This window comes from Thermobia domestica, chromosome 8, assembly GCF_964235325.1.
Source record: "Thermobia domestica chromosome 8, izTheDome1.hap1.1, whole genome shotgun sequence".
Lineage (NCBI taxonomy): Eukaryota > Metazoa > Arthropoda > Insecta > Zygentoma > Lepismatidae > Thermobia > Thermobia domestica.
This window is the reverse complement of record NC_137461.1, coordinates 195019528-195091616: the sequence shown is the minus strand read 5'-3', so window position 1 is coordinate 195091616 and position 72089 is coordinate 195019528.

The window sequence follows — 72089 nt, the reverse complement described above, 5'->3', positions numbered from 1 at the left end:
CGTTATCGGCGAAACGAACGCGTTATTAATACTTAAAGGAGTAACCCTATACCTCAATTTCCTTTCTACAGTTCGTTTCGCCGATAACAGACTACGGTAGAACATAGGTATTTAGATAGAGAACATGCTAGTCCCTTTGTAATTCCTTATACCGTTTAGGATCAGTCCTGTAGTTTCTAAGGTAGAGCGTTTCGAAATGTGAATTTTCGAATTTTCGGCGGTTCATAACTCTGAAAGGAGACTTTTTGTCCAATATTTATTAGAACTTTCTCTTTCATTTCATATAAGAAATCACCTCCCGATGTTTGTCGGCAGAGTTATCTACCACTCTGTATACACACACACACACACACACAAACATACATACATATATATATATATATATATATATATATATATATATATATATATATATATATATATATATATATATATATATATATTCAGGGGAAACGCACATGCGGGTGAAAAGCGCAGATCAAAATTTCTCAGTTATCTTGCAATACTGATTATTATGGGATAAACTGCACAAGCCTTTGCAAAGCAAGAAGAGATGCAAAAACGAGCGCTAATTTTTTTAGGTAGTTGAACATAAAATATCAAATATATATTTTAACATGTTATGATATAATAATAAGACTTTGCAGAAACGATTTAAGTCTAATCTTCATCCCCTAATAAAGAGCATGACCCTTTGGGCGGGGCTAGTCGTGCGCGGCTAGCAAAAAAAAAATAAATAAATAAATAAAAGAAACGATTGTGTTTGAAAACAATATGTAACATTAGTGAATATGTGGCAATTTGGAGTAATTTAGGTGACGTGGTGAGTACAACTCTATGCCCCATGTGGCTGAGAACAAAGCCTACGGATCAGAGCTGCCACATGTACGAAAATTATACATTAGGGGCAAAATGCTCATATTGTTGTTGGGTTAAAACGCACAAACGCGGAAATTACTCCAAGCGAGTTGTACAAAGAATTTATATCCATATATATCTATCTATCTATCTATCTATCTATATATATATATATATATATATATATATATATATATATATATATATATATATATATATATATAGGGTGTCCTAGGAGGAAAGGGCAATGTTTTGGGAAATGGTAGAATGGGTGATTCTAAGAAAAAAAGTTTGTATGAACATTGGTCCTAATCTCAACGGTTTGAGAGCTACAAGTTGTGAAACACTTTTGCATTTATGTTTCATACTAGCAGCGTTCACCCCACTTCGCTGCGGTCACCCCGGAACGCAATAAACTTTGTTACTTAGATAATTTTTACTTTTTCGCTTTCAAGTGATATGATAAAAACCATAGAAGATTGCAGTAAATGTTAACATTATATCGCCTGTCATTTATGTTAACCCGCCCCGCTTCGCTGCGGTCACCCCGGAACGCAATAAACTTTGTTACTTAGATAATTTTTACTTTTTCGCTTTCAAATTGCAGTAAATGTTAACATTATAGCGCCTGTCATTTATGTTAACCCGCCGAGTGACACGGTCATGCGGGTTGCATATAAATACGTTTATTTTTATACCTATGATGAACTAACAAAGGATTTGTACGTTATGGACACTTGAATGGTCAATTATCTCAAGACACTGGTAATTAAAAATTAAAGTGATATGATAAAAACCATCTAGGGTCCAAATCCTAATAACCCCCCAAAAATGAAAGAAATTGGTTCAGCCGTATTAGCGTGATGAGCTAACAAAGGATTTGTGCGTTCTCTTTTATATAATAGATTGCTCACTCTGTAATTACTCTACATAGGTGAGACATAAAGGATTTGAAAGGGAATGGAATGACCTTTCCAACGGTATGCAGATTCTTCAGTGATGACTTTGGAAGGGAAGCTATTGAGGGAAATTTGGGAAAGTTGAAGTTATTTAAAGAAATTGGGTGGCAACACTGATTCCCAAAATATCTCTCAATAATTTCTCTTTCAAAGACACTACTGCCTCATGTTGTATAATGATGGAAAGGTCATTCTATCACCTTTCAAATCGCTATGTGTCGCCTCTGAAGAACAAATACAGGGTGATTAATAAGCAACAAGAATTAAAAAACGATTCACTACCTGTAGCTCTCAAACTGTTTAGATTAGGACCCATGTTCATATGAACATTATTTGCTTAGAATCATTCATACTACCATTTTCCGAAGTATTGCCCCTTCCTCCCGGGCAATACTTCGGAAAATACATACAACCGTGTATAATGCGTACATTTCTATGTCTGATTCAAGATAATACCTACTGGTACATTTGATTGCTACTTGGATATTTAAAAAGTGGATGAACTCTAAACTATACAACGAATCTTTTATAGACTTAAATATAAGTAACACAAATTATATGTTTGATCTTTGTTGTTTATGTTTGATGACAAAGAGATACTTAAATATTTTCCTTCATTTTCAGCCCAATGGTTGGTGATATCAACGACAAACACAACGATGTTCATATGGAGAAGAAGCAATGCAAGCAGCTTTATCCGCAATAAAAGAAAGTACGAAAATATGTACTCCCAGTAAAATATTTGGAATTCCGCGAAGGACATTACAACACAGTCTAAAAAAAACAGAGGATATCAGCCTAAATTACGTCACCCAATTCCACTCGGTTCTGAAGAAGAGGAATTGGTTCAACATATGCTAAAATATGAGACGATAGGTTTCCGACTTATAATGGCCGATACTAACAAGCAAGGGGCGCGATATCGAGACTCGAATTGCGCAATAAGAGTTACATATACTGAAATAGTATCAGGTAGTTAGTAAGTTACCAAATTATTAGCTGCAGTCCGCCAGTAGGGAAAAAGTTATGGGACTCAAGTTCAGAGCCTGGCGTACGAAAACCATACAAAACGTAGCATTTGGCTTGTTCCTCTTTGTATTGACAAGTGATAATGAACTCTAACGTATTCCTATCACAGAACATGATGTTTGACATAAGACAATCTGTATGAGAATTGTCAGTGATGCCATCCATAGAAATTACAGATTTGCCAGAATAAGAATACCTCGAAAAGCTTGCAAGCAAATAGGACGTGATCGGGACTTGCGTTGCACAATACGGGTTATAAAGTATATTCTGAAAGAGCATCAATCATCAAGTAACCACATTATTAGCTTCAGTCTGCCAGTAGGGCAAAATTATGGGGCTGCGATGTGAACATGAGAGACTATGGCAAACAGAAGGAATAGCCTGTTTGTGTGTGCAATAGCAAATGGTATTTGTTTGAGAAGGGGAGATAGCTATGTAAATGACAGTGTTATGTCACGCAATTGACATGAAGAGCAGAAAGTATAGAGTGATCCAAACAAAAATAGTTAGTAAAATATGTACATCGGATGATAGCCAGCGACCCGCAGTGATAACACATTTCTGTGGTAAGGGAGTCAAAACAGTACTGAATTGGTGTCTGGAACGTTTCCAGTGCGATGTCCAGGTATCCCGCTTTATAGAAAGCAAAGCGAATCATGTTGCGGAACAGGGGAGCGCAGAATTGGTACAGCGTGAACGACTGGAAACGCAGGAAATTCTCACGGTGCCAGATGTTCGTTTCCTGCGACAAGACAATTATGTCAGTGACGAACTTGACAAAGTTCTTGTAACGACGGAAAAAGCACACGTCCAAGGGCTGCACCAGTCCTGTACATCTAGCCGGGATCAATTGCTTCCTGAATGTGACATTTGCAGGAACAAATTTATCGGAAAGCTCGTCGTCTTTGTTTGGGGTCCACGAGTCCACGCTCCGGGAGACTTGCCATTGGTGTCATCTATAGACATTACAGTGTTGCTAGAATACCCTACACTCTTCGTTAAGGCACGGACTACAAGAATGAATTCAACGGCGTTGGATAATATATCACTGACAACACGAACCGAGTTTTACGATTCGCGATGCTCGGCATTTGTGTTGACTGTCTGTCGGTATGCCTCACGATAAATGCCCAACGAATAAATCGATTCGAACCCGAATGACATTTTCACAGGTTTATCGTGAGGTCTACTTTGCGAAGCACCTTCATACTAGTGTTTTCTTAATAGCTTTTGCACTTCTGTTTAAATAATTTTCTGTAATGTTAATACAAGTATATTATAACTACTTTGATTCTTACAAACTAAATAACGTATTATGTATAACGTAGTTCCGTGCGAACCACGAAAACACGATGTCACAAAACACCGTTATGTTCACTGTTTCATTCGCTGCAAACCAAATTTTTCGCGGTATTCTTATTCGGGCAACACTGTAATTTCTATGGATGGCAACACTGACAATTCTTGTCATACAGATTTTCTTATGTCAAACATCATGTTCTGTGATGGGAATACATTAGAGTTCATTATCTCTTGTCAATACAAAGAGGAACAAGTCAAATGCTAAGTTTTGTGTGGTTTTCGTACGCCAGGCTCTGAACTTCACAGTCCCATAACTTTTTTCCTACTGGCGGACTGCAGCTAATAATTTGGTCACTTACTAACTGCCTGATGCTCTTTCAGTATATGTAACTCTTATTGCGCAATTCGAGTCTCGATATCGCGCCCCTTGCTTGTAAGCTACTACCTTATCACTATGCAACGAAGAAAGACTTTTCCAATCCGTTCGGTTCAAGTAGAAGTAGTACAGCATATGACTGGTTATGTGGACTACTCCCTCACCAAGGACCTTGCATATCTTCCTCCCCACTGCAGCGGGGTTTGACCCATGCCTTTGGCGATGGTGTCGTGACTATACGGATAGTGCAGTGGTAGTTTAACAATTTTAAGGAAGGTGACGAAACAATCGAAGACACATCTTGTGCCGGAAGACCAACACATGTACAAAATGAAGATCTTCAATCACCAATTAAGGCGAACAGTGGACAGAATGTGAGGAAATGGGAGGACAATTCAGTGTGAGTGGAGAAACCATTCGGCAGCACTTCCACCAACTTGGGAAGCTCTACAAGTTGGGTTGATGGATCCTCCAAGATTCAACTGCGGACCAGAAGGCAACGCGAGAAAACACCTTTGTTTTTTTGCTATCTCGTCTGACGAAGGTGGCATTTTTGGACAGGGTGTTGACATGTGATGAGAAGTAGGTCTTATACGAAGCTCCACGACGCAGTCATCATCCGTTAGTATCCCACGAAACGTTTCTAAAACAGCCGAAACCAAACCTGAACAAGAAGGTCTTAATGTGTGGTTGATCGACTGCTCGCGGCATCGTGCATCGGGAACTGGTACCAGCTGGTCAGATCATCAATTATGTACTGTCAGCAATTCACCTATATTCAAGAAAAACTCAAAATTCTAAGCCAGCAGTTTTGAATGCCAAAGTGGTCGTCCTGTTACAGAACAACGGTAAGCCTCATGTGGCTAGGGTTCCCATTATAGTTCGAAATCTTACAGTATTTCTTACCTTTCTTCTTATCTCCGATTACTTCTAAAAATATTATAGGTATATACCACACTTTCAATGTATAATTTGCTACATGTGTGCATATTATACATACATGCGGATATTACTCCTATATTGCGGGAAAATGCCCAATTCGTAGACTTCAGTTTAAGCTGCTCTAGCATTGTCACTTGATCACTATGTTGCTTGTACCCAACAATAAAGGAAAGTCTACAGTATGTTCACGTTTAAGAACCTATTACAATTGGTAATACATGATCAAAAAGCTTAATGTGTGCATATTCCCCCGAATGACTATATAATCGAATGAGGTGCTCCAGTTGCTTGAAACCGATGATAGTCCAGGTAATTTTCAAACCTTATTTGCTCAGAAAAATATTTTATACCTAATAATAAAATTTACATAGATTTTAAATTTTGCTTTTGCATTTCGTCACTGCTATTCTTTGTATACACAACTCCAAAAGTGCATTATCATCTGCAATTCTCGTTTTCCTGCAATAGCAGGCAACCCAAAAAGCTCGGCGGTTGGGTTGGTTCCAAATTCGAAAGGCGTTGGACCAAACCTCAATTCTCTTAAAAATATATCAGTGTGGCAAACTGAAAAATAAGGAAATAACACAAATTGTTAAGAATGACAATTTTATTATCGTAACGGAGTCTGATGACATCAAAAGTTACAAAATAATCTTACTTAAGCACCTCAGAAAAGATGAATGGCAAAAGACACATATCAGAAAAAACATTTCTCTCCTTCTCCCCCCCCCCCAAAAAAAAAGAATTTTAAAAAAGAAAAAGTTACATAAAGGAAAGCTTTAATATAAAAGCCTCACCCAAAATTTTGAAAACTGACACGCGAAAGGCAAGAATAACTGAACCGAAGTGAATAAAATTGTGCACAGATATTGCAGACGTAAAATGGCTTCATATTTTCCTGAAAGAAAAACGGTAGGGTGGGGCACGCACCCCCTCCAAACCCTTGATCACGAGATATAAAAAATGCTAGTAGCAGTATGTCAGATGTGTATAAAGGACATGAAGAATTGTAACGAAACTTTTTCTATGGACAACTCGCAAAAAATAAAGGAATACGAGTTTTTACTGTTCTGCGGAAAACAGTTTTAGAGGGCAAAAGCCCCCACGAAAAATTTTGAAATTTGACGTCCGAAAGGTAAGAAGAAGTGAACCGAACTGAATGAAATTCTGCACAGATATTATAAACAAAAAATGAGGGAATACGGGTTTCTTATTTTCCTTTAAAAAACGGCGGGGTAGGCACGGACCTCTCCAAACATTTGATCACGAAATACCAAAAGTGCTAGTAACAATATGTGAGATGTGTGTAAAGAACATGAAAAATTGCAACGAAACTTAGTGTATGGATAATATACAAAAAACATACGGATACTGTTTTTTTATTTTCTGCGTAAAAATGGTTTTACGGGGAAAAGCACCCACCCAAAATTTTGAAAGTTGACGAACGAAAAGCAAAGTGAAGTGAATCGAAATAAATGAACTTGTGCACACATATTGTAGGCGTAAAATGAGTGAATACGGGTTTCGTATTTTCCTGAAAGAAACTGTTGGAAAGGGCACGGACCCCTCCAAACTTTTGATCACGAAATATCAAAAAGTACTAGTAACAGTATGTGAGGTGTCTGTAAAGGAAATGAAGAATTGCAACGAAACATTTTGTATGGAAAATAACCATAAAATAAATCAATACGAGATTCTTATTTCCTGCGGAAAAACTGTTTTAGGGGTCAAAAGCTCCCACCGAAAATTTTGAAAGTTGACACCCGAAAGACAAGAAGAAATGAGCCGAAGTGAATGAAATTTGCATAAGTACTGCAGACGTAAAATGAGGATAAGGGTTTCGTATTTTCCTAGAGAAAACAGTTAGGTGGGGCGCCGACCCCTGCAAACGTTTGATAACGAAAAATCAAAAAGTACTAGTAACAGTATGTGAGGTGTCTGTAAAGGAAATGAAGAATTGCAACGAAACATTTTGTATGGAAAATAACCATAAAATAAATCAATACGAGATTCTTATTTCCTGCCGAAAAACTGTTTTAGGGGTCAAAAGCTCCCACCGAAAATTTTGAAAGTTGACACCCGAAAGACAAGAAGAAATGAGCCGAAGTGAATGAAATTTGCATAAGTACTGCAGACGTAAAATGAGGATAAGGGTTTCGTATTTTCCTAGAGAAAACAGTTAGGTGGGGCGCCGACCCCTGCAAACGTTTGATAACGAAAAATCAAAAATACTATTAATAGTATGTGAGATGTGTGTAAGGAAATGTAGACTTTCAACGAAATTTTTTGTAAATACGGGTTTTTCATTTTTACGGAAAAACGGTTTTATGGGGCAAAAGACCCCATCCCAAAATTTTGAAATTTGGCGCCAAAAGGGAAGAAAAAGTGAACCGAAGTGAATAAAGTTTTGCGCAAATATTGTAGACACAAAATGAGCGTATACGGATTTCGCATTTACCTAAAAAAAAAAAGGTTAAGTGTGGTACGGACTCCTCCGAATCTTTGATCACGAAATTTCATAAGCGCTAGTAACAGTATGTCAGATGTCTGTAAAGGACATGAAGAATTGCAACGAAACATTGTGTATGGAGAATACGCAAAAAAATGAATACTTGTTTCTCATTTTATGCGGAAAAATTATTTTGCGGGCAAAAGAACCCACCCCAAAATTTTGAAAGTTGACGCCCGAAAGGTAAGAAGAATTGAGCCGAAGTGAACGAAATTGTGCACATATATTGTATGAGGGAGTACGGGTTTCGTATTTTCCTTGAGAAAACAGAAGCGTGGGGCGCCGACCCCTCCAAACCTTTGATCACCAAATATCAAAAGTGCAAGTAACTGTATCTGAGATATGTGTAAAGGACATGAAGAATTGCAACATATCTTTTTGTATGGACAATACGCAAAAAATAAAGGAATACGGGTTTTTTATTTTCTGCGGAAATACTGTTTTATGGGGCAAAACAACCCACCCCAAAATTTTAAATTTGAAGCTGGAAAGGTCAGAACAAGTGAACCGAAGTGAGTGAAATATTGCACAGATATTGAAGGCTTAAAACGAGGGAATACGGGTTTCGTATTTTCCTGAAAAAATGGCTTGGGTGAGGCACGGCCTCCTTCAAACATTTTGATCACGAAATATCCAAAGTACTAGTAACAGTATTTGAGATGTATGTAAAGGACACGAAGAATTGCAACATAACTTTTTGTACGGACAATACGCAAAAAATAAAGGAATATGAGTTTCTAATGTTCTGCAAAAAAACGGTTTTAGGGGACAAAATACCCTATCCAAAATTTTGAAAGTTGACGCCCGAAAGGTAAAAAGACATTAGCCGAAGTGAATGAAATTCTGCACAGATATTACAGACGTAAAATGAGGATATAAGTTTCGTATTTTCCTGAACAAAAATGTTGGGTGAGGCGCCGACCCCTCCAAACATTTGATCACGGAATATCAAATGCGCTAGTATGTCAGATGTGTGTAAAGAACACGAAGAATTGCAACGAAACATTGTGTATGGAAAATAAGAAACAAATAAATGAATACTGGTTTCTTATTTTCAGCAGAAAACTGTTTTAGGGGTCAAAATCTCCCACCCAAAATTTTGAAGTTGACAGCCGAAAGAAAAGAAGAAATGGGCCGAATTGAATGAAATTTGCACAGATATTGCAGACGTAAAATGAGGATACGGGTTTCGTATTTTCCTAGGGAAAACAGTCGGGTGGGGCGCCTACCCCTCCAAACGTTTGATAACGAAAAATCAAAAATGCTACTAACAGTATGTCAGATGTGTGTATGGGACATGAAGAACTGCGCCGAAACTTTTGTATGAATAATGCGCTGAAAACAAAGGAATACGTGTTTTTTATTTTTGCGGAAAAACGGTTTTATGGGGCAAAAGAACCCATCCCAAAGTTTTGAAATTTGACGCAAAAAGTAAGAAAAAGTAAACGGAAGTGAATGAAACTTTGCACAAATATTGTAGACATAAAACGAGGGAATACGAGTTTCGTATTTACCCAAAAAAAACGGTTAGTTGGGGCCCGGACTCTTCTGAACCTTTGATCACAAAATATCAAGAGTGCTAGTATGTCAGATGTGTGTAAAGGACATGAAGAATTGCAACACAACTTTTTGTATGGCCAATACGCAAAACATAAAGGAATTTTTTTATTTTCTGCAGAAACCAGTTTTAGAGGGCGAAATAACCCACACCAAAGGTTTGAAAGTTGACGCCCGAAAGGTAAGAAGAAGTGAACCGAAGTGAACGAAATATTGCACAGATATTGCAGGTTTTAATTGAGGGCAAACGGGTTTCGTATTTTCCTGAGAAAAACGGTTAGGGGGCAGAGACCCCTCCAAACCTTTGATCACGAAATATAAAAAATGCTTTTAACAGTATGTCATATGTGTGTAAAGGCCACGACGAATTCCAACGAAACCTTTTGTATGGACAAATACACATACAATAAAGGAATACTTTTTTTTTCTTTTCTGCGGAAAGACGGTTTTATGGGGCAAAAGAACCCACCCCAAACTTTTGAAAGTTGATTCCCGAAAGGTCCATGTTGTCTCAAAGGTCGAAGGCATTCCTTATTGCTATTTTGAGGCAAAATTTTCTAAGTCCAGCTTCGGGTATATTCGGGGAAAAGTAAACCAGGTTCGAACCTCGGGGCAAATCTTTGCAATCGGGAGAAATTTTGCAGATGTGTTTTTAAATATAATAAGACTTGTTATTAATTGTATAAAAAAGCAACATTAATTGAAATACTTAATAATACAATATTTCGAAACTTTGTATTAATATCAGCACATGCTTGTTTGTCATTTAGCTCTCCATACGTAATGAAACATTTAGATACGTAAACAAATCTTTTCATATGTGAAAGAATGCAGAAAATTAAGACATAGAACACAATTCTCGCCTGAGTACTAAAATAAAAGTCAAAATAGAACAAAAACAGCGTTTGCAGTGGATATGAATCAGAGCCCTGCAGGGGCTGGGCGTGTCCTGTTCGGCCCGGACACAAATGCTATAGAGCCGAACCGGGTGCATGTATTTCCGGGCCGAGCCACGCCGGTCCGGCTCAGCCCGGACACACAAAGACGGGTTGGAAACTAATGTTGTCATTTTTTCCTTAAATGTCCTCCACTACCCCTGCCTTTGCCGTGTTCGTACGGTCTTACTGTCAGTCTATGTTAATCGTAGTGTGTTTGGGAAACTGACTCTTTATTCAAGACTGCAAAGTACTTTAATACTACTAATATTACTACTTCTATTACTACTACTTCTATTATTACTACTACGACCACAGTTAATACTACTATAACTGCTACGATTTCGCGTCAGAGTTGACATGTCTGGTGGTACAGAATTTACCTTCTAAGATCAGTATTTTATAACAAGACGTTTTAAACAGGGTGAAATATTCCTATTTTCATTTTCCAAACATTTTTGAACATACATCGACTTTTGCGAGGTGAAAAAGATACGACAGAAGGAAAACAAAATTATTGTAAAAGCATTATCATCAATATTTTGCATTCCAAAATACGAAATGTTTCTTAAAAAGACATAACTTTAAAAGAAATATCTTCTAAAATGAAAGAACATATCATGGCATTTTAGGCGTGTGCGTAACAGTAATATGCAAAATAAATAAATAAATATTACAATACTTTTGAGGGTCTAGATCATTTAGATTATATACCGGTATTTCAAAGGTAAACAAATGAAATGTTTTTTTTACTTTTGACTGAAAACGTGATTTTGAATTTTATATATATATATATATATATATATATATATATATATATATATATATATATAGACTGTTCCATAATTCGTGTAATTTTCTACAGCACTGGGAGAAGATGAAGTTTTCACACCATTAATATAAAATTTGGCACTCTTATTGAGAAATATCTTAATTTTTCGAATTTCTAAAAGAAATAGGAGAAAATTGTTGCTTAGCCCCCCTTTTGGGGATGTAAACACAAAAGTTGATTTTTCCTTATGGGAGATTCAATATTAAATTTTGGAAGCAGTTTTCTCCAATAATTATTCGTAAAGATTTTGGGGCAAATGAGTTGTATTTGTTACGAAATGCAAAAACATCATTCACAAAGCTAGTAAAGCCGTCTCAAACATTATTTTGGGAAGCCCCCCTTTCGGGGGGCAAGGGGTGTAAAAAGATGGTGGGTGATGTGTTACCAAAATCCCAAAATTTATTTTCGGAGTGCCAGTAAACGTCAGATTAATCACGAATGTCACAGAATCAATGCTCCTTACATGTAAGAGTGACTGATAATGGAGCTACAGCCCCCTTTCAAAAGTAAGAAAATCACCATAAATATCCTTAGAAGGGACATACGAGAAGAAGTTATTTTTTGTTAACTAATGTGAAATTTGGCGTCATTGTAGCAAAAGGGTATGCATTTTTGAAATCTGGAATGCTATTTTGGTAACGCACCGCCTTAGGGGGCACAGGGGACGAAGCATGAGATGATGTATTTTTATAAAAATTCAAAATTTTGTTCCGGAAATGCCAGTGAGCGTCAGATTTTCACAAATGTCACAGAATTAATATTCTAATGTTCCTTGCATGTGCCAGTAACTTATGTGGGGCTATAGCCCCCTTTCAAAAATAAAAATATCACCATTTATATCCCTAGTAGAGAAACGAGAAGAAGGTATTTTTAGTCAATTAATGTGAAATTTGGCGTCGTTGTAGCAAAAAAGTGTGCATTTTTCATATCTGGAATGTTATTTTGGTAACCACCACCTTATTGGGCACAGGGGGCGAAGCATCTGATGATTGATCTTTATAAAAATTCAAAATTTTGTTCCGGAAATGTCAGCGAGCGTCAGATTATTCACAAATGTCACAGAATTAATATTCTAATGCTCCTTGCATGTGCCAGTGAATTATATGGGGCTATAGCCCCTTTCAAAAATAAAAAAAATAATCATAATTATCCTTAGTATTGACATACGGGAAGAATGTTTTTTTCTCAATTAATGTGCAACTCGGCGTCGAATTAGCAAAAAGTTATGCGTTTACCAAATCTGGAATATTATTTTGGTAATGTACCGGCTTAGGGGGCACAGGAGTAAAGCATAAGCTATTGGATCTTTTTAAAGTTTCAAATTTTATTTTGGAAAATCCAGCGTGTGTCAGATTGATCGTAAATAATGCCAAATTAATATTCCGATGCTCTTTGCATGTGCCAGTGACTGATATTGAGCTACAGCCTCCGTTTCAACAATTACATTAAAAATTTATAATAAATATCCTTAGCAGGAACATACGGAAGAAGCTATATTTTGTCAATTAATGTGAAATTAGGCGTTGTGCTAGTAAAAATCTGGGATATTATTTTGGGAATAGGAGGCACAGGGCACGGATGGTAATTTGGTACTTTTGGGGATCATACTGAGGGGGCTGATAGAAATTCCAAATTTTATTTTGGGAGTGCTCATGAGTGTCAAATTAGTTGCAAGATGCGCAGAATTAATACTCCGTAGTGCTTTTATGTGCCAGTGACTAATATGTTACTACACCTATCTTTGAAAAGCATCATAAATTCAATATGATTATTCTTACGCAAAGACTTACTGGCAGAAGCATTTTTTTTTTTTTTTTTTTGCAGGTGAAATTTGGCATTATTTTTTAGAAAATAAATGTTTGTGACAATAAGATAATACTCATATGTGGATTTCTTTTAGGGGCGTGGACTCGGAATTTCTTTTGCCTAATGGGAGTGTGACATAGGTAAATTTGCATTTTTAGTTAGAAAATACAATAACACTCTTTCGCTTGTATCTATGATGGTACATGTGTCTGGAATTTTATTACGTCCATTCCTCCTTATTGGGCAACATAAAACAAAGAATTGTCCAGAACATAGTCATCCAGATATGTTGGAAAAGGTGTTCACAGTGGCTCTAGTAAATCGCATTAATTCATTCATGTCTTGCTCGTCTACGAGAGGATGCCGAATAAAGTAAGTTCATTTTATTTGTCTTACACTTAGATTAATGAAATATTTAAGCAATTTAGTTAATGACAACTGAGCCAAAGAAAAGTATTGTTTTTAGAAAGGGATAATATGTTTTCTTGGATTTAAGGTATAGCCTGACTCAACCTAATCCTTATCTCTCGCGAGACATTTGTTTTTACTATAACCATGTTTCCATAGTATACGATTTCCTGACGTGCTTACATGTGCAGTATACGGGTAGGCTAGTACGTGGAAAGTGGGATCATAAAGTTATTGTGGAAAAAGTAGGGAAAAGATACGCTTTTTCTATGAATAAAGAAAACAATATTTTAATTTTTAAAATATTACTTCTCTTCTCGTTCGTGGTACCTGCGGCATTTTCCATTGTCATTCTGTGTTCTATTTCGAGCTGGTTTGCTTAAGTGTGCAAAAAATATGCTGGTAACTTTATGTATGATTTTATGGTATAAGAAGAGAACAATTTAGTTTTTAAAAACGCAAAATTCTTTGATTATATTCCACTGATGCCAAAAAAAAAAAACGAAGCTATATCCTCAATCTGTTACACTGACAAACGATATTCATTAACACTAGATTCGAAATTTAAAAAGAAATTAAAACATTTTTCTACAATAATGACAAATTGCACATTAATTGTAAAGCATATTTACCTCCTTCCCGTAGTTCCTACTAAGGATATTTACCGTAAATTATGTGATTTTTGGAAGGGTGGCTGTAGTCTAATATCAGTCATTGGCACATGCAAGGAGCATCGGAATATTAATTTTGTATTATTTGTGATCAATCTGACACACATTGGATTTTCCAAAATAAAATTTGAAACTTTAAGAAGATCCAATAACTTATGCTTCACCTCCTGTGCCCCCTAAGGCGGTACATTACCAAAAAATATTACAGATTTGATAAATACATAACTCTTTGCTAACCCGACGCCGAGTTTCACATTAATTGAGAAAAATCATTCTTCTCGTATGTCTCTACTAGGGATATAAATGGTGATTTTTTTTATTTTGAAAGTGGGCTATAGCCCCACATAAGTTACTGGCACATGCAAGGAGCATTAGAATATTAATTCTGTGACATTTGTGAAAAATCTGACGCTCACTGGCATTTCCGGAACAAAATTTTGAATTTTTATAAAGATACATCATCTAATGCTTCGTCCCCTGTGCCCCCTAAGGCGGTGCGTTACCAAAATAGCATTCCAGATTTCAAAAATGCATACCCTTTTGCTACAATGACGCCAAATTTCACATTAATTAACAAAAAATAACTTCTTCTCGTATGTCCCTTCTAAGGATATTTATGGTGATTTTCTTACTTTTGAAAGGGGGCTGTAGCCCCATTATCAGTCACTCTTACATGTAAGGAGCATTGATTCTGTGACATTCGTGATTAATCTGACGTTTACTGGCACTCCGAAAATAAATTTTGGGATTTTGGTAACACATCACCCACCATCTATTTACGCCCCTTGCCCCCCGAAAGGGGGGCTTCCCAAAATAATGTTTGAGACGGCTTTACTAGCTTTGTGAATGAGTGTTTTTGCATTTCGTAACAAATACAACTCATTTGTCCCAAAATCTTTACGAATAATTATTGGAGAAAACTGCTTCCAAAATTTAATACCGGTATTGAATCTCCCATAAGGAAAAATGAACTTTTGTGCTTACATCCCCAAAAGGGGGGCTAAACAGCAATTTTCTGCTATTTCTTTTAGAAATTCGAAAAATTAAGATATTTCTCAATAAGAGTGCCAAATTTTATATTAATGGTGTGAAAATTTCATCCTCTCCCAGTGCTGTAGAAAATTAAACGAATTATGGAACAGTATATATATATATATATATATATATATATATATATATATATATATGTGTGTGTGTGTGTGTGTGTGTATGTGTATGTTTGTGTGTGTGTGTGTGTTATAGTATTTTGACTCAGTTTTCTGACCACCGTTACTTTACTTCTTAGGAATCTACAATTGCGTCACTTTTGAACAAAGAGACGTTTATTCTTGTTTTCCCTATGTCGTTCATAACACTTCATAATTTTAGAGAAAAATACCTGTAATGTGTATCACTTCTACTCTGCTGATTTACATAAAGAACCAGAACCAATTATCGGTTGGTCGCAAACTGGAATTATTATTTTCCGCTGAGGAATCTTAAACTCTCAATCACATTTGGCCGACACATGAAAAGTAATGGCCTTGTCGCAGAGGAATGATCACAAATTGCATGAAATCAATAAAAGTATATCCACAGAAAGCTATATTGGTCCGTTTATCCACTCAAATTTGTTGATGATTTGCGAATGAAACATCGCAAGCAATATCTCACGGCCCAGAATCTCGCCTGGCGAAAATCTCACATAAAGAAAATCTTGCCAGACGAAATCTAGCCTGGCTAGATCATCGAGGGATGAAACTTAGCCATCTAAACTCTCGCGGGACCAAATCTTGCAGTGGCGATTTCTTCTGTATAGAATGTTTAAAATATATATTTAAAATATTCACTGTACACTTTGAAAATAATAATAATTATCATAAATAAACTACAAGACAGAACATAAGTGATTTTATTAATTTTTAAAAGAGGAAAAGAAAGATAGATAAGTAGTTACTTCCCGGCTTATTAACACTTGCGTCGAAAATAGATCTTTACATTTCACGCTCACCAAATAATTTAATGAAATAGAGAGACAGAATAAGAATTAGGTGGCCACTTGTTTTGGAAAATTTACGGATAAAACCCGTCAACTGAAAAACGAAGAACTTATTTATGTAGGCGGATAACTTGTAACTCATGTAACTGAGATACAGCAGTAGAAAGTTTGTTCCATCACCATGATATTGTTCTATATGAACAATGCAATGAACATACATATTTAGTAAAATTATGAAGTGAATTTGTATTTAATGACTAAAAATTATGAAAAAATCTTTTGACCAGTGGCGTATTTAGGGGCTATCGGGCTAATACCCACAGAAATAATTTCATTATTACGTTTTCGCATCATACGTACAACACAAATGATGATATAAAAGCAATATGAAGAGCATTTATCTACGTTTAGAATATACTAGCCATTACCCAATTTACTCCAATAATAAATGTGGTTTAAATGTTCTTATATCACACTATTCGTGGAACAATCGTGACGCGGAACGGTTGTGAAAACTCCTAATTGAAATTAAGAAAAAATAAGACATAAATTTTTTAAACATAAATTAACAAAACTCAGCAATAAAATTTCGAGACAAGAGCGAAAAATGTTTTCAGTGATCGAGACTAGACTAGACCTATTAAACTTAGGAGACGAGACGAGAAAATCTTACTTCTCGTCTCGTCTCATGAGGAACATTATCTGAACGAAGCAGATATGATTCTTGCTTGTAGTGACTAGCTGGGAGATGTTGGTGCATTTTTTGCATAAATAGTCGATTTTATGGCATATCAATTTCCAACCATATCATCAATCTGTACGCTATTATTGGTTATTAGCCAAGAATAGAACGCTGTAGAATGCATTAGGTTATTATTTAGAAATGAAATGAAGTCTTTTAGATTTACATCCCACTCTTCTACCGGATACACTAAAGGAGACTCTGATGATGAGAATGAACACGAAATGCTGTAATGAAGAAAGTGAGAGAAACGTGAGTACCCCAAGAAAACCCCACACATGGCGTTTGTCCACCACAAAGCTTACTTGGCGCGAGCTGAAATCGAACCTGGAACCTCATACACCAGAGGTGAGCACTCTACCACTGAGCCACTATGGTCCCCGTTATTATTCAGGGCATAATAACTGATGCAAAAAGAATTCTTGAAATTCCCATATTTTTAATCTGCACGAAAACAGATTTAATAAATAATATTTCTTCTTTCTGTGTTTATTATACTTCCAAACTATGTTATGCATAAATATTGGAAGTCTAATAGAACGGCTCTACCTGTTGACAGGTATCAGACCAAAAGCGGTAAAAAAAAATATTGAAAAGGATTTTTCGGAATAGATTTAGCGTCATAAGAATAGGTTCCATCTCCTCCGTCAATCTTCTATATAAATCGGAAGTGATAGAGATCGACTAATTGCGGGTCATAATAGCTAGCGACAAGCAAGTTTAGGGAATTGATTCAATGTCCCTCAAAAATGTGCCATTTCTACAGCTATCTTTCTATCAAAACCGGAACTGGTAGAAATTTACTACTACTTCCAGTTTTAATATTGATTTTCATAGAGCAAAGACGATAAGATATATCGAGAAGCAGTTTTCTGGAATCCATTCAGCACCCCAAGAATAGGTTCCGTGTCCGTCTCCTCCAACAACCTTATATTTAAACCGTAAGTGGTAAAAATCGACTACAACCAGTTTCAACATTAATGGCCATAAATCAAATACGGAAAAACTAGGGACGAGAGGATTTCGGAAATCGATCAAACGTCAAGAAAATTTACCACCTATACCCTATCTCATTATTAAAACCGGAAATGGTAGAAATTTACTACTATTTCCGGTTTCAATATTCAGTTTCATAGAGTAAAAACTGTCAGAGACGTCGAGAAGTGTTCGGGAATTCAAACAACGTCTCAAGAATAAGCTTTCTTTCTTCCGTTAATCCTGCATTGAAATCAGAAAAGGTAGGAATAAACCGTTTTCGTTTTTAACATTGATCGCCATAAAAATAAATTGGTAGTAGATAGCGACAGTTTTCGAAAATCGATTGAGCATCTCAAGAAAAATACCATCTTCACCTATTTCTCTCTACTGAAACCGGAAATGGTAAAACAATTTTACTCTTCCAGTTTCAATATTGATCCCTATAGCTCCATAGAGCTCCCTCAGGCCTATGTGGATAGCATACGCGTCTTTCGTGCGGGAAACCCGGGTTCGATTTCCGGTGGGTTCGTATTCACTCGCTGTAGGTCCATGTCTCATATAGCCTCCCTGCTGAACGGTACTCGAAGCTGAAATCAAACTAAAATCAAATCCATAGATCCATAGAGCAAAATCAATAATGGATATCAAGAAACAATTTTTTATTATTATTAAAGTTCACCCACAATTTTCTTCTGTCCCACCAGGTGAATATCACCAGGATGATATAAATGAAATCTTTGAGTTTTACATCCCACGGTTATGCCGATTAGGCTAAACGAGACGGTGATGATGAGTAATGAATGAAATTGTGGAATGAAGAAAGTGGGAGGAAACGGGAGAACCACGAGAAAACCCACGCACACGGTGTTTGTCCACCACAAAGTTCACTTGGCGGGGGCTGGCATCGAACCCGGGACCCCAAGCACCAGAGGTGAACGCTCTACCACTGAACCACCGCGGCCCCCAGGATAATGTACTCCCCACATATGCTCTGCCTGATTTTTACATTTCTTTGCCTTTGTTATTAATTTTTCGGTATAAAATGGCCTTTCGGCTCCATTTGACATTTCGTTTTCTAAAATAAATATTAATTAATTAATGCATTTAAATTTACTCGCCAGTTGTGTGTGTGTCTAACACAGCAACGGTCTATTTCTCAAAACTACTCGTCTTGTAATGTTTTTTTGAGAATCCATCAAATATCATGACGCAGAAATACTAGAATAATAGTAAAATTCATTTCTAAGTACTATTGCTGACAATTTTAATTTGCCGCTTTTTTACAGTATATACAAGTGTAAAATATTTGATTTTGAGAAGTTTCACTAACATTACAAGACTAGTAGTTTTGCAACGTAGGCCCCTGTAGTCTCAAGTTTGATTTTTAAAAAAGGTTCTCGATGTCATTCAAAACGCAGATATGTAAATAAAATATATATAGTAAAAGAATCGTACGGACCGTTCTTTATTTTTACTCATTTCTAGATTTATTAGAAAATTTTGATATAAATATACCTAACAGAAAGTAAGTACCAGCATTTAGTATGTCGTCCGTTTTTCCTAAGACTTCTTTGATCTGTGTGTAAACTTTTGTCAGTTGATGCAACAAATAAGCGAGTTTGCTTTACGCTCTACAGTTCGAAACTCATTTTATAAGATGAATAGACTTCCCTCACTTGAAAACAACATAGACAGATTTTCTGAAACTGTCGTACCTTGTTAGCTGCAATATTCATGTACAGGTAATTATTCGCGGAGATGTTTACGTAGAATCATGGAAATCTTTACGATCTATGAAGAGAGACAAAACACACTTTGCTCTTATCTGCTGTCAATGTGCATTTAATCGGTTTCTTTTTCTCCGCGGACAACCCTAAGTTCACGCACGTGACCTAGCGAGGGCAGAGAAAGAAAGAAATCTCCTGGTTAGCTTCCTATCTGCTGTTCTGCACTGTTGCAAAATGCGGCCAATATCTTAAACAACTTTTAAATGGAAGAAAGTTAATTTTTTAATTAGCGCGCTCTAATATTACCTTAGCAAGAAAAAGTAAAAGTTATCATGCAATATTAATACTAATAAATATTTGGCCGAATTTTGAACTCTATAAAATAAGTAGATTTTATAAAATTTTGGAAAGAAATATGCTATGTTATTATATATATATAACGTTCCCATCGCGTTCTCCCTAAGTTTTACCCCCCTATACATGAGAATTAACATTTCCCTTTATACTTATTATGGAAATAACAAAATGGATACTCAGAACAGTTTTGGTTTTCAAACACTTAATGCCAAGAAGCAAGCATATCTCCATGAAACAAGAATATCGTTTTGTTTATTTCTTTCTTCACTCTTCTAGCTAGGTATCTAGTCGATCGCCTGAAGGCAAAACATCGTACAGAAAGCAAGCTGATTCGACACGTGCCAACGACAGAACGAAAGTCTTGAATGCCCGCAGGCTTCGGTGCCTTGTAACATTGTGCTAAAAAGAAACAGACACATGGTCAGTTGTGAGTTCCTTAGGTGTGAAACACCTAATAAGACTTTTATACAAATCGTTGTTGTTTGAAGCCTCTTTATTCCTCATAAAAACAATACATCCAGATTCGCGAAAGCGCACAGGGATTGTATTAGAAAGTTAAAAAAATTATATTTATCATTCAGATCCTTTATTATTATTATTATTATTATTATTAGTAGTAGTAGTAGTAGTAGTAGTAGTAGTAGTAGTAGTAGTAGTAGTAGTAGTAGTAGTAGTAGTACCACATAATAGTTTTCGTTCGTCCTTACAGCAATTAATACTTAGCAGCAGAGGTAAAAGTGCTTGGGAATGCAGGGGACGCCGTCCCGCACCTCCAAAAAATGTGTACGGCGTCCCCTCAGTTCCTAAGAAATTACAATGGGCAAAGACAGGCAATTACAATGGGGGACGGCGTGACGTCATGCCGCTACCTACCGTTCCCCTACCTTTTCAGATTCACTTTATCTTTGCTTAGCAGGAAATCGATACAAGAGTTAGTAATACAGCTACTCTTTATTGATAAAAATCGTAATTTGGAGGTTATTAAAAACAATATTTCTGTGTCTAGAGGTAGAAGAGAGGGGACCATGAAAGTTACTATTGCCACATACAAAAATGAAACCTGTATTCAACACTGACTACGTATAATTCAAGGATTTTTTTTTAAAAAAAAAGGAAAATGCTTACACCTTTTCAAAAGTAAAATTAAAATAATTACTAAGAAATACATTCATTGAAAAACTCAGAGGTGGCAAGTCAACCGTCTTAAATCCGCTTAAGGGGCCGCGGTGGCTCAGTGGTAGAGCGTTCACCTCTGGTGCTTGGGGTCCCGGGTTCGATCCCAGCCCCGCCCATTGAACTTTGTGGTGGACAAACCGTGTGCGTGGGTTTTTCGGGGTTTTCCCGTTTCCTCCCACTTTCTTCATTCCACCATTTCATTCATCACTCGTCATCACCGTCTCCTTTAGCCTAACCGACATATCCGCGGGACGTAAAACTCAAAGATTTCATTTCATTTTTTCATTTTTTCTCTAATCCGCTTGAGACCGCTCGATTCCAAATTCAAGTAAAGTTAACACATGGAAGACCCAGGTTTGATTCCCGGTGGGAGTTCATGTGATTCGGATTCGACGTTAATTAGTAGGTCCACGTTTCATATAGCTTCGCTGCTGAAAGGGATGTTAAGCTCAAAATCAACTCAAGAAAAGTTATAACAATGAGAATGTTTCCTACTGTTTTGGCGTATGCAATTCTATGTTAAATAAAACTACATACACTATTTGATAATGGAAGCATTGTCAGAAATACAGTATCCAATAAATCAAACTTTTCGAGGAGGGTTTATCTGAAGATACATACAAATACTGAAAATAGTTTAAAAAGGTGCATAATGCAGAAATACTATTTTATCGCGTATGAACTTGAGGCTTCTAGAACAGCAAGATCTGACCAGATATTAACACCGCAGAACCAGGATATGATCAAGGGATGGACTAAACCATAGTTTTTAATTTTACCCAGTGTAAATAAAGTAGGATTGAAACCCACTCTATCCAGTGTGTACCTAAGCGTCATGGGAGGGGGGTCTGTATACCCTATAAAATTCCTCTTGGATCCGCACCTGTTGAAACCAATTCATATTTCATAACTTCATACACGGCACGATCAAGCACTGAATCTATTGAAATCTTACTATGTAAAATAATTATCTAGTGTCTACACTTTTTCTATTAAAGCTCATAGTATATTCTATCATAATATAAATTGTCACTCATGTAGTGTGTGCTAATGTAACTAGGGATGCGCACGAGACAAGATTTGTGGCTGTCTCGTCTCGAAAATGTGCTGTAAAAGTGATGTCTCGACTCGAAAAATGTATATTTCTCTATTGGAAGTGCCGTGTCTCGACTCGAATTTTGTCAGGAAAATCCTGTCACGATTCGTCTCGTGCGCATCCCTAAATGTAACTCATGACGAAAATGTTTCGTTTTAAAACAAAATGAAACGGTTGAGGTGGACTCTGCCGAGTAGAAGACATCCAATTTATTAAATCGCCTCGCAACCCACTTGGCCGCACACTTAGGTTACAGTCTTCACCTTTTTCCCATGCTATCTAAAGTATTGGCTAATCTTAAATTTGCATTGCGACTCGGGTTTACTAACAAGAATTATTATGTTCCAACTTAATTTGGATGTGAAATCCTGACTTAATTAGCATTTAAAAACTTCGCAGTGTGCATTAAAATCATGACAGAAATATAGTTAAATCTCTGTTTTAAATTTCATGTCTACCTTGCATCCAAATACTTGTGCTGTCATTTCTTTCAATGTTGGTAGGAGCCGAAAGTTCCAATTCATCCCAATTTCTCGCTTTAATTCCCTCTATTTGTTCATACAATTTTAAAGAAATATTATTATTAACAAGCAACACTTCTGAAATGTAACACTCCGATTTTGATAAAATTTGGAAGGTAGATACTACACATGAAATAAACGAATACGTGTTTCTTATTTTCTGCGGAAAAACGGTTTAAAGGGGCAAAAGACCCCACCCACAATTTTGAAAGTTGACGCCCCAAAGGCAAAAACCAAGGAAACCGAAGTAAACGAAATTTTACACACATATTGCAGACATAAAATGAGGAAACACGTGTTTCGTATTTTCCTGGAAAAAACGGTTAGATGGGGATCGGACCCCTCCAAAACTTTCATCACGAAATATTGAATGTGATAATAACAATATGACAAATGTGTGTAAAGGACACAAAGAATTGCAACGAAACTTTGTGTATGAACAACATACCAAAAAATAAAGGAACACGGTTTTTTTATTTTGTGCTGAAAAACGGTTTCAGGGGGCAAAAGCTATCACCCAAAATTTTGAAAGTTAAGGCCCGAAAGCCAGAGGAAGTGAACAGAAGTGAATGAAATTGTGCACAGATATTGTAGACATAAAATGAGGGAATACGTTTTTCTTATTTTCCAGAAAAAAAGAAAACCGTTTAGGTGGGACACACACACCTCCAGATCTTTGATCGTGAAATATCAAAACTGCTAATAACAGAAGTGTTTGAAGGACATGACGAATTGGAACGACACATTGTGTAGAGACAATACGCAAAAAATAAACGAATACGGTTTTTCTTTTATTTTCTGCGGAAAAAAACGGTTTTAGGGGGCAAAAGCCCCTACCCCAAATTTTGAAATTTGAGGCCCAAAATGCAAGAAGTGCACCGAATTAAATGAAATTGTGCGCGGATATTGTAGACGAAAAATGAGATAATTCGGTTTCGTATTTTCGGGAAAAGCGGTTGAGTGAGGCACGGACCTTCTAACCGTTGATTACGGAATATCAAAAGTGCAAATAAGCATACGCAAAAGTTCCTAAAGAATATGGAGAATTGCAACGAAACTTCGTAAAGGGACTATTTGCAAAACAGTATATGAAAAATGTTTTAATTTTTGCGGAAAAACAGTGTTGGGGCCTAGGTCCCATCCGAAAAAAAGAAAATATTACCGTAATAGCTCAGAAAGGAGTGGACCTAAGCAAATCAAATTGTGTGTAGATATTATATGTAAAATAAGGGCTCTCGCGTTTCTCAAGTGTTCCTATCCGTCTTGCTTCAAATTTGGCATATCAATAGCAAACTGGAAATAAATGGATATGTGTTTTTCTTTATGCTGAAAAAACATTGCAAGGATTAAAGGTGCCTCCTGAAATACTATAAAATACACTATACTGTTTGTGTTTGCTGTTACTTGATCTGCCAAATTTGAAGAAATCGGATGGAGCCACGACACTTGTGAAACACGGAAGGCCATATTTTACATATCCAATATCTACATACAATTGCTTTCGCTTCGGTCCACTTCTCCCGCAACTCAACGCCTCGGTTCACTCACAAGTTTTTTTTTCTTTCAGGAAAATACGAAACACGTATTCCCTCACCTTACCTCTACAATATTAGTGCACATTTCATTCACTTCGGTCCACTTCTTGTCTTTTGGGGTCAAATTCCAAAATTGTAGACGGGAGCTTTTGCCAACCCAAACCGTTTTTAACCAAAATTTAAAAATGTATTCGTTTATTTTTTGCGTATTGTCCACACACGCAGTTTGATGCAATTCATCATGTCCGTTACACACATCCAATATACTGTTACTAGATATTTTGATATTTCGTGAAGAAGGGTTTGGAGGGGTCCGTGCCCCACCTAACCGTTTTTCCAAGAAAATACGAAAACCATATTCCCTAATTTTGTGTCTACAATATCTGTCCAAATTTCATTCACTTCAGTTCACTTCTTCTTACCTTTCGCGGGTCAACTTTCAAAATTTTGGTTTTGGGTTCTTTTGCCCCTAAAACCGTCTTTCCGCAAAAAAGAAAAAACATATTCCTTTATTTTTTGTCCATACAAAAAGTTTTGTTGCAATTCTTCATGTCTTTTACACACATCTGACATATTGTTACTAGCATTTTTAATTTTTTGTGATCAAAGGTTTGGAGGGGTAGGTGCCCCACCCAACCGATTTCTCCAGGAAAATACGAAACCCGTATTCACTCACTTTATGTCTACAATATCTGTGCACAATTTCACTCCCTTCGGTTCGCTTCTTTTTGCCTTTCGGGAGTCAACATTCACAATTTTGTTTGGGAGGTTTTGCCCCCCAAAAACCGTTTTCCCGCAGAACATAAAAAAAACATATTCCTTTATTTTTTGTCCATACAAAAAGTTATGTTGCAATTCTTCATTTCCTTTACACACATTTGACATACTGTTACTATTACTTTTGATTTTTTGATAAAAGGTTTGGAGGGGTCTGTGCACCACCCTACTGTTTTTTCCAGGAAAGTACAAAACTCGTATTCAAATTTCACGTCTGCAATATCTGTGCACAATTTCATTCACTTCGACTCACTTCTTCTTGCCTTTCGGACGTCAACTTTCAAAATTTCGGGTGGTGGCTTTTGCCTCTGAAACCGTTTTTCCGCAGAACAAAAAATATTGTTTTTTGCTTATTGTTAATACACAAAGTTATGTTGGAATTCTTCATGTTGTTTGCACACATCTGACATACTGTTGGAAGCACTTTTAATATTTCGTGATCACAGGTTTTGAGGTGTCCATGCAGCACCCAACCATTTTTTCCAGGAAAGTAGGAAACCGTATTTCCTCATTTTACGTCTACAATATCTGTGTAGAAATTCATTCACTTCGGTTCATTTCTTTTTGCCTTTCGGGCGTCAATTTTCAAAATTTTGTGTGGGAGCATTTGCCCCCTAATACCATTTTTCAGCAGAACATAAAAGAACCCTATTGCTTTATTTCTGGCGTATTATCAATACAAAAATTTCATTGCAATTCTTCATGTCCTTTATACACTTTCTACATACTGTTATTAGAATTTTAATTTTTTGTTATCAAAGGTTTGGAGGGGTCCGTGCCCCACACGACCATTTTCTGCAGGAAAATATGAAACCCGTATCCTCATTTTATGCCTACAATATATGTGCACATTTGCACTCACTTCGGTTCACTTCTTTTTGCCTTTCGAGCTCAACTTTCAAACTTTAGGGTGTGAGCTTTTGCCCCTAAAACCGTTTTTCCGCAGAACTTAGAAAAACCTGTATTCGTTTACTTTTTGCCATACACAAAGTTATGTTGCAATTCTTCATGTCCTTGACACACATCTGACATACTAGCACTTTTGATTTTTTTGTGATCAAACGTTAGGGAGGGGCCGTGCCCTACCCACCCCTTTTCTCCAGGAAAAGAGCAAACTCATATTCCCTCATTTTATGTCTACAATGTCCGTGCACAATTTGATTCACTTCGGTTCACTTCTTTTTGCCTTTCGGGCGCCATCCTTCATAATTTTGTGTGAGAGCTTTTGCCCCTAAAACCGTTTTGCCGCAGAAAAAACCCTTCTACATTTTTTGCGTATTGCCCGTACATAAAGTTTCATTGGAATTCTTCATGTCCTTTACACAAATCTGATATACTGTTACAGCACTTTTGATATTTCCTGAGCAAATGTTTGGAGGGGTCCTTGCCCCACCTAACAGTTTTTTTTTCAGGAAATACGGAACTAGTATTCCCACATTTTATTTTCACAATACGTGTGCAAAATTTCATTCACTTCGGTTCGTTTCTTCTTGCTTTTCCGGCGTCGAATTTCAAATTTTTCGGGTGGGTTCTTTTGCCCCCTAAAAAAGTTTTCCTGCAGAACATTAAAAAACGTATTCTTTTATTTTTTTGTGTATTGTTCATACACAAAGATTCGTTGCAATTCTTCATGTCCTTTACACATATTTGACATATTGCTACTAGAACTTTTTATTTTTCGTGGTCAAATGTTTGGAGGGGTCCGTGCTCCACGCGGCTGTTTTTTCCAAGGAAATACGAAACTCGTATCCTCATTTTACGTATGCAATATATGTGAAAATTTTTATTCACTTCGGTTTACTTCTGCCTTTCAGTGGCCGTGGTGGCTCAGTGGTAGAGTTCACCTCTGGTGCTTGGTGTCCCGGGTTTGATCCCAGTCCCCGCCAAGTGAACCTTGTGGTGAACAAACACCGTGTGGGTGTGTTTTCTCGGGGTTCACCGTTTCCTCCCACTTTCTTCATTCCACCATTTCTTTCATTACTCATCATCACCGTTTCCTTTAGTCTAACCAGCATAACCGTGGGACGTAAAACTCAAATATTTCATTTTTTTCTTCTGCCTTTCGGGCGTCAACTTCAAAAATTTTGGATGGGAGCTTTTTCCCTCTAAAACCGTTTTTCCGCGGGAAATAAAAAAACAATATTCATTTATTTTTTTGTCCATACATAAAGTATCGTTGCAATTCTTCATGTCCTTTACGGTTACTAGCACTTTTGATATTTCATGATCAAAGGTTTGGAGGAATTAGTGCCCCACCAAATCGTTTCTTCCAGAAAAATACTAAACCCGTATTCCCACATTTTATATCTACAATACCTGTGAAAAATTTCTTACACTTCGGTTCACTTCTTCTTACCTTTCGGGCGTCAAATTTCAAAATTTTGAGGTTGCCCCCTACGACCGTTTTTGCAAAGAACATAGAAAATCCTGTGTTCCTTTATTTTTTGTGTATTATCCATACAAGAAGTTTCGTTTCAATATTTCATGTTCTTTACACACATCTGACTGACATACTGTTACTAGCACCTTTCATTTTTCGTGATCAAATATTTGGAGGGATCGGTGCCCCGCTCAACCGTTCTTTCCAGGAAAATACGAAACGCGAATTCCCCGTTTTGTCCACAATATCTGTGCAAAATTTCATTCACTTCGATTCACTTCCTTCTGCATTTGGGGCATCAACTTTCAAAATTTTGGGTTTGAGCTTTTTCCCCTTAAAACCGCTTTTTCACAGAAAATTTAAATAAATGTTTTATTTTTTGCGTATTGTCCATACACGCAGTTTGATTAAATTCTTCATGTCCTTTACACACATCTGACATGCTGTTACCAGCACATTTGATTTTCCGTGATCAAAGGTTTGGAGGGGTCCGCGCCCCACCCAACCGTTTTTTCGAGGAAAATACAAAACTCGTATCCTGATGTTACGTTAGCAACATCTGCGCTTAATTTCGTTCACTTCGGTTCACTTCTTGTTGCCTTTCGGGCGTTAAGTTTCAAAATTTTGGGTGGGACCTTTTGCCCCTAAATCCGTTTTTCCGCAGAAAATTTAAAAAGCCCGTATTCCTTTAGTTTTTGCGCATTTTCAATACAAATAGTTCCGTTACAATTCTTAATGTCTTTTACACACTTCTGACATACTGTTACTAGCATTATGATATTTCGTGATCAAAGGTTTGGAGGGGTCCGTGCCCCACCCAGTCGTTTTTTCCAGGAAAATACGAAACTCGTATTCCCTCCTTTTACGTCTGCAATATCTGTGCACAATTTCATTGACTTTGGTTTATTTGTTCTTGCGTTTCTGGTGTCAACTTTCACAATATAGAGTGGGGCTTTTATATTAAAACTTACGTAACTTTATGTAACTTTTTCTTTTTAATGAGATTCTTTTTGTGGGAGGTGAGGAGAAAAATGCTTTCCTCTGATATATGTTTCATGCCATTCATCTTGTTTGAACTGCTTAAGTAAGATCATTTTGTAACTTTTGATGTCATCCATTTCCGTCACGATAATATTATTGTCATTTTTAACAATTTGTTTTGTTCCCTTATTTGCAGTTTGCCACACTGATATATTTATTACAAAATTGAGGTTTGGTCCAGCGCCTTTCGAATTCGGAACCAACCCAACCGCCGAGCTTTTTGGGTTGCCTGCTATTGCAGGAAAAGGAGAATTGCAGGTGGTAATGCACTTTTGGAGTCGTGTATACAATTAGAAGAAGGGTATTTCTCTCTACGTTTCGATGTTCATAATTATATTTCAGACTATTCGAGTTGCAGAATATTCTACTGATGTTAGTGCAATGAATATTTCAGAAACCTTGATTTATCGGTCTTGTTCTCTCCCTCCAAAAACGTATTTGAATTCTCGGCCGTATTAAATGGGATTATGAAAATGCCATTTATCATTATTTTCCTATGCATGTGTGGGTTAGGTGAACAATATGCCTCCGAGTCGCAATCCAAAATCTATAAGATATTTAGAAAAGGTATATGTGAGGTGCCTACTATCAAAGGCCGTCACATCCATTTCTTTTACCGAGATTGAGTTATATAACACCTATTATATGTTATATGATCTAAGGGAATTCCATGGGAACAAAATTTTCTTTAAAAGCTTAATATTTCTTACAAAAACACTAGTTCAAAGATGGGACTTTGTACGCTTGTGTATGGAGCTTCACTCCACGTTTTGCGAGATTACTTGAAACTAAGTAAAATGGATTATGGATTTTGACACTACTATCCATTTCATAAAGATAGGCCCCTGACTTCGCGGTGCTGCCGTGACGTCCAGTCAAAACTTATATTTCATTGTCATACCTCGTTGGAATTGTTGGAATGTTGTCTTTTCAGTACTTAAGATATAAAAATTTTCTTTGTACTATGTAGTGAGAAAAAAATAAAAATTAATGAAAAAGTGCGTATTTTTTCGTACTTTTTTGGTAGATCAATGTTTATAGAGCTATATCTCAGAAAAGAGATCACGTGAAATAATTTCCTGTGTACAGTATGTAGATGCATCCATTAACTGTAAGATGTGAAAAGTTCAGTTTTCATCACTTGATATTTTTTGTGTAATTAAAACAAATGTACGACGCTCTGATCTCCTTTACCATGGTAGGTAGAGAAACGTACGAAACACTGTTCGAAAATTTGGAAGTCTAGTGTTCCAAATATTTAGAACTATAAACAAAAAAGAGTTTAGTTGGTAGAGTATTTATTTTTTTAAAAAAAAATTTTTACTTCAACATATTCTCTGCGTTAAGCGGTGAGCCATGTTGCAACCCAATCTTTAAATTCCCCGCGCTTATATGAAGAAACAGCATACAGTAAATGGAAGTGTGGCAACGCTGTCGTGCACTGTTGTCGCGTTCAGGAAGCTTGTAGCGTGAAGCCTACTTCATACGAATGTAATAGGAAAAGTATTTATTATAACCTTTCACAACATCATAAAAATATTAATGCATGCACACTTATGTCCAAAATTATTGTCGCATGTCTATAAATATGTTATTGTAGGAATATAATTTGATAACGAATTCGCCTGGTATTTCTTATAATGTTAGTATGTGTATAATCGGCAAAGACATGTATGTGGCAAATTTCATGTCAAAAGAGCAGTAAATAAGAACAATAAAACGAAACTAAAATTTTCTTATCCATTTAGGAACATTTTGTTTTACTCATGCTAATTTTCGTATTCTTTTCCTATGAAATTTATTACAGATATACATTTCCCGACTCTACATATAGTATCAGTATTAAAAGTACCCTGCAAAATCATTATCAAATTATATTCTTACAAGAAGACAGTTATAGATATGCGACAATAATTTTGGACATGAGTGTACACATCTCAATGTAATCGAAATAAAACGTTGAAGAAACACATCCAAAAACTCATCTCTTAATCTACTTACTTCATTCACTTTCGTCATGGCTTTGTTGACTCATCGCTGCTCCTGCTGTCTTCCCTAATATTTATAAACAATGGCTCCATTTCTACCTCAAGATTTATCAGCATACACACTCTACAGCTTACGAACATGTTAAAGGTTAAAAAGAAATGTTGGCAATCATGTGTTCACCCAAGTTCTGCGATCAATTCCCCTGCCGAATGTAACATAGAATGAGTCCTTTGTTTTCTTTCAACGAAAGTAAATAATGCAATGAGTAGGTGACGAGGGCTGTATTTGCGTCTAATCACGTCGCACTGATTAAATCTTAAACACTTCCCTTCGGTTCGTAGGCGTCAAAAACTTCCACACACACTCACATCATATGGGTTCATTGCAATGAAACGGACGAATGGGCATTTATATTTTTGTGAGTATATCTTGTGCTTTTTGATTGAAAAAAAAATGGATATTCCTTCACGAGCGGCGATGTTACAAAAAGAAGAGGCAAAATGTTTAGCGATAATGAAATTGCAGAACTGATGAATGACTCCGACTCAGACGGTTATGAGTTAGTAATTAATAGTAAGGACATTGATTATTCTGTGCTCAGTGACGTATCCGGGAGTGAACAAGATAGTAACTCTGTTTCAAGTAAACCTGAAGCTGTGCCGAAAAAAAAAACGCGTCATTCCTATTCAAAGGCAGCTTCTAATGTAGCTTGGAGCTCTTAGATCTGAAAACAGATTTTCTGTGAAGTGTAAACTCAATATTACATATCAACTAAGGTTGTATCATATAATAAACTTTGTGCATGTTCTTGTTTCTGTGCAACTGTATTTTGTACTGCGTGCAATAAGTGAAAAACTGACAAAAAGCAACAAATTTTCGAGGACCATCACATGCAAATCCAAACAAGGTAAGAGTTTGCTTTTCTAATTTTGAACACTTGGTACATTTACTGTATATCCTGTTAATTTCTAAGAAATTGGTTTAAAATCTGTGGAGACATTACATTTTTAAAATATCTCTAAAAAGTGCCGGACAGTGTGCGTGACAAGTTTAAATACCCGTCCGGCTGAGAGTCTATACGCGCCAGGAAAATGTGGCAACGTAGCACTCAGTATAAACTGCGATAGCGAAGGGCGCAAAGCAGAAATAATCATAATGTCATATTTGTGATTGTTTATCTTTTAAAACAAGTCAAAACAGTTTGGTTGAAAAAGCTATTTTAAGATCTTTCTAAAAGTTTTTTCAGATTGTTAATACACCGCAGCAATTCAGAGATAATGATGTCTCACTTTTTACTGAATAACAAGAAAATTACTACGTGTTGAGTAATGAAATTTTCAGAACTTACAGGTAATAGATGCACCTACATATCGTGCACAGGAAATTATTTCATGTTATCTCATTTCCGAGATATAGTCCTATAAACATTGATTTACCAAAAAAGTACGAAAAAATACGCACTTTTTCATTAATTTCTATTTTTTTCTCACTACACAGTACAAAGAAAATTTGTATGTCTTAAGTATTGAAAAGACAACATTCCAACAATTCCAACGAGGTACGACAATGCAGTATAAGTTTTGACTGGACGTCACGGCAGCACCGCGAAGTCAGGGGCCTATCTTTATGAAATGGATAGTAGGCCCTAATACGAAAGAAAAAATCAGAATAAATGTGTTTTTTTAAAGTAAATCATTGCATTACGGCGTAATTTACCTCGATGAGCTTGTAAGATTTCGTACAAGATTGTGATTTACAATGATTTAAGCTCTTCGCACTATTGCTAAAACAATTGAAGTGCTTTTTAATGTTAATGGATCATACAAGGAAATTTTGAAACAAAATCTTTGGAAATATATTTTAATACTAGAAAGTTGACTGGAATGACAGAGAGTAGGAACGCAATAAACTTTGTTACTTAGATAATTTTTACTTTTTCGCTTTCAAATTGCAGTAAATGTTAACATTATAGCGCCTGTCATTTATGTTAACCCGCCGAGTGACACGGTCATGCGGGTTGCATATAAATACGTTTATTTTTATACCTATGATGAACTAACAAAGGATTTGTACGTTATGGACACTTGAATGGTCAATTATCTCAAGACACTGGTAATTAAAAATTAAAGTGATATGATAAAAACCATCTAGGGTCCAAATCCTAATAACCCCCCAAAAATGAAAGAAATTGGTTCAGCCGTATTAGCGTGATGAGCTAACAAAGGATTTGTGCGTTCTCTTTTATATAATAGATTGCTCACTCTGTAATTACTCTACATAGGTGAGACATAAAGGATTTGAAAGGGAATGGAATGACCTTTCCAACGGTATGCAGATTCTTCAGTGATGACTTTGGAAGGGAAGCTATTGAGGGAAATTTGGGAAAGTTGAAGTTATTTAAAGAAATTGGGTGGCAACACTGATTCCCAAAATATCTCTCAATAATTTCTCTTTCAAAGACACTACTGCCTCATGTTGTATAATGATGGAAAGGTCATTCTATCACCTTTCAAATCGCTATGTGTCGCCTCTGAAGAACAAATACAGGGTGATTAATAAGCAACAAGAATTAAAAAACGATTCACTACCTGTAGCTCTCAAACTGTTTAGATTAGGACCCATGTTCATATGAACATTATTTGCTTAGAATCATTCATACTACCATTTTCCGAAGTATTGCCCCTTCCTCCCGGGCAATACTTCGGAAAATACATACAACCGTGTATAATGCGTACATTTCTATGTCTGATTCAAGATAATACCTACTGGTACATTTGATTGCTACTTGGATATTTAAAAAGTGGATGAACTCTAAACTATACAACGAATCTTTTATAGACTTAAATATAAGTAACACAAATTATATGTTTGATCTTTGTTGTTTATGTTTGATGACAAAGAGATACTTAAATATTTTCCTTCATTTTCAGCCCAATGGTTGGTGATATCAACGACAAACACAACGATGTTCATATGGAGAAGAAGCAATGCAAGCAGCTTTATCCGCAATAAAAGAAAGTACGAAAATATGTACTCCCAGTAAAATATTTGGAATTCCGCGAAGGACATTACAACACAGTCTAAAAAAAACAGAGGATATCAGCCTAAATTACGTCACCCAATTCCACTCGGTTCTGAAGAAGAGGAATTGGTTCAACATATGCTAAAATATGAGACGATAGGTTTCCGACTTATAATGGCCGATACTAACAAGCAAGGGGCGCGATATCGAGACTCGAATTGCGCAATAAGAGTTACATATACTGAAATAGTATCAGGTAGTTAGTAAGTTACCAAATTATTAGCTGCAGTCCGCCAGTAGGGAAAAAGTTATGGGACTCAAGTTCAGAGCCTGGCGTACGAAAACCATACAAAACGTAGCATTTGGCTTGTTCCTCTTTGTATTGACAAGTGATAATGAACTCTAACGTATTCCTATCACAGAACATGATGTTTGACATAAGACAATCTGTATGAGAATTGTCAGTGATGCCATCCATAGAAATTACAGATTTGCCAGAATAAGAATACCTCGAAAAGCTTGCAAGCAAATAGGACGTGATCGGGACTTGCGTTGCACAATACGGGTTATAAAGTATATTCTGAAAGAGCATCAATCATCAAGTAACCACATTATTAGCTTCAGTCTGCCAGTAGGGCAAAATTATGGGGCTGCGATGTGAACATGAGAGACTATGGCAAACAGAAGGAATAGCCTGTTTGTGTGTGCAATAGCAAATGGTATTTGTTTGAGAAGGGGAGATAGCTATGTAAATGACAGTGTTATGTCACGCAATTGACATGAAGAGCAGAAAGTATAGAGTGATCCAAACAAAAATAGTTAGTAAAATATGTACATCGGATGATAGCCAGCGACCCGCAGTGATAACACATTTCTGTGGTAAGGGAGTCAAAACAGTACTGAATTGGTGTCTGGAACGTTTCCAGTGCGATGTCCAGGTATCCCGCTTTATAGAAAGCAAAGCGAATCATGTTGCGGAACAGGGGAGCGCAGAATTGGTACAGCGTGAACGACTGGAAACGCAGGAAATTCTCACGGTGCCAGATGTTCGTTTCCTGCGACAAGACAATTATGTCAGTGACGAACTTGACAAAGTTCTTGTAACGACGGAAAAAGCACACGTCCAAGGGCTGCACCAGTCCTGTACATCTAGCCGGGATCAATTGCTTCCTGAATGTGACATTTGCAGGAACAAATTTATCGGAAAGCTCGTCGTCTTTGTTTGGGGTCCACGAGTCCACGCTCCGGGAGACTTGCCATTGGTGTCATCTATAGACATTACAGTGTTGCTAGAATACCCTACACTCTTCGTTAAGGCACGGACTACAAGAATGAATTCAACGGCGTTGGATAATATATCACTGACAACACGAACCGAGTTTTACGATTCGCGATGCTCGGCATTTGTGTTGACTGTCTGTCGGTATGCCTCACGATAAATGCCCAACGAATAAATCGATTCGAACCCGAATGACATTTTCACAGGTTTATCGTGAGGTCTACTTTGCGAAGCACCTTCATACTAGTGTTTTCTTAATAGCTTTTGCACTTCTGTTTAAATAATTTTCTGTAATGTTAAAACAAGTATATTATAACTACTTTGATTCTTACAAACTAAATAACGTATTATGTATAACGTAGTTCCGTGCGAACCACGAAAACACGATGTCACAAAACACCGTTATGTTCACTGTTTCATTCGCTGCAAACCAAATTTTTCGCGGTATTCTTATTCGGGCAACACTGTAATTTCTATGGATGGCAACACTGACAATTCTTGTCATACAGATTTTCTTATGTCAAACATCATGTTCTGTGATGGGAATACATTAGAGTTCATTATCTCTTGTCAATACAAAGAGGAACAAGTCAAATGCTAAGTTTTGTGTGGTTTTCGTACGCCAGGCTCTGAACTTCACAGTCCCATAACTTTTTTCCTACTGGCGGACTGCAGCTAATAATTTGGTCACTTACTAACTGCCTGATGCTCTTTCAGTATATGTAACTCTTATTGCGCAATTCGAGTCTCGATATCGCGCCCCTTGCTTGTAAGCTACTACCTTATCACTATGCAACGAAGAAAGACTTTTCCAATCCGTTCGGTTCAAGTAGAAGTAGTACAGCATATGACTGGTTATGTGGACTACTCCCTCACCAAGGACCTTGCATATCTTCCTCCCCACTGCAGCGGGGTTTGACCCATGCCTTTGGCGATGGTGTCGTGACTATACGGATAGTGCAGTGGTAGTTTAACAATTTTAAGGAAGGTGACGAAACAATCGAAGACACATCTTGTGCCGGAAGACCAACACATGTACAAAATGAAGATCTTCAATCACCAATTAAGGCGAACAGTGGACAGAATGTGAGGAAATGGGAGGACAATTCAGTGTGAGTGGAGAAACCATTCGGCAGCACTTCCACCAACTTGGGAAGCTCTACAAGTTGGGTTGATGGATCCTCCAAGATTCAACTGCGGACCAGAAGGCAACGCGAGAAAACACCTTTGTTTTTTTGCTATCTCGTCTGACGAAGGTGGCATTTTTGGACAGGGTGTTGACATGTGATGAGAAGTAGGTCTTATACGAAGCTCCACGACGCAGTCATCATCCGTTAGTATCCCACGAAACGTTTCTAAAACAGCCGAAACCAAACCTGAACAAGAAGGTCTTAATGTGTGGTTGATCGACTGCTCGCGGCATCGTGCATCGGGAACTGGTACCAGCTGGTCAGATCATCAATTATGTACTGTCAGCAATTCACCTATATTCAAGAAAAACTCAAAATTCTAAGCCAGCAGTTTTGAATGCCAAAGTGGTCGTCCTGTTACAGAACAACGGTAAGCCTCATGTGGCTAGGGTTCCCATTATAGTTCGAAATCTTACAGTATTTCTTACCTTTCTTCTTATCTCCGATTACTTCTAAAAATATTATAGGTATATACCACACTTTCAATGTATAATTTGCTACATGTGTGCATATTATACATACATGCGGATATTACTCCTATATTGCGGGAAAATGCCCAATTCGTAGACTTCAGTTTAAGCTGCTCTAGCATTGTCACTTGATCACTATGTTGCTTGTACCCAACAATAAAGGAAAGTCTACAGTATGTTCACGTTTAAGAACCTATTACAATTGGTAATACATGATCAAAAAGCTTAATGTGTGCATATTCCCCCGAATGACTATATAATCGAATGAGGTGCTCCAGTTGCTTGAAACCGATGATAGTCCAGGTAATTTTCAAACCTTATTTGCTCAGAAAAATATTTTATACCTAATAATAAAATTTACATAGATTTTAAATTTTGCTTTTGCATTTCGTCACTGCTATTCTTTGTATACACAACTCCAAAAGTGCATTATCATCTGCAATTCTCGTTTTCCTGCAATAGCAGGCAACCCAAAAAGCTCGGCGGTTGGGTTGGTTCCAAATTCGAAAGGCGTTGGACCAAACCTCAATTCTCTTAAAAATATATCAGTGTGGCAAACTGAAAAATAAGGAAATAACACAAATTGTTAAGAATGACAATTTTATTATCGTAACGGAGTCTGATGACATCAAAAGTTACAAAATAATCTTACTTAAGCACCTCAGAAAAGATGAATGGCAAAAGACACATATCAGAAAAAACATTTCTCTCCTTCTCCCCCCCCCCCAAAAAAAAAGAATTTTAAAAAAGAAAAAGTTACATAAAGGAAAGCTTTAATATAAAAGCCTCACCCAAAATTTTGAAAACTGACACGCGAAAGGCAAGAATAACTGAACCGAAGTGAATAAAATTGTGCACAGATATTGCAGACGTAAAATGGCTTCATATTTTCCTGAAAGAAAAACGGTAGGGTGGGGCACGCACCCCCTCCAAACCCTTGATCACGAGATATAAAAAATGCTAGTAGCAGTATGTCAGATGTGTATAAAGGACATGAAGAATTGTAACGAAACTTTTTCTATGGACAACTCGCAAAAAATAAAGGAATACGAGTTTTTACTGTTCTGCGGAAAACAGTTTTAGAGGGCAAAAGCCCCCACGAAAAATTTTGAAATTTGACGTCCGAAAGGTAAGAAGAAGTGAACCGAACTGAATGAAATTCTGCACAGATATTATAAACAAAAAATGAGGGAATACGGGTTTCTTATTTTCCTTTAAAAAACGGCGGGGTAGGCACGGACCTCTCCAAACATTTGATCACGAAATACCAAAAGTGCTAGTAACAATATGTGAGATGTGTGTAAAGAACATGAAAAATTGCAACGAAACTTAGTGTATGGATAATATACAAAAAACATACGGATACTGTTTTTTTATTTTCTGCGTAAAAATGGTTTTACGGGGAAAAGCACCCACCCAAAATTTTGAAAGTTGACGAACGAAAAGCAAAGTGAAGTGAATCGAAATAAATGAACTTGTGCACACATATTGTAGGCGTAAAATGAGTGAATACGGGTTTCGTATTTTCCTGAAAGAAACTGTTGGAAAGGGCACGGACCCCTCCAAACTTTTGATCACGAAATATCAAAAAGTACTAGTAACAGTATGTGAGGTGTCTGTAAAGGAAATGAAGAATTGCAACGAAACATTTTGTATGGAAAATAACCATAAAATAAATCAATACGAGATTCTTATTTCCTGCGGAAAAACTGTTTTAGGGGTCAAAAGCTCCCACCGAAAATTTTGAAAGTTGACACCCGAAAGACAAGAAGAAATGAGCCGAAGTGAATGAAATTTGCATAAGTACTGCAGACGTAAAATGAGGATAAGGGTTTCGTATTTTCCTAGAGAAAACAGTTAGGTGGGGCGCCGACCCCTGCAAACGTTTGATAACGAAAAATCAAAAAGTACTAGTAACAGTATGTGAGGTGTCTGTAAAGGAAATGAAGAATTGCAACGAAACATTTTGTATGGAAAATAACCATAAAATAAATCAATACGAGATTCTTATTTCCTGCCGAAAAACTGTTTTAGGGGTCAAAAGCTCCCACCGAAAATTTTGAAAGTTGACACCCGAAAGACAAGAAGAAATGAGCCGAAGTGAATGAAATTTGCATAAGTACTGCAGACGTAAAATGAGGATAAGGGTTTCGTATTTTCCTAGAGAAAACAGTTAGGTGGGGCGCCGACCCCTGCAAACGTTTGATAACGAAAAATCAAAAATACTATTAATAGTATGTGAGATGTGTGTAAGGAAATGTAGACTTTCAACGAAATTTTTTGTAAATACGGGTTTTTCATTTTTACGGAAAAACGGTTTTATGGGGCAAAAGACCCCATCCCAAAATTTTGAAATTTGGCGCCAAAAGGGAAGAAAAAGTGAACCGAAGTGAATAAAGTTTTGCGCAAATATTGTAGACACAAAATGAGCGTATACGGATTTCGCATTTACCTAAAAAAAAAAAGGTTAAGTGTGGTACGGACTCCTCCGAATCTTTGATCACGAAATTTCATAAGCGCTAGTAACAGTATGTCAGATGTCTGTAAAGGACATGAAGAATTGCAACGAAACATTGTGTATGGAGAATACGCAAAAAAATGAATACTTGTTTCTCATTTTATGCGGAAAAATTATTTTGCGGGCAAAAGAACCCACCCCAAAATTTTGAAAGTTGACGCCCGAAAGGTAAGAAGAATTGAGCCGAAGTGAACGAAATTGTGCACATATATTGTATGAGGGAGTACGGGTTTCGTATTTTCCTTGAGAAAACAGAAGCGTGGGGCGCCGACCCCTCCAAACCTTTGATCACCAAATATCAAAAGTGCAAGTAACTGTATCTGAGATATGTGTAAAGGACATGAAGAATTGCAACATATCTTTTTGTATGGACAATACGCAAAAAATAAAGGAATACGGGTTTTTTATTTTCTGCGGAAATACTGTTTTATGGGGCAAAACAACCCACCCCAAAATTTTAAATTTGAAGCTGGAAAGGTCAGAACAAGTGAACCGAAGTGAGTGAAATATTGCACAGATATTGAAGGCTTAAAACGAGGGAATACGGGTTTCGTATTTTCCTGAAAAAATGGCTTGGGTGAGGCACGGCCTCCTTCAAACATTTTGATCACGAAATATCCAAAGTACTAGTAACAGTATTTGAGATGTATGTAAAGGACACGAAGAATTGCAACATAACTTTTTGTACGGACAATACGCAAAAAATAAAGGAATATGAGTTTCTAATGTTCTGCAAAAAAACGGTTTTAGGGGACAAAATACCCTATCCAAAATTTTGAAAGTTGACGCCCGAAAGGTAAAAAGACATTAGCCGAAGTGAATGAAATTCTGCACAGATATTACAGACGTAAAATGAGGATATAAGTTTCGTATTTTCCTGAACAAAAATGTTGGGTGAGGCGCCGACCCCTCCAAACATTTGATCACGGAATATCAAATGCGCTAGTATGTCAGATGTGTGTAAAGAACACGAAGAATTGCAACGAAACATTGTGTATGGAAAATAAGAAACAAATAAATGAATACTGGTTTCTTATTTTCAGCAGAAAACTGTTTTAGGGGTCAAAATCTCCCACCCAAAATTTTGAAGTTGACAGCCGAAAGAAAAGAAGAAATGGGCCGAATTGAATGAAATTTGCACAGATATTGCAGACGTAAAATGAGGATACGGGTTTCGTATTTTCCTAGGGAAAACAGTCGGGTGGGGCGCCTACCCCTCCAAACGTTTGATAACGAAAAATCAAAAATGCTACTAACAGTATGTCAGATGTGTGTATGGGACATGAAGAACTGCGCCGAAACTTTTGTATGAATAATGCGCTGAAAACAAAGGAATACGTGTTTTTTATTTTTGCGGAAAAACGGTTTTATGGGGCAAAAGAACCCATCCCAAAGTTTTGAAATTTGACGCAAAAAGTAAGAAAAAGTAAACGGAAGTGAATGAAACTTTGCACAAATATTGTAGACATAAAACGAGGGAATACGAGTTTCGTATTTACCCAAAAAAAACGGTTAGTTGGGGCCCGGACTCTTCTGAACCTTTGATCACAAAATATCAAGAGTGCTAGTATGTCAGATGTGTGTAAAGGACATGAAGAATTGCAACACAACTTTTTGTATGGCCAATACGCAAAACATAAAGGAATTTTTTTATTTTCTGCAGAAACCAGTTTTAGAGGGCGAAATAACCCACACCAAAGGTTTGAAAGTTGACGCCCGAAAGGTAAGAAGAAGTGAACCGAAGTGAACGAAATATTGCACAGATATTGCAGGTTTTAATTGAGGGCAAACGGGTTTCGTATTTTCCTGAGAAAAACGGTTAGGGGGCAGAGACCCCTCCAAACCTTTGATCACGAAATATAAAAAATGCTTTTAACAGTATGTCATATGTGTGTAAAGGCCACGACGAATTCCAACGAAACCTTTTGTATGGACAAATACACATACAATAAAGGAATACTTTTTTTTTCTTTTCTGCGGAAAGACGGTTTTATGGGGCAAAAGAACCCACCCCAAACTTTTGAAAGTTGATTCCCGAAAGGTCCATGTTGTCTCAAAGGTCGAAGGCATTCCTTATTGCTATTTTGAGGCAAAATTTTCTAAGTCCAGCTTCGGGTATATTCGGGGAAAAGTAAACCAGGTTCGAACCTCGGGGCAAATCTTTGCAATCGGGAGAAATTTTGCAGATGTGTTTTTAAATATAATAAGACTTGTTATTAATTGTATAAAAAAGCAACATTAATTGAAATACTTAATAATACAATATTTCGAAACTTTGTATTAATATCAGCACATGCTTGTTTGTCATTTAGCTCTCCATACGTAATGAAACATTTAGATACGTAAACAAATCTTTTCATATGTGAAAGAATGCAGAAAATTAAGACATAGAACACAATTCTCGCCTGAGTACTAAAATAAAAGTCAAAATAGAACAAAAACAGCGTTTGCAGTGGATATGAATCAGAGCCCTGCAGGGGCTGGGCGTGTCCTGTTCGGCCCGGACACAAATGCTATAGAGCCGAACCGGGTGCATGTATTTCCGGGCCGAGCCACGCCGGTCCGGCTCAGCCCGGACACACAAAGACGGGTTGGAAACTAATGTTGTCATTTTTTCCTTAAATGTCCTCCACTACCCCTGCCTTTGCCGTGTTCGTACGGTCTTACTGTCAGTCTATGTTAATCGTAGTGTGTTTGGGAAACTGACTCTTTATTCAAGACTGCAAAGTACTTTAATACTACTAATATTACTACTTCTATTACTACTACTTCTATTATTACTACTACGACCACAGTTAATACTACTATAACTGCTACGATTTCGCGTCAGAGTTGACATGTCTGGTGGTACAGAATTTACCTTCTAAGATCAGTATTTTATAACAAGACGTTTTAAACAGGGTGAAATATTCCTATTTTCATTTTCCAAACATTTTTGAACATACATCGACTTTTGCGAGGTGAAAAAGATACGACAGAAGGAAAACAAAATTATTGTAAAAGCATTATCATCAATATTTTGCATTCCAAAATACGAAATGTTTCTTAAAAAGACATAACTTTAAAAGAAATATCTTCTAAAATGAAAGAACATATCATGGCATTTTAGGCGTGTGCGTAACAGTAATATGCAAAATAAATAAATAAATATTACAATACTTTTGAGGGTCTAGATCATTTAGATTATATACCGGTATTTCAAAGGTAAACAAATGAAATGTTTTTTTTACTTTTGACTGAAAACGTGATTTTGAATTTTATATATATATATATATATATATATATATATATATATATATATATATATATAGACTGTTCCATAATTCGTGTAATTTTCTACAGCACTGGGAGAAGATGAAGTTTTCACACCATTAATATAAAATTTGGCACTCTTATTGAGAAATATCTTAATTTTTCGAATTTCTAAAAGAAATAGGAGAAAATTGTTGCTTAGCCCCCCTTTTGGGGATGTAAACACAAAAGTTGATTTTTCCTTATGGGAGATTCAATATTAAATTTTGGAAGCAGTTTTCTCCAATAATTATTCGTAAAGATTTTGGGGCAAATGAGTTGTATTTGTTACGAAATGCAAAAACATCATTCACAAAGCTAGTAAAGCCGTCTCAAACATTATTTTGGGAAGCCCCCCTTTCGGGGGGCAAGGGGTGTAAAAAGATGGTGGGTGATGTGTTACCAAAATCCCAAAATTTATTTTCGGAGTGCCAGTAAACGTCAGATTAATCACGAATGTCACAGAATCAATGCTCCTTACATGTAAGAGTGACTGATAATGGAGCTACAGCCCCCTTTCAAAAGTAAGAAAATCACCATAAATATCCTTAGAAGGGACATACGAGAAGAAGTTATTTTTTGTTAACTAATGTGAAATTTGGCGTCATTGTAGCAAAAGGGTATGCATTTTTGAAATCTGGAATGCTATTTTGGTAACGCACCGCCTTAGGGGGCACAGGGGACGAAGCATGAGATGATGTATTTTTATAAAAATTCAAAATTTTGTTCCGGAAATGCCAGTGAGCGTCAGATTTTCACAAATGTCACAGAATTAATATTCTAATGTTCCTTGCATGTGCCAGTAACTTATGTGGGGCTATAGCCCCCTTTCAAAAATAAAAATATCACCATTTATATCCCTAGTAGAGAAACGAGAAGAAGGTATTTTTAGTCAATTAATGTGAAATTTGGCGTCGTTGTAGCAAAAAAGTGTGCATTTTTCATATCTGGAATGTTATTTTGGTAACCACCACCTTATTGGGCACAGGGGGCGAAGCATCTGATGATTGATCTTTATAAAAATTCAAAATTTTGTTCCGGAAATGTCAGCGAGCGTCAGATTATTCACAAATGTCACAGAATTAATATTCTAATGCTCCTTGCATGTGCCAGTGAATTATATGGGGCTATAGCCCCTTTCAAAAATAAAAAAAATAATCATAATTATCCTTAGTATTGACATACGGGAAGAATGTTTTTTTCTCAATTAATGTGCAACTCGGCGTCGAATTAGCAAAAAGTTATGCGTTTACCAAATCTGGAATATTATTTTGGTAATGTACCGGCTTAGGGGGCACAGGAGTAAAGCATAAGCTATTGGATCTTTTTAAAGTTTCAAATTTTATTTTGGAAAATCCAGCGTGTGTCAGATTGATCGTAAATAATGCCAAATTAATATTCCGATGCTCTTTGCATGTGCCAGTGACTGATATTGAGCTACAGCCTCCGTTTCAACAATTACATTAAAAATTTATAATAAATATCCTTAGCAGGAACATACGGAAGAAGCTATATTTTGTCAATTAATGTGAAATTAGGCGTTGTGCTAGTAAAAATCTGGGATATTATTTTGGGAATAGGAGGCACAGGGCACGGATGGTAATTTGGTACTTTTGGGGATCATACTGAGGGGGCTGATAGAAATTCCAAATTTTATTTTGGGAGTGCTCATGAGTGTCAAATTAGTTGCAAGATGCGCAGAATTAATACTCCGTAGTGCTTTTATGTGCCAGTGACTAATATGTTACTACACCTATCTTTGAAAAGCATCATAAATTCAATATGATTATTCTTACGCAAAGACTTACTGGCAGAAGCATTTTTTTTTTTTTTTTTTTGCAGGTGAAATTTGGCATTATTTTTTAGAAAATAAATGTTTGTGACAATAAGATAATACTCATATGTGGATTTCTTTTAGGGGCGTGGACTCGGAATTTCTTTTGCCTAATGGGAGTGTGACATAGGTAAATTTGCATTTTTAGTTAGAAAATACAATAACACTCTTTCGCTTGTATCTATGATGGTACATGTGTCTGGAATTTTATTACGTCCATTCCTCCTTATTGGGCAACATAAAACAAAGAATTGTCCAGAACATAGTCATCCAGATATGTTGGAAAAGGTGTTCACAGTGGCTCTAGTAAATCGCATTAATTCATTCATGTCTTGCTCGTCTACGAGAGGATGCCGAATAAAGTAAGTTCATTTTATTTGTCTTACACTTAGATTAATGAAATATTTAAGCAATTTAGTTAATGACAACTGAGCCAAAGAAAAGTATTGTTTTTAGAAAGGGATAATATGTTTTCTTGGATTTAAGGTATAGCCTGACTCAACCTAATCCTTATCTCTCGCGAGACATTTGTTTTTACTATAACCATGTTTCCATAGTATACGATTTCCTGACGTGCTTACATGTGCAGTATACGGGTAGGCTAGTACGTGGAAAGTGGGATCATAAAGTTATTGTGGAAAAAGTAGGGAAAAGATACGCTTTTTCTATGAATAAAGAAAACAATATTTTAATTTTTAAAATATTACTTCTCTTCTCGTTCGTGGTACCTGCGGCATTTTCCATTGTCATTCTGTGTTCTATTTCGAGCTGGTTTGCTTAAGTGTGCAAAAAATATGCTGGTAACTTTATGTATGATTTTATGGTATAAGAAGAGAACAATTTAGTTTTTAAAAACGCAAAATTCTTTGATTATATTCCACTGATGCCAAAAAAAAAAAACGAAGCTATATCCTCAATCTGTTACACTGACAAACGATATTCATTAACACTAGATTCGAAATTTAAAAAGAAATTAAAACATTTTTCTACAATAATGACAAATTGCACATTAATTGTAAAGCATATTTACCTCCTTCCCGTAGTTCCTACTAAGGATATTTACCGTAAATTATGTGATTTTTGGAAGGGTGGCTGTAGTCTAATATCAGTCATTGGCACATGCAAGGAGCATCGGAATATTAATTTTGTATTATTTGTGATCAATCTGACACACATTGGATTTTCCAAAATAAAATTTGAAACTTTAAGAAGATCCAATAACTTATGCTTCACCTCCTGTGCCCCCTAAGGCGGTACATTACCAAAAAATATTACAGATTTGATAAATACATAACTCTTTGCTAACCCGACGCCGAGTTTCACATTAATTGAGAAAAATCATTCTTCTCGTATGTCTCTACTAGGGATATAAATGGTGATTTTTTTTATTTTGAAAGTGGGCTATAGCCCCACATAAGTTACTGGCACATGCAAGGAGCATTAGAATATTAATTCTGTGACATTTGTGAAAAATCTGACGCTCACTGGCATTTCCGGAACAAAATTTTGAATTTTTATAAAGATACATCATCTAATGCTTCGTCCCCTGTGCCCCCTAAGGCGGTGCGTTACCAAAATAGCATTCCAGATTTCAAAAATGCATACCCTTTTGCTACAATGACGCCAAATTTCACATTAATTAACAAAAAATAACTTCTTCTCGTATGTCCCTTCTAAGGATATTTATGGTGATTTTCTTACTTTTGAAAGGGGGCTGTAGCCCCATTATCAGTCACTCTTACATGTAAGGAGCATTGATTCTGTGACATTCGTGATTAATCTGACGTTTACTGGCACTCCGAAAATAAATTTTGGGATTTTGGTAACACATCACCCACCATCTATTTACGCCCCTTGCCCCCCGAAAGGGGGGCTTCCCAAAATAATGTTTGAGACGGCTTTACTAGCTTTGTGAATGAGTGTTTTTGCATTTCGTAACAAATACAACTCATTTGTCCCAAAATCTTTACGAATAATTATTGGAGAAAACTGCTTCCAAAATTTAATACCGGTATTGAATCTCCCATAAGGAAAAATGAACTTTTGTGCTTACATCCCCAAAAGGGGGGCTAAACAGCAATTTTCTGCTATTTCTTTTAGAAATTCGAAAAATTAAGATATTTCTCAATAAGAGTGCCAAATTTTATATTAATGGTGTGAAAATTTCATCCTCTCCCAGTGCTGTAGAAAATTAAACGAATTATGGAACAGTATATATATATATATATATATATATATATATATATATATATATATGTGTGTGTGTGTGTGTGTGTGTATGTGTATGTTTGTGTGTGTGTGTGTGTTATAGTATTTTGACTCAGTTTTCTGACCACCGTTACTTTACTTCTTAGGAATCTACAATTGCGTCACTTTTGAACAAAGAGACGTTTATTCTTGTTTTCCCTATGTCGTTCATAACACTTCATAATTTTAGAGAAAAATACCTGTAATGTGTATCACTTCTACTCTGCTGATTTACATAAAGAACCAGAACCAATTATCGGTTGGTCGCAAACTGGAATTATTATTTTCCGCTGAGGAATCTTAAACTCTCAATCACATTTGGCCGACACATGAAAAGTAATGGCCTTGTCGCAGAGGAATGATCACAAATTGCATGAAATCAATAAAAGTATATCCACAGAAAGCTATATTGGTCCGTTTATCCACTCAAATTTGTTGATGATTTGCGAATGAAACATCGCAAGCAATATCTCACGGCCCAGAATCTCGCCTGGCGAAAATCTCACATAAAGAAAATCTTGCCAGACGAAATCTAGCCTGGCTAGATCATCGAGGGATGAAACTTAGCCATCTAAACTCTCGCGGGACCAAATCTTGCAGTGGCGATTTCTTCTGTATAGAATGTTTAAAATATATATTTAAAATATTCACTGTACACTTTGAAAATAATAATAATTATCATAAATAAACTACAAGACAGAACATAAGTGATTTTATTAATTTTTAAAAGAGGAAAAGAAAGATAGATAAGTAGTTACTTCCCGGCTTATTAACACTTGCGTCGAAAATAGATCTTTACATTTCACGCTCACCAAATAATTTAATGAAATAGAGAGACAGAATAAGAATTAGGTGGCCACTTGTTTTGGAAAATTTACGGATAAAACCCGTCAACTGAAAAACGAAGAACTTATTTATGTAGGCGGATAACTTGTAACTCATGTAACTGAGATACAGCAGTAGAAAGTTTGTTCCATCACCATGATATTGTTCTATATGAACAATGCAATGAACATACATATTTAGTAAAATTATGAAGTGAATTTGTATTTAATGACTAAAAATTATGAAAAAATCTTTTGACCAGTGGCGTATTTAGGGGCTATCGGGCTAATACCCACAGAAATAATTTCATTATTACGTTTTCGCATCATACGTACAACACAAATGATGATATAAAAGCAATATGAAGAGCATTTATCTACGTTTAGAATATACTAGCCATTACCCAATTTACTCCAATAATAAATGTGGTTTAAATGTTCTTATATCACACTATTCGTGGAACAATCGTGACGCGGAACGGTTGTGAAAACTCCTAATTGAAATTAAGAAAAAATAAGACATAAATTTTTTAAACATAAATTAACAAAACTCAGCAATAAAATTTCGAGACAAGAGCGAAAAATGTTTTCAGTGATCGAGACTAGACTAGACCTATTAAACTTAGGAGACGAGACGAGAAAATCTTACTTCTCGTCTCGTCTCATGAGGAACATTATCTGAACGAAGCAGATATGATTCTTGCTTGTAGTGACTAGCTGGGAGATGTTGGTGCATTTTTTGCATAAATAGTCGATTTTATGGCATATCAATTTCCAACCATATCATCAATCTGTACGCTATTATTGGTTATTAGCCAAGAATAGAACGCTGTAGAATGCATTAGGTTATTATTTAGAAATGAAATGAAGTCTTTTAGATTTACATCCCACTCTTCTACCGGATACACTAAAGGAGACTCTGATGATGAGAATGAACACGAAATGCTGTAATGAAGAAAGTGAGAGAAACGTGAGTACCCCAAGAAAACCCCACACATGGCGTTTGTCCACCACAAAGCTTACTTGGCGCGAGCTGAAATCGAACCTGGAACCTCATACACCAGAGGTGAGCACTCTACCACTGAGCCACTATGGTCCCCGTTATTATTCAGGGCATAATAACTGATGCAAAAAGAATTCTTGAAATTCCCATATTTTTAATCTGCACGAAAACAGATTTAATAAATAATATTTCTTCTTTCTGTGTTTATTATACTTCCAAACTATGTTATGCATAAATATTGGAAGTCTAATAGAACGGCTCTACCTGTTGACAGGTATCAGACCAAAAGCGGTAAAAAAAAATATTGAAAAGGATTTTTCGGAATAGATTTAGCGTCATAAGAATAGGTTCCATCTCCTCCGTCAATCTTCTATATAAATCGGAAGTGATAGAGATCGACTAATTGCGGGTCATAATAGCTAGCGACAAGCAAGTTTAGGGAATTGATTCAATGTCCCTCAAAAATGTGCCATTTCTACAGCTATCTTTCTATCAAAACCGGAACTGGTAGAAATTTACTACTACTTCCAGTTTTAATATTGATTTTCATAGAGCAAAGACGATAAGATATATCGAGAAGCAGTTTTCTGGAATCCATTCAGCACCCCAAGAATAGGTTCCGTGTCCGTCTCCTCCAACAACCTTATATTTAAACCGTAAGTGGTAAAAATCGACTACAACCAGTTTCAACATTAATGGCCATAAATCAAATACGGAAAAACTAGGGACGAGAGGATTTCGGAAATCGATCAAACGTCAAGAAAATTTACCACCTATACCCTATCTCATTATTAAAACCGGAAATGGTAGAAATTTACTACTATTTCCGGTTTCAATATTCAGTTTCATAGAGTAAAAACTGTCAGAGACGTCGAGAAGTGTTCGGGAATTCAAACAACGTCTCAAGAATAAGCTTTCTTTCTTCCGTTAATCCTGCATTGAAATCAGAAAAGGTAGGAATAAACCGTTTTCGTTTTTAACATTGATCGCCATAAAAATAAATTGGTAGTAGATAGCGACAGTTTTCGAAAATCGATTGAGCATCTCAAGAAAAATACCATCTTCACCTATTTCTCTCTACTGAAACCGGAAATGGTAAAACAATTTTACTCTTCCAGTTTCAATATTGATCCCTATAGCTCCATAGAGCTCCCTCAGGCCTATGTGGATAGCATACGCGTCTTTCGTGCGGGAAACCCGGGTTCGATTTCCGGTGGGTTCGTATTCACTCGCTGTAGGTCCATGTCTCATATAGCCTCCCTGCTGAACGGTACTCGAAGCTGAAATCAAACTAAAATCAAATCCATAGATCCATAGAGCAAAATCAATAATGGATATCAAGAAACAATTTTTTATTATTATTAAAGTTCACCCACAATTTTCTTCTGTCCCACCAGGTGAATATCACCAGGATGATATAAATGAAATCTTTGAGTTTTACATCCCACGGTTATGCCGATTAGGCTAAACGAGACGGTGATGATGAGTAATGAATGAAATTGTGGAATGAAGAAAGTGGGAGGAAACGGGAGAACCACGAGAAAACCCACGCACACGGTGTTTGTCCACCACAAAGTTCACTTGGCGGGGGCTGGCATCGAACCCGGGACCCCAAGCACCAGAGGTGAACGCTCTACCACTGAACCACCGCGGCCCCCAGGATAATGTACTCCCCACATATGCTCTGCCTGATTTTTACATTTCTTTGCCTTTGTTATTAATTTTTCGGTATAAAATGGCCTTTCGGCTCCATTTGACATTTCGTTTTCTAAAATAAATATTAATTAATTAATGCATTTAAATTTACTCGCCAGTTGTGTGTGTGTCTAACACAGCAACGGTCTATTTCTCAAAACTACTCGTCTTGTAATGTTTTTTTGAGAATCCATCAAATATCATGACGCAGAAATACTAGAATAATAGTAAAATTCATTTCTAAGTACTATTGCTGACAATTTTAATTTGCCGCTTTTTTACAGTATATACAAGTGTAAAATATTTGATTTTGAGAAGTTTCACTAACATTACAAGACTAGTAGTTTTGCAACGTAGGCCCCTGTAGTCTCAAGTTTGATTTTTAAAAAAGGTTCTCGATGTCATTCAAAACGCAGATATGTAAATAAAATATATATAGTAAAAGAATCGTACGGACCGTTCTTTATTTTTACTCATTTCTAGATTTATTAGAAAATTTTGATATAAATATACCTAACAGAAAGTAAGTACCAGCATTTAGTATGTCGTCCGTTTTTCCTAAGACTTCTTTGATCTGTGTGTAAACTTTTGTCAGTTGATGCAACAAATAAGCGAGTTTGCTTTACGCTCTACAGTTCGAAACTCATTTTATAAGATGAATAGACTTCCCTCACTTGAAAACAACATAGACAGATTTTCTGAAACTGTCGTACCTTGTTAGCTGCAATATTCATGTACAGGTAATTATTCGCGGAGATGTTTACGTAGAATCATGGAAATCTTTACGATCTATGAAGAGAGACAAAACACACTTTGCTCTTATCTGCTGTCAATGTGCATTTAATCGGTTTCTTTTTCTCCGCGGACAACCCTAAGTTCACGCACGTGACCTAGCGAGGGCAGAGAAAGAAAGAAATCTCCTGGTTAGCTTCCTATCTGCTGTTCTGCACTGTTGCAAAATGCGGCCAATATCTTAAACAACTTTTAAATGGAAGAAAGTTAATTTTTTAATTAGCGCGCTCTAATATTACCTTAGCAAGAAAAAGTAAAAGTTATCATGCAATATTAATACTAATAAATATTTGGCCGAATTTTGAACTCTATAAAATAAGTAGATTTTATAAAATTTTGGAAAGAAATATGCTATGTTATTATATATATATAACGTTCCCATCGCGTTCTCCCTAAGTTTTACCCCCCTATACATGAGAATTAACATTTCCCTTTATACTTATTATGGAAATAACAAAATGGATACTCAGAACAGTTTTGGTTTTCAAACACTTAATGCCAAGAAGCAAGCATATCTCCATGAAACAAGAATATCGTTTTGTTTATTTCTTTCTTCACTCTTCTAGCTAGGTATCTAGTCGATCGCCTGAAGGCAAAACATCGTACAGAAAGCAAGCTGATTCGACACGTGCCAACGACAGAACGAAAGTCTTGAATGCCCGCAGGCTTCGGTGCCTTGTAACATTGTGCTAAAAAGAAACAGACACATGGTCAGTTGTGAGTTCCTTAGGTGTGAAACACCTAATAAGACTTTTATACAAATCGTTGTTGTTTGAAGCCTCTTTATTCCTCATAAAAACAATACATCCAGATTCGCGAAAGCGCACAGGGATTGTATTAGAAAGTTAAAAAAATTATATTTATCATTCAGATCCTTTATTATTATTATTATTATTATTATTAGTAGTAGTAGTAGTAGTAGTAGTAGTAGTAGTAGTAGTAGTAGTAGTAGTAGTAGTAGTAGTAGTACCACATAATAGTTTTCGTTCGTCCTTACAGCAATTAATACTTAGCAGCAGAGGTAAAAGTGCTTGGGAATGCAGGGGACGCCGTCCCGCACCTCCAAAAAATGTGTACGGCGTCCCCTCAGTTCCTAAGAAATTACAATGGGCAAAGACAGGCAATTACAATGGGGGACGGCGTGACGTCATGCCGCTACCTACCGTTCCCCTACCTTTTCAGATTCACTTTATCTTTGCTTAGCAGGAAATCGATACAAGAGTTAGTAATACAGCTACTCTTTATTGATAAAAATCGTAATTTGGAGGTTATTAAAAACAATATTTCTGTGTCTAGAGGTAGAAGAGAGGGGACCATGAAAGTTACTATTGCCACATACAAAAATGAAACCTGTATTCAACACTGACTACGTATAATTCAAGGATTTTTTTTTAAAAAAAAAGGAAAATGCTTACACCTTTTCAAAAGTAAAATTAAAATAATTACTAAGAAATACATTCATTGAAAAACTCAGAGGTGGCAAGTCAACCGTCTTAAATCCGCTTAAGGGGCCGCGGTGGCTCAGTGGTAGAGCGTTCACCTCTGGTGCTTGGGGTCCCGGGTTCGATCCCAGCCCCGCCCATTGAACTTTGTGGTGGACAAACCGTGTGCGTGGGTTTTTCGGGGTTTTCCCGTTTCCTCCCACTTTCTTCATTCCACCATTTCATTCATCACTCGTCATCACCGTCTCCTTTAGCCTAACCGACATATCCGCGGGACGTAAAACTCAAAGATTTCATTTCATTTTTTCATTTTTTCTCTAATCCGCTTGAGACCGCTCGATTCCAAATTCAAGTAAAGTTAACACATGGAAGACCCAGGTTTGATTCCCGGTGGGAGTTCATGTGATTCGGATTCGACGTTAATTAGTAGGTCCACGTTTCATATAGCTTCGCTGCTGAAAGGGATGTTAAGCTCAAAATCAACTCAAGAAAAGTTATAACAATGAGAATGTTTCCTACTGTTTTGGCGTATGCAATTCTATGTTAAATAAAACTACATACACTATTTGATAATGGAAGCATTGTCAGAAATACAGTATCCAATAAATCAAACTTTTCGAGGAGGGTTTATCTGAAGATACATACAAATACTGAAAATAGTTTAAAAAGGTGCATAATGCAGAAATACTATTTTATCGCGTATGAACTTGAGGCTTCTAGAACAGCAAGATCTGACCAGATATTAACACCGCAGAACCAGGATATGATCAAGGGATGGACTAAACCATAGTTTTTAATTTTACCCAGTGTAAATAAAGTAGGATTGAAACCCACTCTATCCAGTGTGTACCTAAGCGTCATGGGAGGGGGGTCTGTATACCCTATAAAATTCCTCTTGGATCCGCACCTGTTGAAACCAATTCATATTTCATAACTTCATACACGGCACGATCAAGCACTGAATCTATTGAAATCTTACTATGTAAAATAATTATCTAGTGTCTACACTTTTTCTATTAAAGCTCATAGTATATTCTATCATAATATAAATTGTCACTCATGTAGTGTGTGCTAATGTAACTAGGGATGCGCACGAGACAAGATTTGTGGCTGTCTCGTCTCGAAAATGTGCTGTAAAAGTGATGTCTCGACTCGAAAAATGTATATTTCTCTATTGGAAGTGCCGTGTCTCGACTCGAATTTTGTCAGGAAAATCCTGTCACGATTCGTCTCGTGCGCATCCCTAAATGTAACTCATGACGAAAATGTTTCGTTTTAAAACAAAATGAAACGGTTGAGGTGGACTCTGCCGAGTAGAAGACATCCAATTTATTAAATCGCCTCGCAACCCACTTGGCCGCACACTTAGGTTACAGTCTTCACCTTTTTCCCATGCTATCTAAAGTATTGGCTAATCTTAAATTTGCATTGCGACTCGGGTTTACTAACAAGAATTATTATGTTCCAACTTAATTTGGATGTGAAATCCTGACTTAATTAGCATTTAAAAACTTCGCAGTGTGCATTAAAATCATGACAGAAATATAGTTAAATCTCTGTTTTAAATTTCATGTCTACCTTGCATCCAAATACTTGTGCTGTCATTTCTTTCAATGTTGGTAGGAGCCGAAAGTTCCAATTCATCCCAATTTCTCGCTTTAATTCCCTCTATTTGTTCATACAATTTTAAAGAAATATTATTATTAACAAGCAACACTTCTGAAATGTAACACTCCGATTTTGATAAAATTTGGAAGGTAGATACTACACATGAAATAAACGAATACGTGTTTCTTATTTTCTGCGGAAAAACGGTTTAAAGGGGCAAAAGACCCCACCCACAATTTTGAAAGTTGACGCCCCAAAGGCAAAAACCAAGGAAACCGAAGTAAACGAAATTTTACACACATATTGCAGACATAAAATGAGGAAACACGTGTTTCGTATTTTCCTGGAAAAAACGGTTAGATGGGGATCGGACCCCTCCAAAACTTTCATCACGAAATATTGAATGTGATAATAACAATATGACAAATGTGTGTAAAGGACACAAAGAATTGCAACGAAACTTTGTGTATGAACAACATACCAAAAAATAAAGGAACACGGTTTTTTTATTTTGTGCTGAAAAACGGTTTCAGGGGGCAAAAGCTATCACCCAAAATTTTGAAAGTTAAGGCCCGAAAGCCAGAGGAAGTGAACAGAAGTGAATGAAATTGTGCACAGATATTGTAGACATAAAATGAGGGAATACGTTTTTCTTATTTTCCAGAAAAAAAGAAAACCGTTTAGGTGGGACACACACACCTCCAGATCTTTGATCGTGAAATATCAAAACTGCTAATAACAGAAGTGTTTGAAGGACATGACGAATTGGAACGACACATTGTGTAGAGACAATACGCAAAAAATAAACGAATACGGTTTTTCTTTTATTTTCTGCGGAAAAAAACGGTTTTAGGGGGCAAAAGCCCCTACCCCAAATTTTGAAATTTGAGGCCCAAAATGCAAGAAGTGCACCGAATTAAATGAAATTGTGCGCGGATATTGTAGACGAAAAATGAGATAATTCGGTTTCGTATTTTCGGGAAAAGCGGTTGAGTGAGGCACGGACCTTCTAACCGTTGATTACGGAATATCAAAAGTGCAAATAAGCATACGCAAAAGTTCCTAAAGAATATGGAGAATTGCAACGAAACTTCGTAAAGGGACTATTTGCAAAACAGTATATGAAAAATGTTTTAATTTTTGCGGAAAAACAGTGTTGGGGCCTAGGTCCCATCCGAAAAAAAGAAAATATTACCGTAATAGCTCAGAAAGGAGTGGACCTAAGCAAATCAAATTGTGTGTAGATATTATATGTAAAATAAGGGCTCTCGCGTTTCTCAAGTGTTCCTATCCGTCTTGCTTCAAATTTGGCATATCAATAGCAAACTGGAAATAAATGGATATGTGTTTTTCTTTATGCTGAAAAAACATTGCAAGGATTAAAGGTGCCTCCTGAAATACTATAAAATACACTATACTGTTTGTGTTTGCTGTTACTTGATCTGCCAAATTTGAAGAAATCGGATGGAGCCACGACACTTGTGAAACACGGAAGGCCATATTTTACATATCCAATATCTACATACAATTGCTTTCGCTTCGGTCCACTTCTCCCGCAACTCAACGCCTCGGTTCACTCACAAGTTTTTTTTTCTTTCAGGAAAATACGAAACACGTATTCCCTCACCTTACCTCTACAATATTAGTGCACATTTCATTCACTTCGGTCCACTTCTTGTCTTTTGGGGTCAAATTCCAAAATTGTAGACGGGAGCTTTTGCCAACCCAAACCGTTTTTAACCAAAATTTAAAAATGTATTCGTTTATTTTTTGCGTATTGTCCACACACGCAGTTTGATGCAATTCATCATGTCCGTTACACACATCCAATATACTGTTACTAGATATTTTGATATTTCGTGAAGAAGGGTTTGGAGGGGTCCGTGCCCCACCTAACCGTTTTTCCAAGAAAATACGAAAACCATATTCCCTAATTTTGTGTCTACAATATCTGTCCAAATTTCATTCACTTCAGTTCACTTCTTCTTACCTTTCGCGGGTCAACTTTCAAAATTTTGGTTTTGGGTTCTTTTGCCCCTAAAACCGTCTTTCCGCAAAAAAGAAAAAACATATTCCTTTATTTTTTGTCCATACAAAAAGTTTTGTTGCAATTCTTCATGTCTTTTACACACATCTGACATATTGTTACTAGCATTTTTAATTTTTTGTGATCAAAGGTTTGGAGGGGTAGGTGCCCCACCCAACCGATTTCTCCAGGAAAATACGAAACCCGTATTCACTCACTTTATGTCTACAATATCTGTGCACAATTTCACTCCCTTCGGTTCGCTTCTTTTTGCCTTTCGGGAGTCAACATTCACAATTTTGTTTGGGAGGTTTTGCCCCCCAAAAACCGTTTTCCCGCAGAACATAAAAAAAACATATTCCTTTATTTTTTGTCCATACAAAAAGTTATGTTGCAATTCTTCATTTCCTTTACACACATTTGACATACTGTTACTATTACTTTTGATTTTTTGATAAAAGGTTTGGAGGGGTCTGTGCACCACCCTACTGTTTTTTCCAGGAAAGTACAAAACTCGTATTCAAATTTCACGTCTGCAATATCTGTGCACAATTTCATTCACTTCGACTCACTTCTTCTTGCCTTTCGGACGTCAACTTTCAAAATTTCGGGTGGTGGCTTTTGCCTCTGAAACCGTTTTTCCGCAGAACAAAAAATATTGTTTTTTGCTTATTGTTAATACACAAAGTTATGTTGGAATTCTTCATGTTGTTTGCACACATCTGACATACTGTTGGAAGCACTTTTAATATTTCGTGATCACAGGTTTTGAGGTGTCCATGCAGCACCCAACCATTTTTTCCAGGAAAGTAGGAAACCGTATTTCCTCATTTTACGTCTACAATATCTGTGTAGAAATTCATTCACTTCGGTTCATTTCTTTTTGCCTTTCGGGCGTCAATTTTCAAAATTTTGTGTGGGAGCATTTGCCCCCTAATACCATTTTTCAGCAGAACATAAAAGAACCCTATTGCTTTATTTCTGGCGTATTATCAATACAAAAATTTCATTGCAATTCTTCATGTCCTTTATACACTTTCTACATACTGTTATTAGAATTTTAATTTTTTGTTATCAAAGGTTTGGAGGGGTCCGTGCCCCACACGACCATTTTCTGCAGGAAAATATGAAACCCGTATCCTCATTTTATGCCTACAATATATGTGCACATTTGCACTCACTTCGGTTCACTTCTTTTTGCCTTTCGAGCTCAACTTTCAAACTTTAGGGTGTGAGCTTTTGCCCCTAAAACCGTTTTTCCGCAGAACTTAGAAAAACCTGTATTCGTTTACTTTTTGCCATACACAAAGTTATGTTGCAATTCTTCATGTCCTTGACACACATCTGACATACTAGCACTTTTGATTTTTTTGTGATCAAACGTTAGGGAGGGGCCGTGCCCTACCCACCCCTTTTCTCCAGGAAAAGAGCAAACTCATATTCCCTCATTTTATGTCTACAATGTCCGTGCACAATTTGATTCACTTCGGTTCACTTCTTTTTGCCTTTCGGGCGCCATCCTTCATAATTTTGTGTGAGAGCTTTTGCCCCTAAAACCGTTTTGCCGCAGAAAAAACCCTTCTACATTTTTTGCGTATTGCCCGTACATAAAGTTTCATTGGAATTCTTCATGTCCTTTACACAAATCTGATATACTGTTACAGCACTTTTGATATTTCCTGAGCAAATGTTTGGAGGGGTCCTTGCCCCACCTAACAGTTTTTTTTTCAGGAAATACGGAACTAGTATTCCCACATTTTATTTTCACAATACGTGTGCAAAATTTCATTCACTTCGGTTCGTTTCTTCTTGCTTTTCCGGCGTCGAATTTCAAATTTTTCGGGTGGGTTCTTTTGCCCCCTAAAAAAGTTTTCCTGCAGAACATTAAAAAACGTATTCTTTTATTTTTTTGTGTATTGTTCATACACAAAGATTCGTTGCAATTCTTCATGTCCTTTACACATATTTGACATATTGCTACTAGAACTTTTTATTTTTCGTGGTCAAATGTTTGGAGGGGTCCGTGCTCCACGCGGCTGTTTTTTCCAAGGAAATACGAAACTCGTATCCTCATTTTACGTATGCAATATATGTGAAAATTTTTATTCACTTCGGTTTACTTCTGCCTTTCAGTGGCCGTGGTGGCTCAGTGGTAGAGTTCACCTCTGGTGCTTGGTGTCCCGGGTTTGATCCCAGTCCCCGCCAAGTGAACCTTGTGGTGAACAAACACCGTGTGGGTGTGTTTTCTCGGGGTTCACCGTTTCCTCCCACTTTCTTCATTCCACCATTTCTTTCATTACTCATCATCACCGTTTCCTTTAGTCTAACCAGCATAACCGTGGGACGTAAAACTCAAATATTTCATTTTTTTCTTCTGCCTTTCGGGCGTCAACTTCAAAAATTTTGGATGGGAGCTTTTTCCCTCTAAAACCGTTTTTCCGCGGGAAATAAAAAAACAATATTCATTTATTTTTTTGTCCATACATAAAGTATCGTTGCAATTCTTCATGTCCTTTACGGTTACTAGCACTTTTGATATTTCATGATCAAAGGTTTGGAGGAATTAGTGCCCCACCAAATCGTTTCTTCCAGAAAAATACTAAACCCGTATTCCCACATTTTATATCTACAATACCTGTGAAAAATTTCTTACACTTCGGTTCACTTCTTCTTACCTTTCGGGCGTCAAATTTCAAAATTTTGAGGTTGCCCCCTACGACCGTTTTTGCAAAGAACATAGAAAATCCTGTGTTCCTTTATTTTTTGTGTATTATCCATACAAGAAGTTTCGTTTCAATATTTCATGTTCTTTACACACATCTGACTGACATACTGTTACTAGCACCTTTCATTTTTCGTGATCAAATATTTGGAGGGATCGGTGCCCCGCTCAACCGTTCTTTCCAGGAAAATACGAAACGCGAATTCCCCGTTTTGTCCACAATATCTGTGCAAAATTTCATTCACTTCGATTCACTTCCTTCTGCATTTGGGGCATCAACTTTCAAAATTTTGGGTTTGAGCTTTTTCCCCTTAAAACCGCTTTTTCACAGAAAATTTAAATAAATGTTTTATTTTTTGCGTATTGTCCATACACGCAGTTTGATTAAATTCTTCATGTCCTTTACACACATCTGACATGCTGTTACCAGCACATTTGATTTTCCGTGATCAAAGGTTTGGAGGGGTCCGCGCCCCACCCAACCGTTTTTTCGAGGAAAATACAAAACTCGTATCCTGATGTTACGTTAGCAACATCTGCGCTTAATTTCGTTCACTTCGGTTCACTTCTTGTTGCCTTTCGGGCGTTAAGTTTCAAAATTTTGGGTGGGACCTTTTGCCCCTAAATCCGTTTTTCCGCAGAAAATTTAAAAAGCCCGTATTCCTTTAGTTTTTGCGCATTTTCAATACAAATAGTTCCGTTACAATTCTTAATGTCTTTTACACACTTCTGACATACTGTTACTAGCATTATGATATTTCGTGATCAAAGGTTTGGAGGGGTCCGTGCCCCACCCAGTCGTTTTTTCCAGGAAAATACGAAACTCGTATTCCCTCCTTTTACGTCTGCAATATCTGTGCACAATTTCATTGACTTTGGTTTATTTGTTCTTGCGTTTCTGGTGTCAACTTTCACAATATAGAGTGGGGCTTTTATATTAAAACTTACGTAACTTTATGTAACTTTTTCTTTTTAATGAGATTCTTTTTGTGGGAGGTGAGGAGAAAAATGCTTTCCTCTGATATATGTTTCATGCCATTCATCTTGTTTGAACTGCTTAAGTAAGATCATTTTGTAACTTTTGATGTCATCCATTTCCGTCACGATAATATTATTGTCATTTTTAACAATTTGTTTTGTTCCCTTATTTGCAGTTTGCCACACTGATATATTTATTACAAAATTGAGGTTTGGTCCAGCGCCTTTCGAATTCGGAACCAACCCAACCGCCGAGCTTTTTGGGTTGCCTGCTATTGCAGGAAAAGGAGAATTGCAGGTGGTAATGCACTTTTGGAGTCGTGTATACAATTAGAAGAAGGGTATTTCTCTCTACGTTTCGATGTTCATAATTATATTTCAGACTATTCGAGTTGCAGAATATTCTACTGATGTTAGTGCAATGAATATTTCAGAAACCTTGATTTATCGGTCTTGTTCTCTCCCTCCAAAAACGTATTTGAATTCTCGGCCGTATTAAATGGGATTATGAAAATGCCATTTATCATTATTTTCCTATGCATGTGTGGGTTAGGTGAACAATATGCCTCCGAGTCGCAATCCAAAATCTATAAGATATTTAGAAAAGGTATATGTGAGGTGCCTACTATCAAAGGCCGTCACATCCATTTCTTTTACCGAGATTGAGTTATATAACACCTATTATATGTTATATGATCTAAGGGAATTCCATGGGAACAAAATTTTCTTTAAAAGCTTAATATTTCTTACAAAAACACTAGTTCAAAGATGGGACTTTGTACGCTTGTGTATGGAGCTTCACTCCACGTTTTGCGAGATTACTTGAAACTAAGTAAAATGGATTATGGATTTTGACACTACTATCCATTTCATAAAGATAGGCCCCTGACTTCGCGGTGCTGCCGTGACGTCCAGTCAAAACTTATATTTCATTGTCATACCTCGTTGGAATTGTTGGAATGTTGTCTTTTCAGTACTTAAGATATAAAAATTTTCTTTGTACTATGTAGTGAGAAAAAAATAAAAATTAATGAAAAAGTGCGTATTTTTTCGTACTTTTTTGGTAGATCAATGTTTATAGAGCTATATCTCAGAAAAGAGATCACGTGAAATAATTTCCTGTGTACAGTATGTAGATGCATCCATTAACTGTAAGATGTGAAAAGTTCAGTTTTCATCACTTGATATTTTTTGTGTAATTAAAACAAATGTACGACGCTCTGATCTCCTTTACCATGGTAGGTAGAGAAACGTACGAAACACTGTTCGAAAATTTGGAAGTCTAGTGTTCCAAATATTTAGAACTATAAACAAAAAAGAGTTTAGTTGGTAGAGTATTTATTTTTTTAAAAAAAAATTTTTACTTCAACATATTCTCTGCGTTAAGCGGTGAGCCATGTTGCAACCCAATCTTTAAATTCCCCGCGCTTATATGAAGAAACAGCATACAGTAAATGGAAGTGTGGCAACGCTGTCGTGCACTGTTGTCGCGTTCAGGAAGCTTGTAGCGTGAAGCCTACTTCATACGAATGTAATAGGAAAAGTATTTATTATAACCTTTCACAACATCATAAAAATATTAATGCATGCACACTTATGTCCAAAATTATTGTCGCATGTCTATAAATATGTTATTGTAGGAATATAATTTGATAACGAATTCGCCTGGTATTTCTTATAATGTTAGTATGTGTATAATCGGCAAAGACATGTATGTGGCAAATTTCATGTCAAAAGAGCAGTAAATAAGAACAATAAAACGAAACTAAAATTTTCTTATCCATTTAGGAACATTTTGTTTTACTCATGCTAATTTTCGTATTCTTTTCCTATGAAATTTATTACAGATATACATTTCCCGACTCTACATATAGTATCAGTATTAAAAGTACCCTGCAAAATCATTATCAAATTATATTCTTACAAGAAGACAGTTATAGATATGCGACAATAATTTTGGACATGAGTGTACACATCTCAATGTAATCGAAATAAAACGTTGAAGAAACACATCCAAAAACTCATCTCTTAATCTACTTACTTCATTCACTTTCGTCATGGCTTTGTTGACTCATCGCTGCTCCTGCTGTCTTCCCTAATATTTATAAACAATGGCTCCATTTCTACCTCAAGATTTATCAGCATACACACTCTACAGCTTACGAACATGTTAAAGGTTAAAAAGAAATGTTGGCAATCATGTGTTCACCCAAGTTCTGCGATCAATTCCCCTGCCGAATGTAACATAGAATGAGTCCTTTGTTTTCTTTCAACGAAAGTAAATAATGCAATGAGTAGGTGACGAGGGCTGTATTTGCGTCTAATCACGTCGCACTGATTAAATCTTAAACACTTCCCTTCGGTTCGTAGGCGTCAAAAACTTCCACACACACTCACATCATATGGGTTCATTGCAATGAAACGGACGAATGGGCATTTATATTTTTGTGAGTATATCTTGTGCTTTTTGATTGAAAAAAAAATGGATATTCCTTCACGAGCGGCGATGTTACAAAAAGAAGAGGCAAAATGTTTAGCGATAATGAAATTGCAGAACTGATGAATGACTCCGACTCAGACGGTTATGAGTTAGTAATTAATAGTAAGGACATTGATTATTCTGTGCTCAGTGACGTATCCGGGAGTGAACAAGATAGTAACTCTGTTTCAAGTAAACCTGAAGCTGTGCCGAAAAAAAAAACGCGTCATTCCTATTCAAAGGCAGCTTCTAATGTAGCTTGGAGCTCTTAGATCTGAAAACAGATTTTCTGTGAAGTGTAAACTCAATATTACATATCAACTAAGGTTGTATCATATAATAAACTTTGTGCATGTTCTTGTTTCTGTGCAACTGTATTTTGTACTGCGTGCAATAAGTGAAAAACTGACAAAAAGCAACAAATTTTCGAGGACCATCACATGCAAATCCAAACAAGGTAAGAGTTTGCTTTTCTAATTTTGAACACTTGGTACATTTACTGTATATCCTGTTAATTTCTAAGAAATTGGTTTAAAATCTGTGGAGACATTACATTTTTAAAATATCTCTAAAAAGTGCCGGACAGTGTGCGTGACAAGTTTAAATACCCGTCCGGCTGAGAGTCTATACGCGCCAGGAAAATGTGGCAACGTAGCACTCAGTATAAACTGCGATAGCGAAGGGCGCAAAGCAGAAATAATCATAATGTCATATTTGTGATTGTTTATCTTTTAAAACAAGTCAAAACAGTTTGGTTGAAAAAGCTATTTTAAGATCTTTCTAAAAGTTTTTTCAGATTGTTAATACACCGCAGCAATTCAGAGATAATGATGTCTCACTTTTTACTGAATAACAAGAAAATTACTACGTGTTGAGTAATGAAATTTTCAGAACTTACAGGTAATAGATGCACCTACATATCGTGCACAGGAAATTATTTCATGTTATCTCATTTCCGAGATATAGTCCTATAAACATTGATTTACCAAAAAAGTACGAAAAAATACGCACTTTTTCATTAATTTCTATTTTTTTCTCACTACACAGTACAAAGAAAATTTGTATGTCTTAAGTATTGAAAAGACAACATTCCAACAATTCCAACGAGGTACGACAATGCAGTATAAGTTTTGACTGGACGTCACGGCAGCACCGCGAAGTCAGGGGCCTATCTTTATGAAATGGATAGTAGGCCCTAATACGAAAGAAAAAATCAGAATAAATGTGTTTTTTTAAAGTAAATCATTGCATTACGGCGTAATTTACCTCGATGAGCTTGTAAGATTTCGTACAAGATTGTGATTTACAATGATTTAAGCTCTTCGCACTATTGCTAAAACAATTGAAGTGCTTTTTAATGTTAATGGATCATACAAGGAAATTTTGAAACAAAATCTTTGGAAATATATTTTAATACTAGAAAGTTGACTGGAATGACAGAGAGTAGGCCAGCCATTACTGGTGAAGAAATACTGGTGAAAACCGCAATGTATCAAGCGTTATTATTCAAGGAGACTTATAACATTTTCTATAGATGTTTCACAGCAATAAAGTTCGTCAATTTTGGTAGAGTGTGAGGAGAATAAAAACTGGTGTCCACCTAGTTGTTACGGACAAAATTCAAAGAAAAAAATACTTCTCTGGAGGTATTTGGGATTAGCAAAGAATTTCTTTCTTTTCAGATATAATATAACTAAAATTTAAAGTTTGCATATAATTTGCCATCAGGACTAGCACGTTGGCAGTTTAAAGATACGGAAACCAGTCCAAATGAATTTTTTAAAATATGGCGAGCTCTTTTATAGGGGATACTAATAAGCCTTCTACTTCCGATGATTCCAAGCTTGAACAACTAGACACCTATATGACGTTTCAGATGAGATTTACATATCGAAATTGCAATAAAGACTCTAAATTTTCTCTCCTATTCTTGCCACTTTGAAGGGTCAGCCAGCATTTGACCTATAAAATTGGAGTGTCAGTCGTTGTACTACAGTCAACAAGTAAGTGGTGAATTATGTCATAAGCAGCAAAATTATAGAGTATGTAGATGACTTTGTACATACCTTATCTTTTGAAATATGTTTCATGTATATGCAAGTATAGCAATATAGCTAAATTTACCTATATACGAAAAGTGTTACCTATATAGGTTTTCCTATATATGAAAAGCGTTCACCTATATGTTCATACCTATATATGAAAAGTGTTCACCTAATATATAGCTAAATTAGGAAGTGAACACTTTTCATTAATTAAAGTTATTCAGACGTATTTAACAAGATTCACATGGCCAACCTTAAGCGAAGAATTCAAAGGAAGTGACTAGAGTGTGTCTCTTATCAAGTGCATAAAAAACGCAGAGATAGGATTTTATTGCATGTAAAATATTTCGATTGTATAACCCAATGAAGACGATATTTTTAGACTCATTTCCCTTATACGTTTATCAACTTTATACTGACATATGTGGTAATAGCTGTCTAGGCTTAAGTAAAGCTAAAGCATGCAGTACTGTAGATGTGCAGAAACAGTCAGTAAAGTCAGTATTGTATGAATCAAACAGTTATTTCGGGTATCACATCAGATTGCCTTAGACAGATTAGCCGCATATAAGCCTAAAATTCCTCAAGAATTTGTGGATAGATTTGATATTGATTAAATTTCTACAATTACAGTAAGTCATCAGACGTATCGATTTTCAGAGCAAACCAATTGAATTATTCAGAAAATCTTTGCGAATCGAAATTGACCTAAAATGACATCGTGGAGTACAGAACTACAAATGCAGTGTTTTCTATAAGTTCTTGCATTCATAAAGAAGTAAAACATTCACCACATTATGTATTTGTAGTTGGAACGCTAGAAGAGATATTGATTATGATTTACACGTACAATATAAATACGTTTACAATGCAATTCATTCCAAAACTGTTATTAAGAAGCCACAAACAATATATTTCAAATTAAAGAAGGGAGTTTGAACATAACAAGTCATATTTTCGATAAAAATTAGCAAAAGCAACCTTTCTATGTTTAAATTACACTTTGATTCTTATTAGCACTTCAGGTTATTTTTCATAATTGTTTGAAGAAGTAGTATTTTTAAAAAAGAGTTAACATTTCTTGAGAGTTCGCAATTATTTCCTTATGACTTGGAATGTAGTTTCGGAACGAAAATGGATATATCGACTTTACATGACTATTGTTTCTGGACAAAGCACAATCTAACAGGGTTGTGTAGAACAAATTTGCGCGTTGTCGAACATAACTTAAATATAAGTTTCAGAAAAGATCGTCCATTCTCTTCTATTCTTTCGTGAAATATCAATGCTGTGGTAATTATCATTTATAGATCTTAATATTCAGTTATTACGGATTTTTGGGGGCTCGTTAATTGTGTTAATTAAACGAAAGGCAGTCGATGCTGTGTGAACTTCCAAATTAATGAACAGGCCTCGTATGGAAATTTTCTAAGAATTCTCTCTTCGCAAGCATACACATACGCATATGTCTGAATGTGTGTGTGCAACTAACCTCGATCTAATCGCCCAGCGATCCTTTTATGGCAAAGAAGAACGATGAGTCGTTTCGCAGAACATTCAAGCAAGAATTATCGTCCCTAAGTTTAGCCATTGCATCAGTTCGTTGCCTCTCAAGTCAAAACCGGGATTTTCCCTTTGGATAAGCAACACAAGAGTTTGGCGGAAAACTCAAATCAGTCTATTGAAGAGACTCGGTTAAGTAAGGGTGTACTCCGCACCTGTTGTGGGTCCTGCATGTAGAGTAAGCTTCTAAGTGAGCTCGCACCCAGCCCGTCGTCACAAGTATAGTTTTCGGAGTGTCGTTCATAATTCTTTTAGAATTTCGAAATAGGCCTTGCAGCTAAATTTACTCGTTTGCGATTGAAAGTCTTTTGGCGGCCGAACAAAGAAAGAAAACGCTAGTGAGTCAATTTTTAGACGAATCAGTTGTTAAAGAATTTCAGCATAACCAACGTTTTAAGGCACATCCAAAAGATAACCCAGTTGTGAGCAGCATAGCTGTTTTATGTTTTCTTTCGTATGACAAATGAACTACTGGATTGGATGTGAAAACCAGGTTTTTGAGAAGAGGATAGCTCAGAAGAGGAAAATGCGGCTAATTTAATCCCCACCCTGCTTGTGAGTGTAGTATTGTTTCGCGAAACGTGAATGTTATATAATTATCTCCTACTCTCATTCCTTGCTGCTAGCGCAAACAACATTCATATTCATATAGTTCATATAGTTCAACAACATATAGTTCAATGCATACATTACTGCAACATATCTGATTTAGCACTATCATCTGAAAATAAACATGTAAGACGTTCCTCAACTTGACAAACTGTCAAAATCTATCAGACTAGCACCAATTGATGTAAGAAATTCTCAAGCAATGGACCAGACAATAGTCAAATATTAATCATATATCGCGTATAGGAATTAACGCTTAGACTAATTCATACCAAACCTAAATTACACATAAATCTATTGGTTCCTCGAGGTAGAAGTTGGGCCTTGGATTACAGCTGCAAAGCAAATGTCTGTTTCTTCCGCTAATCCCTATACGCTAATCTCTGTTACTTTCGCTAAGATTAAAGGATTGTTTGTGATGAGGGTTATAAAACAATTTGTTTACCAGTTGTCTTCACCAAGTTGTTTGTTAAAAACACATAGTCCAATAGTGATTCACCTCAGCAACACATTATCCCAATCAGTTTCATAAATTGTTCAATATTATAAGAAAATTATCCAATTAATGACTTAGTATACTACTCACCTGAATCGAAACTTAAGAACTTCTTTTCCTTTGTAGTTCCTTTACATGAAACGGAAGATGCATGATGGGATACTTTTGTTCCGAGGCAAACGTTAACGACATCCTAGCAGTGCAAAAAATAAACGAACAGGAATTAATCGAGTAGAAGAGGTAAATAAACAAGAGAAAAATAGTGTTTCGTAATGACAACTGTTCGTAGTAATTTCTATTACGCAAAGTATTTGATTCGATGATTTACAACAAGCACAAAATGTTCTAATTTCAAGTTTGTTCCTCTCAGAAATATATTTTGCACATTGACCGATTTGTAACAGATGAGAGTAGGTATATCTGCACTTCTGCGAAGACATCGACCATACACAAAGTAAAGTTGAAGGTGTGGATTCGAAAAGAGCCTGTCATTTGTTTTTAATTTTGGGATGTTGGTTCTATTAAGTTCCATTTCATCATCTCCGTATATTTAACTGGATTTCACGCAAACACTCAACAAATCAAATTAATTGTAGGCAAAAGAAAACAGTGTTGTTTCCCAAGATGCCCTTAGTCAACAGTATTCTCTTAATTTATTTTCTGATTGATACATAAAAACCCTTATATAACTCTTGCTATAGATGATAACTTCACGAAAACAGGCAATTACAATTTTCTTTTATGTAGATTACTTTTCTATCACAGAAATAGAATGATGGAAACACATACAAATATCGCCTCCTGAAAAACTGACTTTTTTACAGGCTCTTTTGTAATCATCTTTTAATTATTGGAAGTGTGGATACTCGCAAATCATTGGACGAAGCATTTGTATAAAAGTAATAATCATATTAAGTACAAAACCCGATATGAACATTAAATTATACCTGTGTTGACAATCTTCAGTAGAGCACTCCAACATTAAGGAAGCTGTATGATGCAATCTTATCTTACAGATATAACATATGCTGTTGCACTTTTCACGTTGCCTAGAAATATACCATTGAACTGACGAGCTGATTATACTATTCCGATACACGTGACAAAGATGTAGTCAAGAATTAAGTAAACACGTTCTTGAGATATCAACGGTCAAAATCTGAAGAAACTGCTAAAACTTCAAGGTGGTCGTGCCTTTTATTAAAATTCATTACATGTAAACTCATGTCCAAAATGATTGTCGCATATCTATAACTGTCTTCTTGTAAGAATATAATTTGATAATGATATTGCAGGGCACTTTTAATACTGATACTATGTGTATAATCGGGAAATGTATATTTGTGGTAAATTTCATAAGAAAAGAATTATAAATACGAAAATTAGAATGAGTAAAACAAAATATTGTTAAATGGACAAGAAAGTTTTATTTTCGTTTTATTGTTTTTATTTATTGCTCTTTTGACATGAAATATGCCACATACATGTCTTTGCCGATTATACACATACTAACATTATAAGAAATACCGGGCGAATTCGTTATCAAATTATATTCCTACAATAACATATTTATAGGCATGCGACAATAATTTTGGACATGAGTGTACATATGAAACACCTTAAGTCACAGGCTAATAATCAACCACCAATTTAAATACCTGTATGTATTTTTAATGATATAATTCCAGGTAACCACTAATCCAGTATACGTTATGACATTCTATTGAACCGAATATCGCCCAAAGTCATCTAACACCTTCAGTTTAAATATATTATGTTAATTCATTTACACTGATAAACAACTCAAGAGTAAAAAAAGGTTTCTTGAAGGATTGAATACTTACAATAACAACCACATTTTTAAAATGTACTAAATTTTGAAGACTCTTGAGACTCGCGTTTCTTTTTTCATCCTCCGTCTAGCCCGTGGAGAGGGCTATAATTGAAATTATAAGAAATAATTTTAGGTTAATAAGAATTTAAGTGCCAATTATGTAGTTCCGTTAATTTTCTAAAGTAATTATTTCAAAAGCAGTAATTGTTATTATGTGCTTTTAAGTTTTGCTTCATTACAGATTTCATGGTTTTAGTAACCAACGTCACCTAGTATTTGACTTCGGTTAGCTCTATTGTGCAGCTAATACGAACTGAATTCATAAACATTGGACACATTTTCAGAAACGATTTAGTATCAATACGTCACGACTATGTTGCTAAAGACCGTGCAAATCATTATAAATGAAACGTTTCTTAGCAACGACGTATGTTTACGGGATTATTGAATAGCTATCTGCAGTTGTTGAGCAAAGAAATTACACAATAGCTGTTTACTATTTTCGTAAATAGCTTTAATGAGTATCAATATTCCATGTGGAGAATGGAGAGTTAGTCACGAAATGTCAAATCGTCTAGTTATAAACATCTATATGTATAGTAATATAAATTATAAAACTTGAGGCGGAAAGTAGGTTATCATACGGTATGATATGCTTTCTTATATAAGGGCAGCGGTGGCTCAGTGGTAGCGCGTTCACCTTTGGTGCTTGGGGTCCCGGGTTCGATCCCAGCCCCCGCCATGTGAACTTTGTGGTGACAAACATCTTGTGCGTGGATTTTCTCGTGGTTCTCCCGTTTCCTCCCACTTTATTCATTTCATTCAATTCTCATAATCACCGTCTCATTTAGTCTAACCGGCATACGCGTGGACGTAAAACTCAAAGATTTCATTTCATTTTTTATTACATAACAATGATCGATTCATTATTGCATGTTTTGTGTTTCTTATTGTGACATGAATGTCCGAAATATATGTAATCTGTATTATTTTACATATTTCTGTATACCTTTGGTAGAAATATTAAAGAACTAATTTCGTTATTAAAGATATACATATGTTATTTGATGTTAAGTACTTGAATTATTCTTCTGAAAACGTTGGTTATCTCTTAATGGTACACCATTCACCGGTAGAACAGATTTTGGTTTAATCCAGGCTTGAAACATTTCTCAAGGATATTATCGCATAAGGTTTTTGTTAAGTTTCCGGAATTTTGTTTCCATTCTCAGTCTAATATTGTTTAGTGATTATTCAGTTTATATCTTCACTACTGTCTTACTTTATTACAACAAGAAATGTGACCAAACTAGTTTATTTCTAGTACTTCCGGTTTATCTACTAGTTGGATCATATAGTGTATCCAACGATAGCATAGAAGCTGGCTTGTTGCAATCAGAATTTTATAGAACGAAGGGAGACACCAGGACTTTAACATATTATTTCAATGGACGTCATGCACCCGTTGATTAAAGGAATAAATATATTCCCGTTCCGAAAGAATTGTGCAGAATTATCTATACTAGGTCAAAGTACCAAAGTACTATAGAGTAGAGCCGATACCCAGCTGTGCCATATGCATACCCTTCTTCCAGAATCATGTTCATATAAAAGTTATTCTTATACAGATGGAGTATTCAACAAGAATTATACTAGAATTGTAAAACGCGGAGAGATTGACAGGGACGTAATTGTACGGGGAAAAGTACGCACTTAACATCTTCTAGCTACAAATGTTAAAATGGCATTCAGCGAAAGGTAGCATTTGCTGTTTTTGGGTGGGGGAGCGAGAGATTTTTCTGTCTGTGTCAGGCGATCCTGGGGATATATGCAAAATTAAATTCACTTTTGACCACATAAGTACCTTTGAGATTATTTCTAATGTATCTATCAACGAATCCAATATTAACATATAAATATAATCTGTTTTCTCTTCATTTTGAGCTGCTGCTGGTTAATGGTATAAAACGTGCCTGTAGTGCTTGAGGCCAGTGTTCCAATAACATTGAAAATATTTAAATACCTGTTTTCCGTGCATTTCATACGCCGTTCAATATTCAAATACTCACAATTGTATCATATTTCCTACAGCTTTGGATAGGTATCTTTTCCTGCAGAAAACTTTCTATGTCCGTTGCATGATGTTTTTTTACGTTTTTCTCTTAATCTGGAAGTAATCAGATTAATGCAAAACTTTAAAAACCTAATGCAGAATGTAAGGTTTTTATTCTCGCCCTCGTGTGGTTAACTTTCAAAGCTTTGGTTTAACCCGCTATTGGCAGTGTTGCACTCAAGCAGCATCGCATTCTATTGCATTATCCGCAAGAATTATAATTTCAGTGATAATTTAATTGGCATTATTACTTTCATACAATATTTATATACATGATTCGCTGGTCGCTTCTTTAGAAACTTGTAATCTTCGTCAACAGAGAAGAGTCAAATTTATTATTGTAGAAGCTATATCTCGTACGTTCGGTTGAAAGTTTTTTTTTTTTTCTATTTTGGTTTTCTGGTTTCTTGCTCTTTAGTAAATTTTCAACGAAACTGTTGCAAATTACTGAGAATATTCTTATGACATTTTTCCATAATAGGGCAATTCTAGTCAGTACCTACACATAAGTCCTAGTTTATGGCAATGTTGCTTTGAGATAAACACCGTGTTTTTTGTAACCAAACTACAAAAATACTTTAAGAATTACAAAATTGTGAAGACAAGGTTCTGCCATAGAAGCAAACTAAATATTTTATTAGTAACGCTATCAGTGCTTGCGCTTTAAAGAGTTAAAATTTAAATCTTAAATAGTTTGTATGGGACTATATTTCTATTGAGGTATAACTTAACACTTTTCAGTTCTCTTTTATTTATGTCTTGGTATTTTTTATTATTTCATGGAGTTTTAATTCTTATTCAGGTCAATCTTCATTGCGTAATCATCCTTTTTAATTACGCATATTTATATAAATATAAATATTGCTGCTTACTATATCAATAATGTTGTTCATGTGATGTTTTCCAAAGTTTCTAAGTTTCTCGTAAAAACTCTAGAATACGTGAAATGTAATCATGTAATGAAAAACTAATGTAATCAAGACGTGAAACGAAAATTAGTACGGGGAATTGGAAATGAATGAAATACTCCACAATCAGTTAAACATCAATGCAGTCCAGTATTATGACGTATTTTCATCTGAAAATTAACATTGTTGAAAAGAGACAAAAAGTCAACTAATGCCTGAAGATGATTTCACTGCGTGTGTCATCAACTGATGTTTAGGAAATAGATCTGTACTTTAATTCGACAACTTCGGGTGTGATGCACGATGGCTTATTGAAATAAATCCCATAAGCTTCATAAATAATTCAATATTAATAAAAATATGTAGAGTGTCTCATCAATTGTTTCTCTAATTCTAATCTTCAATATATGCATTTCTCCATCTCTATAGCTATTTTGTATGTCTCCGCCATCCACCATACATTCACATGTCCTAGGTTCAAAGCTCCAAGTCTTGGAACTGTATGTGGCAGCGTTATCATTGTACTACAGTGACTCGCTATAGGATATCTGAACATAGCTTGCTGATATTTAAACAATTTAACCGGAAACATAAATAAAAAAGAGAAAAGACAAATGGTA